This window comes from Cebus imitator, unplaced genomic scaffold, assembly GCF_001604975.1.
Source record: "Cebus imitator isolate Cc_AM_T3 unplaced genomic scaffold, Cebus_imitator-1.0 Scaffold155, whole genome shotgun sequence".
Taxonomy (NCBI): Eukaryota; Metazoa; Chordata; class Mammalia; order Primates; family Cebidae; genus Cebus; species Cebus imitator.
Window position 1 is genome coordinate 4562506 of NW_016107470.1, and position 72089 is coordinate 4634594.

A 72089-nucleotide genomic window follows, 5' to 3' on the forward strand; every position below is an offset into this window, starting at 1 on the left:
AGAACATCACTGAGTCCTCAAAGTTATTTTCTGAGGAAGGCTCCTGAATTAGGAGCTATTAGGTTTGGTAGTGCTAAAAAATTATTCTGATACTTGTTAAACTGATTAGGAAGACTTTATTAAAGACTATTGCAATAGTTGTCAAGGTGATCACAATAGAGGAGACAAACAGAAAAGGGAGCTAAGGATGTACAACAAACTAGCAGAGGAAGGGGGATCAATAGATAGAAAATTATTAAGAGACATTATGGGTGGAAAAATTCTTTCTAAACGGGCTTAAGAGTCTTGCTTAAGAGAGGTCTAGGATCTATACATCAAAGGTGGGAGGTGAAGAACTTGATCATTTACAGAGGATTGTCAGATATCAAAGGTGGGGAAGTCTCATTAAACTGACTTAGCAGGATTCCTGCCACAACCAGGTGACTCATGCCCAGAGAGAACAGGAGAGACAAGGAAGGCCAAGGATGAGACCTCAAGAAGAGGACTTGGAGGAACCTAACAAACCTTGGTCAATAAGAGAGTCTTTGTCAATAACATGTTTTAGAAACTCCAAAATGACAATACTTCAACAAAATATAGATACATTTTCCTTTAATCTCAGCATAGGGCTAAAATAAAGCTCCATCACTTAAGGAAAACAAACCTTTTTAGTTTGTGGCTCTCTCATCCTGAAGACATGGCTTACAATTCATGGTTCAAAATGGCTGCTAGACTTCCAGCAAAGAGGGTACACATTTCAGCCAGCAGAAAGAATAAAAAAATGAAGAAGTCTATTCTCATTCCATAGGCTTATTTTCTGGAATTCACACATACTGTATCTCCTTATAATCTTGTAGTCAGCCTATAGCCGAATGAACATTTTGATCTTCAAAAGAAGCTACGGAACGTAGAATTCATTTTGATTGGCTGTATAGCCAGCTAAAAAAGGTGAGGAATTCTAAAGAAATAGGTGGCAGATATATATTTGGAGAAGAATTAATGGATATTTGGAGAAAACTAGTTGCTTCTGTTACAAAATTAAAAATAGTGGTAGAGAAAGTACCCTCCGAACAAGCAAAAGACACCCTCACTGACAGTTATTTTTCATAAACTCAACAAGAGCTTTATGCATCAAATATTTCCCTTTATTTCCAAAGATCTGCAGCAAAGAATATCAATTAAGTCAACAGAAGATTCAGTGGTTTACCAAGAGAGACTCCATTGCTGTCATCAACAAAGATAAGTTTTCTGTTATTGGTTTAGATTTCACTTTAAAATCATGATAAGGGCTTGATACAATGTCTTTTGTTGCCCCAATCATATTATTTTGTAGAAAATACAATTTGCAGACACAAAAACAGACTTAAAATATGCTGAATTTGGGGAGGGGAGTATCATCTATTACAAAAGTCTATTTCATGACTTTTCTTATAATTTCAATGATGTATGCTACTTACCAAAACACTCCACAAACCTAATGACTTAAAAGAAAAGCCACTATGCTTATTTGATCATTACACATTGCACATACATATTGAAGCCCCAAATATGTACCATTATTATAAATGAATTAAAACTGAAGAATAGCTATATCATTTGCCCATGATTCTTTGGTTCATGTAATCAGGCAAAACTCAGCAGCCTTGAATCATCTCTGTTCCATTTGGTTCTGGCTAAGGTGGCTGTCCTGGGGCAGGAAGATTCAACTTGACCTCACTTACCTTTATCAGCCAGCAACTCTGGGGCTGGTGGCCAACTGGGACACCCAAGCTCTCCTCTATCTACATAGTTTCTCTCTCATTGTTTTCTCATCTTCCAGGTCCTTTCTTTTCTGGAATTTCAGAAGGATAACCCAAATTTCTTCATATAGCGGGCATCTGCCAAGAAAGTACACATGAAGATGAAAGAATTCTTGAGGCATTAAACCAGAATTCAAACAGTATTCTTGCATCATATCCAACTGATCAAAGCAAGCTACTAGGCCAGTCTGGATTTAGGAGACAGGACATAGATTCCACCTCTTGCTGAGAAGAATGGTGCGTATATACGTAAGGTTGGATGCAATTGGTAGTGGGCATTTTTGCAGATAGTAAGACTTGTAGCTACAATAGTTTATAACCTTTGCAGACAATCCACCAAAGTTAATCTTCAGGCCTTCATGTTCATTCAAAAAACTCTAAATTTTGTTTCACTTTTGTCTAAAAGACTTTTGGGACCTGCTCTTCATCTCCTCTTACACATTTTGACACAACCCAGACCTCTTTATATACTTTATGTTTGATCAGCACCATATCATTGAGTTGTTTTTGCTCCATCCCATATTGATTTGCCTATCAAAGAATATTTCAAAACATGTATGCACAATGATTAATATTTCACTATCAAATTTCTGTATAAGAATACTCATTAACATAAGGCACTAACACAAAACATGACAGAGTAAGTAGTGAGGTATATATAAAAAGAGAGAGCTTCTGAAAATTATTTGCATGCCATTATAGCAGTTTAGGATGATATCTTCCTTAGATAAATACAGTAGAATACCAAATTATTCAACTTGTAAGAATTTCAAACCCATATTTTAATAACTTACTGTAATAGAACATAATAATTACATTTAATTGTGTTATTGGAACTGAAGAAAAATGTAATTAACCTTAAGCTACCTTAGTCAAAGAGTCATATCCACATGCCAAGAAGATTTCCTATGAATTTTGTTCTGTTCGGAGCCTGTATGTAATATTTTGCCAAGTCCTAGGATTATATTCAAAAAAGAACATTGATAACGACAAGATGGCCACTGAGATAATCTTAAAAGAATGTGTTACAATTTTTGCATTTGAATTTATATTACAGAAGAATGAGAAATAAGACAGTTCTGTTTTTATAGGCTTATGTAAATAGTAATATTATATGTTGTTTTGGAAAGTTAGTGAAACCCAGTGGTAGAATTTCAGACCAGTATATTGCCTCTTAAATTAAGGAAGTTTTAGACCAACAGAGCCACAAAACAAATTGGAATTCTGGTAATAATGTACTACTCATAAAAGTTATATTTCTAGTTTAAAAACTGGCACAGGATAGGAAAATCTATAAATATATAAATATAAATATAAATATATATGCGTGAAATAGTGAATACCCACCTAAAGGGGCAAGGTAGGAAAAGAATTCCTCAATCAGCAGTAGGAATAAATAAAAACAATACATAAAAATAATAAAAATAATCTCTAAATTCTTTCCTAACTTTGTAATCCTATGATTCACAAAGGAAGCAGACTGTCCTTGTATTCTATCTTAAAACGTTAACCAGTAAAAGAAACAGAACACTCATGTTATAAAACTGTCTAATATTCTGCCAGACTGTGCCTTTGAGGAAATTATAGCATACCACCAGTACAATAGCCATGAAAGGCATGTTGGGATAGTAATGACATTTTTCCATACTATTGTTTTAATTCTTCTCATTTTTTTCTTTAGATGTGTTTTGATAAGGTGTATTTAAAAATCTTTATTCCATTTTCACGCTTATTAAAGCTCATGTGCTACAGGTCAATGACCATATCTACTTAATTTTCTCTATATTAAGCTATGTAAAAACTAAATAAACGTTTTATGTGTGTGTGTGTGTGTATATATATATATATATATATATTTGTAATTTTACAGAAGAAATGGATCCTATCTTTCTCCAGACTCTGACATTGAAGATATTAGTTTAATAGCAAAAGTGAAAGTATCCATACAGTATCTCAGAAAAAAAGGGACCCAAAAAAGCTCATGAAAGTTTTATTCTGAAATAATTTTTGGAACTACAGAAGTCTGGATTAAAGTAAATAAGCATTTGAGAAGTGCCAGCTCCATCTTTCACATATACAGTTTTATTTTTGTCAGTGGTACACTGTACTTAGGTAGAGATAACTGAGAAATTTTACTTTCATAGGTCCATATTAGAATTCTTGTTCATCATATATGTAGGCATACATAATGGTGTTCCTCAGACCCAGAAAATAATAATAGTTATCAATCTTTACTCACTCTTACAGTACTCTCAATATTTCAAACTGAAAGTTATTAGAGTTAATGTAGAGAAGTTTCTCTTTTCTCCCCTGTGAAAGAATAGCATTTGTAAATACACTTGACAGATCACTGGCAGGGCACCAACTATAAAACTGTCTTTATAGAAGTTATGTTTGCTTTACCCACCAATAATTTATTATTCTTGTCAATAAACTTCCATTAAATATTTTCTCAAAGTTTAAATTTTCAAAGCAGAATAAAGACAGTTTTATTGGCCCATTTGTTTATATTATAAAAATTGGCATCTTGACTTGCATGAATCAAATAATCATTTATAGAGTAGAAGCATAAATAGGACATTACATAATATATAGGAAAGACTTTAAAAATAAATTAGTTAATTTAAACCTCATCTAAACTGTAAATTTGGACACTCATCATTAAAAATCAGAAAAAGGGGTTATCAAGTATTTTTAGCATAAGGTTAAAAGCACATCCTCTGAATGTGAGACGAAATAGCTCTGCTTCTTGAAAATTATATAACTCTGGGCAAGCTCATTTCTTTGAGCCTTAGTTGCTTGAAATGTCAATATTAAAGCCAATACTAAACTCTTAAGTCACTATGTGCATTAAATGAGATAATATACACATGCTGCTAAACTTAAAACATGACAAAAAAATAAGTTCTCAATACATGGCAACTATCATTATTAGTAGCAATTCAAAATTGCAGTATACTCATAACAAGCAAGTAAATTTATCCAGCTAGTTATAAATATAAAATAATTGAAATATTTCTAATTTAGGCTAGTTCTCCTAAGACAGTCAATTTTTGCTTGGGTTATCTAAACACAGCATCCATATTTCACTTTATAGTCATAGCTAATGGCATAATTTTAACACGCTGTTTCAAATACACTTACTCAGCTCCACTCCTGAATTCACAGGACAGAGGTCAGTTACAAGGTCATGGTAAGAAACTACCCATGGATTTTAGTTGGACTACCACAATTTGCCTTCATCTCTACAAAAAAAGTAAAGTAAGGATTTTTCCCCCTTTCCTTCCTACAGAGAAAATATTATAGTACCTTAAGGAGCCAAAAGCAAAAAAAAAAAAAAAAATGATCTTTTGTCTTTTCTTATTAGCAACCTTAATTTCAGGGTTAAAGAAAGATTGGTTGGGCAAAAAAAAAGACACTCTAAGTAAGATGATTTTAGAAGATATTGAAAAAAAGTATAGTTTACACAAAATATTTAATGACATGATACATAAATCATCACACTAAAACCCAAATTGTAAATTGACTCAGGGGAAGTTACAAAGGTTAGAGCTTAGACAAGTAATAAATGAGGAGAGTATCCTCATTACCTTAAGGGGAGGTGTTGTATCAGGACAGAGGTTTTCTGCAGAACTGATTTATTAGTGCTTTCAAGCAAAAATGTACTAAGAATCTTGTTCATAAAATTCTCCAGCTGTTAATTCATGCTGTTCCTATTTGCATGGATGCTGTGTGTGTATATATGACTTCCAGCCACAGATTTTCCATCAAAAAGTAACATGCACTCTCTCTCCTAAGTAGCAGAGAATCACAGTGATATGGTTTAGCTGTGTCCTCACCTAAATCTCATCTTGAACTGTAGTTTCCATAATCCCCACATATGGTGGGAGGGACCCAGTGGGAGGTAATTGAATCATGGGAGCAGTTTCCACATACTATTCTCATGATAGTTCTCACGAGATCTGATAGTTTTATAAGGGGCTTCCCCCTTTGTCCAGCTCTTATTCTCCTTCCCGACACCTTGTGAAGAAGGATGTGTTTGCTTCCCTTTCCACCATGACTGTAAGTGTCCTGAGGCCTCCCCACCCCTGTGGAACTGTCAGTCAATTAAACATCTTTCCCTGATAATTTACCCAGTCTCAAACAGTTCTTCATAGCAGCATGAGAACAGACTAATACATATAGCAATTTTGCACATAAAAGTTCTCAGTTCTAACTCTGTTCAAGAGGGTTATTCAATATCTGTATTTCAAATTCTGTAAAGACTGTGGTATGCAGCTACATTTCACATCAAAATGAAGAAGCCACCATCCCTCCTTGTCACCCAAGCTCAAAATGTTAAAATTATTTTTTATTCTCTTGCAACTCCAATTCCATTTAGCTACTTGTCCAGTCTTGTCAATCTTACCTCAAATGCATCTCTCATATTGATCTTTTCTTTTCCAGTCTGCAAAGAGTGCAAATCACATGACCTTTTGCCTGTTATTGTCATGATCTCCTAACTGGTTTTTCTAACATCCAGCTCCCCCTTACCTAGCACATTCTTCACAAACAAGGGCTAGTCTGCCTAAAATACCTTACTGATCACACCACTTATCTATTCCAAAGTTTTTACAGGTTCCCTGTGAGGGAAAATAGCTTACTATAGATTCAATACATATTTTAATCTCAGAGAAATTAGAAATCTATAAGCCTCACATCATTTAATTTATACAATAATTCTATGTCAGGAAAATACAAATGTTAACATATGTACTATTTCTTAATGTTGTAAACTGGATGTATATGGAAGTGATAATTAATTTGCTGTGACATCACTGAACTAAGGCTAATTAGTTCACCCTCCATCAAAGGACTTTGGATATTCTTTTGAACACATGTAAGGCAGGGTCATAAAAAAAAGTGTTTAAAAGTAAAATGAATTTATCTGAATAGATTAATATCAAATCAAAATGCAGAACTTCGATTTGCCAACACAGCTCTTATGACCCCTCTCAAATCTATACCAACTCCTAAATGCTCTCCTCTCATTCTTTTCAAATAATAATACCTTTGGACTTTCCTTTCCCAGATATAAATTTTAAGGGAAACAGAATTTTAAACTAATCCTATATATAGAAGGGAAAGCAGGGTAAGTCCATATATGTTAATTTTGAGATTTTGGTTTCTGGGTTTGACTTCTGGTTTTGCTTGAATATATTTTTTCTGTCTTGCTTTTCAATGAAATTTCTACTGCTATTAGATAGGTTATTTAAAAGGTATTATGCAGAATTAGAAGAAATAGGAGAGAATGAAAGGCATAAGAAAACAAGAGACTACTCTATCTGCATGTGTGGACTAATGCCTAGGAAAGGAAATTACTCAAGAAATTTGGATAAACTAGAAATGTAACAAAAGTAGATGTGACAATCTAGTTTAGTGGAATATGTTTCCTGAGAACTTGGCAATATATTCCACTAAACTAAACTGTCACATCTACAAGATTGTTCTGTTCCTGAGAACAGAAACTTTGGACTGTTCTTCTGGAACTATCAACAAAGATACCTTCTCTTCTTTCTGGAATTACACATTTTAAAGCCAATGTAAGCTTGAGCTGAATGCACCTATTTTCCCCAGTGGCATAGACCTAGCCCTCTTATACTGGAGAAGGTGAGGGCATGCAGAGAAAATGAGGCCAGGGATGGAGGGAAAACTCCCAAAACATTTGCATTTTTAGTCAACTATGTGAACCAGTTGATCCCATTGACTTTTCAGTGCAATGAACTAAAACACTCTTTTACTTTTAAACTTAAGCTGTTTTATATTATTTTTCTGGATCCTATAGTTGAAATAATTCTAATTAACACTGAAATAAAGACACACGTGGGTGTTTATTACAATGGGTGTTTGTATGGATTGAATAAATCAAAGAGAAATGATTAATTATTTTGAATGTATTTTTCTATGCTGGACTATGTTCTATTAATAATGGCACTGCTCCGAGAATAGACCTTGTAGATTAATGTTTTGGTAAAATTACTAATTAGATGTAGTCTAATTGTTAAAGCATAAAACTTTTATTTAGCAAGAGTTAGGGTTGATTTCTGGCTCTCATTTATTTGTCCCATGGTGTCATGAAACTCATTGAACTCTCTAAGGGACAAATCCGTAAAAAGTCAGATAACTCCAGGAGGACGCACTAGACAATGGCCAATATTTTATTGAAAAGATAGTCAATTATTATTTTTGTGCTTATTTCAAAGTATTTTTTCTAACAAATGTCAAAGAAATTTTACCTTATCAGTCCATGAGGAGTTACTAATATGGGAGCACTAACCATCTTTGAACTTTGTACCTCCTATTTTATTAACCTGAATTTCTCCCTACTTCTGAAACTAAGAAAAGCAATGTTGGTTCTGTTCCCCACAGTGGCCTCTGAAAATTCAGTTTCCCCATGTCCGTAAGTATTTGCTTTTCTGTGATCTCTAGTTTGGTTGATACGTGTAGCACTGATAATTCTTTATTCCTGGAAATTTTCACTTTACCATTTCTACAACCATAACCAAAAAGTACTTGTTGTTCAGTGTAACAATCTTCTGTGACTGATCCCGACCTACCTTTCCAATCTTATGTTATTACTGCTCTCCCTACTTTACATAAACTTGTGTGATCTCTGTTCACAGCACAAATCCTGGACCGTCCCAGTTGTCAGTTTTCACGACATTCCTTCAGAATATCCATTTATTCACATCTGTACACATAAGAGATTGGTCACTGAAATTTGAGTCCCTAGTTTAAAATCCTGAATCTATTATTCTTTTTTAGTAATTTAAACTCTCTGTATCTCAGTTTACTCATTTGTATCTGAGAACAATAATAATCCTTCTTCATAGGGTGCTTAGAAATGAGATAAATAATAATTAAATTCCTAGCACTTAATTAACACTTGTTAGTTATTAGCCATCATCATTGCTGTTATTATTCTCCAAGGCCTAGTACAATGTCCCACTTAACAAAAAATTTTCCTTTTTTAACGGGAAGAATAAAAACTTCTGTCTAAGAATCCTCATAGTTCTTAAGAACGTCTCATTTGAAAAGATGGGTAAGAGGTATAAATTCAAAGATCTTTCGACAAATTAGCTCTCCACTCCTGTCACCCCTTTCTAAAGTAGAATATACAACTGTATATTCTGTATACAACTACAATAAATATATTTGTCTTTCCCTTGCCTTTCTACTAGTTGAAACCATGGTGACCATAATCTCAGCTGCCCTTTGGGCTCACATTTCTGCTGCTCAAATTTGTCAGCCCCAAATGTCTTATTGGTTGTTTTCATGTATCGCTTTTGTGGTCTGATGATTATTAATTTCATCTTTATGGCACAAAGAAAATTAAAAGAGATGACTACAATCCAGTATATTTAGCTCTCAACCAGATGCCTACCATTGCTACAAGTTGTTGAGGGAGACATGCAAAGGAGTTATTCTGTAAAAGTACTCCGAACATCAGGTGAACCAGAGTGAATCACAGAAAGCTTTGGTTGAGATAGTGACAGAAATTTTCTATTGCCAGGAAATGCCAGTCTTTTGTATCTCTTGTATACAAGTTAAGAGGTTTTTTTTGTTTGTTTGTTTTTGTTTTTTGTTTGTTTGTTTGTTTGTTTTTATAAACTCCTCATTTAAAAACCCCATCCTGGGCCCTTAGCTGATCATGGTCCTCTACATACCATACTTTAAATGGCAAAGAAAAAGAGAAGATGAGTCCCGAGAACTAGGACTAGCCAAGCTTAAGGGAGTCACAGCTAGGCATTTCCAGGTGGGGTTAACCATCCCAAGCAGAACCTGGGTAGTTGTTTCCATAGCAACCACCTGCGAGCAGCAAGAGCAATCTGAAACCTGTGAATTCCCAAAACACTACATCTAAAGGTTCATGCTGTGAAGACTTCATGACTCCTATTCTCTTAAAATGAATCACCCTTTCACTAGATAAAAATTTATTAAAATCAGAGTTACCATACTAATAGGAGATAAAATAGTGAACAAAATAGACATGATGATAAATGTCCTCACAGGGCATGTATTTTCAGGCAGGAGTTAGACAAGGAAACTAGAATTTACTTTCAGAAGCGTGAATAGGGCTTTGACAAAGGTACATACAATGTGGTACAAATTGAGGAGAGGAGAAGGGGGTCAAATAGCAGAGGAAACCAACCACCCAAAGAAGTTTTAAGAAAAGCATTCTGGAGGAAATGCCATCTAAGTTGAAATCTATATAGTACATAAAAATTAACCCAGTTAGCCTTGAAGGAAGAGTAAATTATAACATAGAATAGGGACAATATGATCAAAGATGCTCATATCACTAAACATTCTACTTGTCACAAAATGGCCCTTTAGATTTTCCCCACATTTCATAGTTTTAGTAATCTCTGAAGCATTTATAATGAGAAATAGAATAGGGATTGACACTTTTATCTGAAGTATAATAGAACTTTGGCGTTAAATTAGCTGATAAATTTTACAAGTCATATAGTTTTTTAGGCCAAAGACTAAACCCACTCACCACCATTTCAATAAAAAATAAAGAACAAATGTTTACCCATAGGGTAATGGATTCATATGTGTTTGAACAGGACTATTTTAAGAAGCTATTGGTATTCTCTCACTTGATGAGAGCTGTGGCTCTACTATATATTAACTTGTTCAGCCCAATGAGTCAGAAAGGCTGAGAAATATTAGACAGTCAGGGATAGTGATGACCTTCATTTTTCTGACCTGATACGTCCACTAAAGTAAGCTTCTCAGCTTGTTTTTAACATATAACCCGCCCCCTGCCAAAACACACATGCATACACACACTTCTCATAGAATAAATGACAAATCACTTGTGTCATGGTGAGTTGAGAAAAATAGCTGACTATGTTCAGCCCAGTCAATTTTTCACTCCTCAAGGAGAGTGTATTATAGTCTTCTTGCAAACATGTGGCAATTTCCCTGCCCCTATGAACCATGACTGAGGTAGCCTAGCTGTCTCCATGATGCAGCCCAGGAGGTAGGGGGAAAAGAAAAGGGATATGTGCTTTTCTTGGGAGCTCAGAGAAGTGATGAACCACTGACCTGGAAACCACTCCACATTTATTCTGTGGAAGTCTTGTAAACCTTACAAATGCCAGCAAAAGATGAGTTACAGAAGGAAATTTCTGAATAGCTTAAATTTTGAAAATTTAAACAGGAAAACCTTGAAAAATTTTCTGGAGCATCAGGTGCTTTCTATAATTATATCTGGTTTCTAGTCATCCTTAGCAGAATAAATTTCCATGCATTTATACAACAAATATCTATTATAAATATTTATTATTTTTCCTTTTGGGTTCCTACTATCATCAGCCAGAGAGTGTCTTAGGTATCGAAGATAAAGCAATAAACATAAAAATCTTCATACATGTTTGTGTAGGTATAGGTAAGTGTGTACACAGTGTTACTGATGAGTGCTAAGGAGACAAAAATAATATACAGAAGGGGGATATAAAGTGCTGGAGGTAGGATATGTTACCGGGAATGTGGATCTACAGTTTTTGTCTTCTTGGTGAAAATAATTTAAGCAAGAGACACAGCGCAATAAAAATATCAGTGTAAGGCAGTTCGTTGCAAAAGCAAAAGTACACTCTGAAAGCCAAGTCAGAATAGGCCATTTGAAGATAAGACAATAGTGACTGACACTGGGGAAATTCCCTTTATGGGGGTTTTACATGATTATTCACAAAGGGGAAGAAGAGGTGTTACTAATAAGCATGTTCTGGGTGGTCCTCTGGGTACACATGTGCTGTAGCTGTACATGCCAGTACATACATTGTATGTCCCATTATCTTAAATCTCCAGCCAGGGGTATGTTTTTTACTATTACCATGAGCAAAAGGTCACTCTTAGAACAAGCAAAAGTTCAGGTATTTCTTCATAGCAATGCAAGAACAGATAAATACAAAAAAATTGGTATCAGAAGTGAGGTGCCATACTTGAAAATGTGAAAGCAGCTTTGGAACTGAATAATGACAGATGTTGGCAGAGTATGGAGAGCTAAAAAGAAAACAGGAAGATGAGGAAAAGTTTGGAACTTCCTAGAGACTTGAATTGTTGTGACCAAAATGCTCTTAGTAATATGGACAATGAAGGCCAGGCTGAGGCGGTATCAGATGGAAATGAGGAACTTATTGGGACCCGGAACAAAGTTCACTTTCGTTATGCATTAGCAAAGAGGTTGGCTGCATTGTGCCTCTGTCCTAGGGATCTGTGAAACTTTCAACTTGAGAATGATGACTTAGGGTATCTGGTGGAAAATTTTTCTAAGCAGCAAAGTGTTCAAGATATGACAAGGCTGCTTCTAATTACCTATGTTCATCTGTGTGAAAAAAGAAATGACCTAAAACTTAAATTTATATTTAAAAGGGAAGGAGGGCAAAAATGTTTGGAAAATTTGCAGCCCAGCCCATTGGTAGAAAAGAATCGTGGTAGAAAAGAAAAGCCCATTTTCAAGGTGGTGGGGGGGAGATGCAAGTAGGCTGCAGAAATCTGCATAACTAAAAGGAAGGCAGGTGCTGACAGCTAAGACAATGGGAGAAGGCCACCAAGGCATTTCTGAAATGTTTGCAGCAGCCTCTCCCATCACAGGTCCACAGGGCTAGGAGGGAAGAATGATTGTGTGAACCAGGCCCAGGGCCCGACAACCCTGCACAGTCTCAAGACACTGCACCCTGCATCCTAACCACTCCAGCTCCATCTGTGTTTCAAAGAGGTCTATGTATAGTATAGACCACTCCTTTAGAGGGGGCAAGTCATAAGCTTTGGTGGCTTCCATGTGCTGTTAAGCCTGTAGGTGCACAGAAAGCAAGAGTTGAGGTCTGGGAGTCTCCACTTACATTTCAGAGGATGCAAGGAAATGCCTAGATATCCAGGCAGAAGCCTGCTGCAGGAGCAGAGCCTTCATGGAGAACCTCCACTAGGACAGTGCACAAGGGAAATGTAACACTCCAGTAGCGTCCCTACTGGAGCATTTCCTAGTGGAGCTATGAGATGAGGGCCACTATCCTTTAAACCACAGAATGGTAGGTCTACTGACAGCTTACACCATGCACCTCAGCTTCCCAAGGCTTTGGAAGCCCACCTCTTGTTCCAGCATCCCTTGATGTGGGACATGAAGTCAAATAAGATTATTTTGGAGCTTTAAGTTTCAATGACTGCCCTGCTGGGTTTTAGACTTGTGTGGAAGCTATAGCCTCTTTCCTTTGGCCAATTTCTCCCTTTCAGAATGGGAGTATTTATCCATTGCTTGTACTCCCAACATTTTTTTTTTTTTTTTTTACTTTACGACCTCATAGGTGGAAGATACCTGCCTTGCCTCGGATGAGACTTTGACTTTTGAGTTAATTATGAAATTCATTAAAACAGGGGAAATGTTGGGAAGATACGATTGAGTTTTACAATATGAGAAGGACATGAGATTTAGGAGAGGCCAGTAGCAGAATGACATAGTTTGGATCAGTGTCCCTGCCCAAATCTCATGTTCAGTTGTAATTGCCAATGTTGGGGATTAAGGCCTGGTGGGAGGTAATAGAATGATGGCAGGGTGGGGGTTAGGGGCAGGGATCCTTCATGAATGGTTTAGCAGCATCCCGTTGGTGCTAAGCCAGAGTTCTCATGAAATCTGATTGTTTAAAAGAATGTGGTACCTTCCCCATCTCTTCTTCCAGCTTCAGCCATGTAAGACGTGCCTGCTTCCCCTTCATCTTCTGCCACAAGGCCTCCCCAGAAGTCACTATGCTTCCAGAACAGCCTGCAGAACTGTGAGCCAATTAAACCTCTTTTCTTGAACTCTTGACCTCAGGTGATCCACCCACCTCGGCCTCCCAAAGCGCTAGGATTACAGGCATGAGCCACTGCGCCCAGCCAGTTTTCTTTATAAATTACACGGTCTTGGATATTTCTTTATAGCAATGCAAGAATGGACTAATACAATGCCTGACTCGCTGGCTGACTTCTTTACCTGGATCTGGGTAGAAGTAGTGAGTCATGTCTAGTTTCTACTTCAAATGAGCAGGTACAAGGAGAATCTTCAATCTGGGAGTAGAAGGAGGAGAAAGCAAGGCTTGTCTCACAAGAAAGGAAGATAAATATATGTCGAAAATTCACCAGTTTCTAATCTGGTTAAGTGCTATTCCTGTACATATAATTACCAACAAATTTTTTCATTGGATATCTCTAAATTATGCTAAATTGCCCTTTCTGTGTCCTAGTATTTCTTTTTACATGAAATTCTAGAAAGTGCTCATCTATATCCTGTTTTCCACAGACATATGCTTCTGTTTATTTACTGCTAATGTATTTGTTAGCTGCTAAGTAGAAAAAATCATAATGATGGCTTCCAGCTTTGCTTTATGTACAGCTTCAATTATCAATTACAGCTGGTTGAAAGCACCTCTTACACTCCCCCATCCATTTTCTTCCAATCAAAACTTGGTAGATTTTAGCTCTCTTACTATCACATTTACTAAAATGATTACTTCATTTTTATGTCTGCCTTTGCATGCACAGCAATTTCTGAATCTCTTTTGTAAATTTGCCAAAATGTTAATTGCATTTGAAAGGACAAGCAAACTAAAATGTATAAAGGAGTATAACAAAAATAGACATTTGAGGAAACAGAAAAGTAAAATGAAACAAAAAGAGGAGAATGTAAGTCTCATTTTATTAAAAAAAAATCCAGTTATTATATGATATGGGCAAAGAACTTCAGTTATTTGTGGAAGAATTTTAAAAATTGTACCACATTCTTAAAATTAACACTTTTAAAGTAATCATCTATCTTGTTGGTTTAAATCCTGATAATTTTGTGTTAATACCAAAACAATTAACAAGATAAGTTACTCAGTTTTGGAGAGTCTAAAAAATCAAATTTCCTAAAAAATTTTAGTTAATTCCTAAATTTTAAAAAATTTTATTATATAAATATTCCCTGGGATTTTGTTTTATATTTCATATATTCTTCATAATAAATTTTATAATATTCCCTTTGATGTGAACAGAAACTATTTATTGAGGAATAAATGCAAGTACATGGAAAAATGAACGCTAGAAAAACCATCAACAACCATCTTTCTCTTTTTAAAACAACAGAAAGTTGTTCAGAGTAGATACAGGTCCTCCATGATTCATAATAGAATAATTTATAACAAAACATCTAATATAAAACAGCAGAGAAATTTAAAAATATCAAATCTTCAAGCTGAAAAGATATATTTACATAAGAGTAAGCATTATTTAGGCCTGGTTTGAAACTTAAAATCTGAATGAGAGCTAATATAACTTGGCTATAAAGATGCATTCCAACTTTTCTATCATGTGAGCTAAGAAAATCTAATTCTAGATAACCTTCCAAGAGCTCAAAGTAAAAGCTAAGTAACATTTGTAATTATTTTAAGTCATCCTATACTAGTTCTTATGATTTTAGCAAAATCTGACTACACTTAAAATCATTCAATGGCTCATAATCATTTCTTATTTTATAGTTGAAGAGATGAATCCCTAAGGATCTTAATATTTGTAATAATTTGAATTTTAAGTTATTGCTGTGATTGGAAGCTCAAACTAGTCAACGAACGAATCTTTTAGGATCCCAATGTATCAATTAAGATTTTGCATTTGAAAATGACATAAGAATCAACCCAAAGTGGATGAACAAAACAGTTCAGAGAAAGCTTCATACAGTTTTATCTGAGACTCAAACTAGCTATGGTACATAGCCACAAAGACGGCCCCAAATACTTCTAGCCTCCCACTATTTATGCTCACCCACAATTAATCAGAGAATATTTGCGTAATCAAAAGAATACTACAGAAATTCTCATGTGGGAGTTTCCAGGTAGCTCATAAAAGGCAGAATACCTCCCATAGTGGCCTGTGGATTACACTTTGAGAGAAGCCTGCCACCATATTGTGAGGATACTAAGGCAGTCTTCTGTATATTTTCTGGAGAGAACCATCTAGAGAAACACTTATACCTCTTGACAACAGCCAGCTTCAACTTGCCATCCATGTTCATGATTCTGCCTGGAGGCTCAGCCAATTTTCCAAATGATCGTAACTTTAGCCAACTTATGACATGACTACAACAGGAATCTCATGAGGCCCATAGCCAAAACATCCCAGCAAGCTTCTCATTAATTCTTACCCACAGAAACCATGACAAATAATCAATTACATTGTCATTCAGTTTTCAGATAATATATTAGGTAACCATAGATAAATAGCAAACTCTGCTACCAAGTACAAGGCTTTGTACATTTCTTGAGGCTGTGTCTTCATGTTAGCTGAAATCTAAGGCCACAAGAAATATCAGGATATCTTCTAGCAAACTTGAGAGTAATGGGACATAAAATTAGAGAGGTTGTGAGGGGCCACATCATAAAGAGCATTGTAAGGATGAGACTGATAGAGATGGTGAGAAGTGGTCAAAGTCACACATATACTACTTGTGATATCTTTAGAAAGTTACTAAACTCTCTAAATATCAGTTTTCCTAAGTGTAAACTTGAAACAGTAATATCTTCCTCACAGTGTATTATAGTAGCCCCCTCTTATCCATGGGGGATAGGTTTCTTGATCTCCGGTGACTGCCTGAAAGTTCAGATAGTACTTAACACTATTTACACTATGTTTTTTCCTTATTAAATCAAAAATGTTCACCTTTTCACTTAAAGGAAGCACTTTATATCTACTCTTTGGCATATCCATGCTGCCAGCTTCACTACTCGTGCTTTATGGCCATTAAGTTAAATAAGGGTTCCTTGAACACAAACTCTATAGTAAGTACCGCCACAGTCAATCTGATAACTGAGATGGCTATTGAGGGACTCACAGGCAGGTAACATCGACAACATAGATACACTGGACAATGGGATGATTTACATCCTGGGTAGGATGGAGTGGGACAGTACTAGATGTCATTATGCTAATCTCAGAACAGCACACAATTTAAAACACGTTATTTCTGTAATTTTTCATTTAATATCTTTGGACTGTGGATGACCGTGGACAGCTGAAACTGCAGAAAGTGAAACTGAAAATAAAGAGGATCTACTGCATAGTGTTATATAGAAGAAGAATAGAAACACCCCTACTCTTACTCACACATCAGTCTCTAATACAATGTATGAGTGGAAAAATACATTCGGAGGACAAGGAAAACAGAACGATAAAACTGTAGATGACAGGATGAGGAGGAATGGATAAATATTTAGCTAATCTTGTTTGTATGTGTGAATACTTTCATTAAAGTTAGAAAAATAATAATAGATTGTAGATAGGAGAAAATGAAATATCTCCATTTTATAGAACTTTTACATGAAAATAACATAAATTAAAATTAGCTTACTTAACGTATAGACCCATACAAATAAAATTTTATCAATACATTTTCATGACAGCTGCTCTATCACTGGTAATTGAAGTCTCCAGTCTTTGCTAGTATAATTCACAATATTACAAAATGCAAAAGTTAGTGTTGGTCTAGGAAATCAAATAAAATTCTTGAAACAAGAGGATCAGACGTAAAGCCATGAGGATCTCCTGGTTTAAACAAGTATTGGTGCTCTCAACAGGAACAAATCTTGGTCTTAAGTAGATGCCAAAGACCTCCAGCCTTAGGTAAAAAACTGATAATAGAAATAAGATGGAGCTAGAGCCTGGCACTGAGCTCTCAATGTTTTCCGATGTATTTATTTGGCAATAGTCTTGGGTTATGAAAAATTAGCACAATTAGAAAAGTTTAAAAAATAGAAGCATTAGGTTACTTTTCAAAATATTCTTGATGAAAACTAATCCACTTACTACATCCTGACCCATCTGCTATGGTTTAACTGAGTTGGTGTGTAGTGAGCGAGGTTAGCAAGATGCTGCTGTCTGGCCTTCAGGAATTTGTAGCCCTCCCTATTTCTCCAAATATAAAAACCGAAATTCAGATAGAAATATATGCCAAATAACACAAAACATCATCTAAAATATTTATTCAACAAAACAAGGACAACACATGGAAAAATATGCAAAGTCTCTTTAAAGTAATGTTCAAAACCTGGGTAAAGACGATGAAATTAAAATAATATAATCCTAGATTTACAGATGAAATCAGCATGGCCAAATGTGGATAGTTATTTACTTTTATGCCATTACTGTTTAGTTTCATGTGTTACTTTTTATCTAATATATGTATATTGGACCCATCTTCATCTTCTATAGAAGATGTAATAAAAGCACTGTGTTATATCCACACTATAAGTTCGTTTAAAGGTGCATTTTCACAGCCAGCATAGTATAACACCTGCAGACTTCTGAAATAAGAAATGATTGTCATGAGGAACCTAACATCATGTTGATTCTGTTATAAACAAACTGTCCAATACAGTGACCACTTGTTACGTGTGGTTCTCAAGCACTTGAAATGTGCTAGTCCAAACTCAGATGTGTTATAAGGGGAAAATGCACACAAGATTTCAAAGACTTAGTATAAATTATGAGGGTCATATTTCTCAGAAATTATTTTATATTGATTATATGCCTTGAAATATTTTGTACATGGCATAAACTATAACATTAGAATAATTTTCACTCATTTTGTTTTATTCTTTTAATATGACTATCAGAATATTTTAAGTTAAGTATGTGAATCACTTTTGCTACTATTCTACTTCCATCAGATAATATCATCCTAGAGGTTTTTCCCAGAACTTTCGCAAGTATGACAGATTTTCAGTAGTTTGAAAGTTCAAAAGACAAAAATAGATTTTAATCTAACTACTAAAGAATGACTTTTTCTCTCTGGCTTTCTGAGCTGGGATTAACTTGAGGATGTAATAAAAGGAAATCTATTTAGATTTGTTTCTTTAATTTCTTCAGCCTGTGACAGTTGGCATCAAAAAGAGGGATGGCATCAATAGAAGTGAGCTAGCCAGTTAATTTACTCTTCCAGGCAGGTTAGAGGTTGATCACTACTTGTTTATGCCACCAGTTTATCTGTGGAAGATGCCTATTTCTGACCAGATATCTCTCCACCAGTGTGTATCCCACTTATCCCTGCTTAATATATGCATAAAGGAAATTCCCAACCCATACAAGCCTCTGAGTGCCTCTGCAGCCACTTCCTGTCTCCCATTAGCCATGTATGCTACAACCCATTTGGGCAGCACACTTCTCCATGCCCAGCCCTCATTAAGTGTTAGAATTCTGTTTGTCAGCACTGAGGACCCTCCTGAACCCAAATGACTCAGAGCTTTGCCACCATTTCTGCACCTTTCAGGCATGTATATTCATCTTACAGGAGTCAGGTACCCTAGAGTAGCGAAATACCTTCAGCACCAGATTCTAAGCAGATGTCTACAAATGGTAATGTGTTTTCTAATTCCAAAGTCCTAGAATTCCAATTATATTTCCAAAGTCTTCATTGTTTATCTCAAAAAAGCAAACTCCAGAAATGAGTGTTTTCTGTTTTATATTTACTTTTATGATAATTCATTTGCATGAATTTGAGATCTTTTTTTTCCTTTTTTTTTAAGCATGCTTTGTGACCTAAATGTTGAGCATATGGCATATAATTTCATAAAGGAAATTGCTTGGCTTTTCAAATTCTCATTTCACCATTTCCCTTGAGTTGTCATATCAGCAGTTCCTGACAGTAAAAGAAATATATCACTGTGTTTTAACTAAGCAAAGGCGATGCTGCCACTCTTGGTTCATGAAACCTTTAAAAAGCAAGGCACAAAGATTTATAGAAAGCACTGACTTCTTCAATGGTGAAGAAGTCAGCTCTATGTCTTTCATGTTTGACTATAAAGTGCTGAGGCACTTTATCAAAATATCTTATGAGACTAAACTGAGAAATATCCTAAATTTTTCCTTTATAAAAAAGAGATATAAAAGGCAAACCAAATAAAAAGGTTTCACAAGTTCAATTTTTCCAGCTTCTTTTAATAAAGAATAAGTCACTGATAGAAAAATGAGCAAGATTGCAACAAATACCCTGTCAGTTCACAATATATTGCATCAATGAAAATATCCCACACCTGTATAAAAAGCAAAAAGAACTTGGTGAAACCTCAGTGGATTTACTTTAAGAACACCAGATGGCAACTGGGGATTTTTAAGCTATTTTAAGAAATGGAAAAATAAAGGTATTTGCTACTAAAAAAATAATTTTTAATATATTTTACAAACACATGAAAATAAAATTTTTAAATGACATTTAATGACATCAGACTATTTTAAGATGATAAAAGAGGCAACTAATACAATATTATAAAATACTGAGTTAATATATTTTGTATTATATTTTTCAAAAGGGTTAAAATGATAGATAACTAAAGCATTGTTTTCATGTGTTCTAGAATACTTTTAAATAAGCTTATATAAGGAAATAGTTACTATCATACTACTTAAAGCCAATATTTATAAAATCTATCCATGCTACACTTTTTACATGCAATATCTGGGTTATTCCTCAGAACCTAAAATGTTGTTTCCACGGTGTTCAGAAGGAGCCCTACACAAAAAGGTTAAGTGATTGTCCAAGTCCACTCAACTAACAAGTGACAGAACTAGGATTTAAACTTAGGAAGTAATGCTCCATAGCTCAGGGTCTTTGGCACCAAGATGTACTGATGAATATTCCATGCCTGGATAACTTAAAACTAACTTTAAAAATAAAGTGTCAGGAAAATAATCTCTAGAGTAGGAATTTTAAAGAAAGCCACATTCTTAGAAACTATCTGCTATAAACCAAAACTTTCACATTAATTAATACACTTGCCCATGGAATGTAATGATTTAAGCCAAAGGTGATTTTTTTATTAAAGTTTTGTTCAAAATTTAGTGGAGACACTCTCATCCTTAAAAGAGCTTAATTAAACTCAATAAAGTACTAGCTGAAATATCCAGACATCTCTTAGAAGATAAATTTTAGTTTTTTTTTTTTTTACATGGAATTTTGATGCACATAATTGGGCTAATACTAATCATGTGTTTCTTTTTAGTCCCGATTGATGTGGCAGGCAGAATTCTGAAATGTCTCCTAAGATTTCCTGCCCCTCTGGTATAAGTGCCCTGCATAATTACTGGATCTGTGAATTTGATGGCTTTTACTACCGTCATTAGGTTATGTGGATGTGGCACAGATGACCTTGAGATAGGAAGATTATCCAGGTAAGCCTAAACTAATTTTATGACCTCTTTAAAAATTGAGCTTTTTTGCAGCTGACTGCAGAAGAGAAAGTAAAAGAGTCAAAGACTGAAAAGGCTTAGTGAGGTCTACTATGCTAACAGTGGGAGCCTAAGAGTCTGTTTTATCTTGGCGAAGCCTTTCCTCATTTCTGAGGTTCACTCCATTGACTCATTTTTTGGCCCTCTTGTTGCTTCATAAAGGGATTTTGCTATCCCAAACCACATATAGCTTGCACTCATTCTAGGGATGTCTGCCAGGCTCTTAGGGGTTAAGATATTCCTCAAATATTGGACCCACTGGAGGGCAATTTGAGCCTTGTCTTTGAGCACTTTGTATCCCTGGTTGGCCAGAAAATTCATGGTCTTTGTAGTATTTTGATCAGGTATCTCCTGGGTTGGGCTACACACAAGAAGGTCATCTACATGCTGGAGTATACTCTTGTTTTATAACTGAAGATCCTTCGGATCCCTTTTGAAGGCCTAGGGGGGAAAAAAAAAAAAGGAAGGGAAGCTGTCCCAAAAGCCTTGAGGGAGTACTGTCCAGGTGTACTGTTGTTTTTCTCTGCCATTAGAATCTTCCCATTCAAAAGCAAAAAGATATTGAGACTTCAGGGCCAGAGAAATGCAGAAAAAGACATCCTGAAAGACTGAAAACCATTCTGTGTTCCCAGCACCTGAGTCAAAAGAGTATATGGATCTGCCACCAATGGGTGGACAGGGATCACTGCCTCATTAATTGCCCTGAGATCCTATACTATACAGTATTCTCCTGAAGGTTTCAAAAACGGGCAGAATGGGAGCATTGCAGGAAGAATCACAGGATTTTAGAAGTCACGGGCAAGCAAATCCTTAACTACCAATTCGAGGCCCTTTCTTGCCTCCAGCTTAATTGGGTATTGTTTTCAGTTGGGGAAGATGACTGGGGTCTTTAAATTATATTTTGACTGGCACTGCTGTTCTAGGCCCTTCCAGGCCTCCCAGTATACCATGCTAGCAGGTGGGCCTATTTGTTGACATATCCTGGAAAACTGTCTGCATCACTGACAATTAGCAATCTTGTCAGGTGGTGTTTAAATTGTAGCAGTGCCCCTATTTTAACCATAATATCCCTTCCCAACAGGGGGACTGGGCAGATTGGTACTATTAGAAATTCCTGCCGTAAAATTTGTTTCTCAAACTGGCAAGTTAAAGGATGGGTAAAATGCCTGACTTTATTTTTCTCTCCCATTCCTAAAACGGTTGTGTTCCTGGTGGAGGATTTTCCTACATATGCAGTAAGGACAGAGTAACTTGCCTCTGTATTAAAAAGAAACTGAATTTGTGTACCCATCACATCCAGAGTTACCTGGGACTCCTCAGTAGTAATGATGATGTTCCTGGGCAGGGGTGATGAGGAAAGCCCTGGGCCCCTTCAGTCTTCATCTAGTTCCTCCTTTTGCACTGCAAAAGTCTTGACTGAGCAGCTCGGTGGGAGTGGGGGCAGTCAATCATCCAGTACCAGGGGTCAGGACTGGTACTAGTAAAAGGACTTACAGGGACCTGGCAGGGGTTTAGTACAATCCTTTGCCTAATGTCTTTTTTTTTTTTTTTTTTTTGGCATTTAAAGCAAGAGCCTTTGCTAACATTTTTTCTAATGGCCCTTTGGGTTTCCTTTGGATGTTCTTTGAGCATTCAGGGCATCGCCAATGACGGCTGCCATAATTTTGGCTTGTTGTTTTTCTTTACTGTTCCCCTTTTTCCTGCTCCAGGTTATGATTGTTATCTACCCTAAAGGTGGTATCAAGAAACTGATTTGGGTTAGATTGTGGTCCCATTTACAATTTTTGGAGCTTGTGCCTGATGTCCAGGGCAGACTGTCTAATAAAATGCTACATCATTAGCATCATACCCTCAGGAGAGGAAGGGTCTAAATTTGCATATTTTCTGAAGGCATCTTCTAACCTGCCATAAAACATAGCTGGATTTTCTTTCTTCCCTTACGTGTCTTCCCTGACTTTATTGTTTACAGCCTTGGTTATCTCCTTTTTCATTCCCTCAAGGAGTGCCTCAAGAAATTTGCTTTCCTATTCATTTGCACAGGAATATTATAATCCCAATTCGGATCAGTGGTAGGCACTGTGTCTGGGCCTGAGTGATTGCCCTGGGAATTTTGGACAAACATATCGTATCATCTGCCTCACGGTAGGTGGCCTCAAAAATCCTTTCCTTTTTCACAGGAGGGAAGCAGGTTGCTAAAATGAATTGGACATCTCTCCATGATAAGTCAAAAGCCCAAGCTAAGGTTTGGAACCCATCTGCAAACCTGCCAGGGTCCTCTGAGCACCTTCCCAACTTTTCCTTACATTATTGGATATCACTTACGGAAAATGCGACTTGTGCTCAAACTGGCCTTTCTACTTCTGCTACTGTCCTGAGATGTAATAGTGCCGGAGGAGCTGCTGAGCAGGATGTTCTACTCCGGCTGTGTTGGGGCTTAATGTAGTCCTTCTCTTTTCTGGATGGCATTGCATGGGCCTTTGGCAAGCAGTTATATGGGGGACAGCTGTAGATCCCTCTAAGAGACAAGTGGTCCTTATAAGAGGGGTTCATCCACAATGTCTGGCTCAGTCTTCTTAAGGGTCAATCTTAGAAGCTTTACAGATTGAAGGATTCTGAAAGGTGATTCCCATAGTGATCTGGCCTAAGGAGAGCCCATTTGTTGCAGCCATCTTTGTCCTTAGGGTGTCAAGCGGCATCCCCGACTACAGGGTGGGCACGAGTGCTGTTTTGGATGTTCTCTCTCCCTATGCAATGGAATGGTCTACTATAAGCTTTACAGATTAAAGGATTCTGAAAGGTGTTTACCACAGTGGTCTGGCCTAAGGAGGGCCTATTTGTTGCAGCCATTCCTGACCCCAGGGTGTCAGGAGTCCCTGTGGATGTTTTCCCTCCACAGGCTATGGAATGGTTTACTATGATTCCCTTAGTACTGGGATGCACCAAGTGAAATAAACTTCAGCTTGTAACCCTCATGAAACAGGGATCTTGCAATGTACCTTAAAACTATTAACAATAAAGTTGGGGATTTGTTCCTACAAACAATGAAAGATTCCAGGTTCTTATGCTAAAATAATTCATACATAAAACTGAAATATCTTGCCCTACTCTGAGAAAAGGAATATAAAGTAATTCTGCATGACCCCTTCACACAGATCAAAAAAACAAACATAGAAATCAGAATATGAGGGGTCTAACCTCCTCAAAAACATTTTGCCATACACACACACGCATAAACCTGTCATATGGATTTGTCTTGCCCTCAGCAAGTGTCCTGTTCTATGAACTAGTTATCCTGTCATGGGAGACTTTAAGCAGCAGGTGCCCTAGTGGCTTTTAACTACCTGACCCCTGCATGCAGATGACAGCTTTGACAAGGAGAAGGAAAAATAAATCCCAAAGTTTGGGCTTACCTCCTGGCTGGCTCTCCAAAATATGTTACCAGACAGAGTTGTGTTGGTTCTTAGGTGTTGAATTGAATAAAATGCACAAACAAGGTAACAAAAGAACAAAGCAAAGAAAAAGCCACAGAAGAAAGGGGTAACAAACACAGATTTATCGAAGACAATGCACAGAGCAAGAGTGAGCTCAAGCAAGAGGTTCAACAGCTTCTTTAATTAGGGTTTTTATTAAGCTAAAGGAACCCAGCAACACCCCTCAGTGCCCTTTAAAGGTCTCCAATTGGCTTCACCCTATGAATGATTGGCCTGCGACCAAACAGAGTCTGAAGTGGAGACCCAGCCCTGCAGTCAATCAGAGGCGAAAGTGGCTTCTTATCATGGGAGAGAAGATGTGGCCTATGTGCTTCACCTGCTGCTCTCCTGCCTATACAAACTGGCTGTACCTGCTGTTCTTTTGCTTATGCAAACTGTCTGCACCTGCTGAATCTTCGTTACACTAATTTCCTATTCTCCTGCTATACTGCCCCCTCTTCATATCCCAGATGTTATTATTTCTTACTTTTAATATTCATATTATATGAATTGTATATATATCTCTATATACATGTTTATATATTTTATATAAGTCTCTATATGTCAAAATTTTATTTAGACATATATAGATATACATCTATATGTAGACATCTATAGACATATATAGACATCTATGTATATGTCTATATATTTCTTTTTATATATACTTTAAGTCCTGGGGTACATGGGCAGAACCTGCAGGTTTGTTACATACGTATGCACATGTGTTGGTGGTTTGCTGCATCCACACCCCCATCATCTATGTTAGATATTTCTCTTCTGTTATCCCTCCCCAATCCCCCACCCCCAACTATCCCTCCCCTAACCTCCACCCCCCCAAGAGGCTAAATAAAATTTTGTTCAGACTAAATTCTTCAGTCTTGACTTACTTTAAACTTTATAAAATGGGTATCATTATGGTTAAACTTTTCCAAGAATTCCTGTTTCACCGAAAATAGCATTGCTAAAATTCATTTATGTATTTACATTTATACTTTCAATTTGTATTTTAGATCCAGGCGATACCTGTGCAGGTTTGTTACATGGGTATATTGTGTGATGCTGAGGTTTGGAGTATATTGATCTCAGCAGCAAGATAGTGAGCACAGTACCCAATAGTTATTCAACATTTACCCCCTCCATCACTTGCTCTCTTCTCTAGTAGCGTCCAGTGTCTATTGTTGCCCTCTTTGTGTCCATGAGTACCCAGTGTTTAGCTTCTACTTATAAGTGAGAACATGCAATATTTGGTTTCCTGTTCCAGTGTTAATTTTCTTAGAATAATGGCCTCCAGCTGCAACCATGTTGCTGCAGAGGACATTATTTCTTTTTTGTGGGTATGTAGTATTCCATGGTGTATACTTACCACATTTTCTTTATCCAATCCACCATTGATAGGCATCTAGGTTGATTTTGTGTATTTGCTACTCTGAATAAAGCTGTGATGAACACAATGGTGCAAGTGTCTTTTTAGTAGAACAACAACAACAAAAAAAACAGGTTCTAAAAGCATTCATACAATGTGACCACATTTATCTGAAAAATAATTATATATTCTATATATAAGTACAACTATACATTTTAATGTAATTATAGATTATATGGCTATATATATTACATATAATATATATGCTGTAATAAACACCAAAATATTAATGGAAAATTCCTGTGGAAGTGGTGTAGGGCTTGTATTGTGTGTGTGTGTGTGTGTGTGTGTGTGTGTGTGTGTGTGTTAAAATTTTCCACATTTTTTTCAATGGTAGTGCTATCTTTATCATCAGAAAATAAGATTTTTCTTACTCTGAATTCTGTCCCTGACCCTGGCAATACTTGTCTCAAGAATTGAGGCCTCTCAGCAGTCAGGGAGGAGTTAAGCCCTAGGATGAAGACTGCCAACTCAGAAAATCCTCCAAGGCAGCCAGCACTGTTTCTTTGGCTGCTGCCATCACCCCGGGAGTGGGAAGAGGTTTTCCTTCCACCTACTGTGTCCCTGAGAAGAAACCTCCCTGCTGTCTTGGTGGCTTACCTCCCCCATCAGTCCTGAAGTATCTCTGCCCCTGGAGTGGGTCACTTGACCACAGTAAGAGGGAATCCGAGAGCAGCCAACACACTTAGTGCTGTGGGTACCAGGAGCACAGCCCTACACTGTCCGGGCTGGCACAGTCTTGGGCCATGACTCAGGCCCTCCCTGCTCGCCTGTCTCCCTCCTGTCTCTGCCTCCTCCCAGGCCCGCACCCTCGGGTCACCATCCTTCCTTGCTAGTTTCATCCTGTTGAAAGACTCCAAGCTACTTTTGTCTGGATTTTTTGTTTGATCCACTGCAGGGGCTTCCCACCCAAAGGGCTCTCGGGTCAAGCATTTAACCCAGGTCTTGGGCTCAGCCATGGAAAGTCCTAGAGTCGCCTGTTTGTAGCTCTGGGATTCCAAGTTTCTGTCCCCTGCTTGGGCGCCAGCCCTCACCCACAAATGCCAGTGTCTGCGTGCATGACACTTGAGATAGTACACAAATGAACCTTTTTATACTTGAAAGTTTGTAATAATTAATTATAGCATTTCAGGAATTGATTGTGATTTCAGGTTTGATTAATTATATTTTTAAGGTATAGATACTTATATTTGAGGCTGTTAAAGGTATGAATGCTTATGTTTAAGGGTTATGTTTTGTTTTACAATTTTTCCCAGGCTGGAGTGCAATGGCATGGTCTCTGCAACCTCCACCTCCCAGGTTCAAACGAAATTCTTGTGCCTCAGCCTCCACAGTCCTCATAATAATTTACCATCAACTAATGTCGCAAACATGTTCTCACAATGTGTGACTTTTCATTTTCTTTACAGTACCTTCTTATGGCAAAAGTTCTTAATTTAAAATGTCAAAGTGTCTATCTTATAGTGATTTTTCCATTTGCATCTCAGAAATTCTTTCTGAACCAAGATCAGAAAGCTACTCATCTATGCCTTCTTCCAAAATTTCAACATTTTGCTTTTGCTACTTTAAGGTTTGAATCCATCTGAAGTTGAGAAACAGGTGATACGGGTTTCTGGGTTACCTGCTTATACATTTTATTTGTGCCATCTGGCCCTGTTAATGCTTTATCCTGGATGTCCCACTTCCATCTAACAATGATTTCTCCTGGACCTGCCTGATCATATGATTTGGTGACATCTAACAGAACCCAGATTGTAATTAGCAGTTCTGGTTTTGTGGTTACTTTGTGCACCATGTTCAGACCCCCCACCTCTGCCAAAGCTTGGTAACATACGAGGGACTCATATTTATAAAGGTATTTGATTTTTATCCTATACTCTACAGGTCTCCTTTGTGATTCTCTCTTGGGACATTCCACACAAGGTCTTTTCCTACCTTTATATCTCAAAATGTCACGGGGTTTACTATGTTATAAGGCCTGCTGCAGAGCACTTTCTGTTCTGGGCTCTCCTCAGAGCTGTAAACATTTCGTATCACCCAAGGTTGGAGCATTATTTCCAGATGTGGAATATGTTGCCCCCAGAATCTGAACAGGGCTACCTCTGCTAGCCATTGTGTTTCATTTTCAGGGGGAAGTGTAAGAGATGGGACTAGACAACCATTCCCCAGACCACCAGGCATCCAAAAGTTTTACTCATGTAGCAGGCTCATTAAAGGGTTTACTTTCCACCATTTAGAGAACATTTTTCAAGGTCAGTGGCACACTAGCCACTAGCTCACTTGATCCAGTGAACATGATACTTGTGATAGATGTTAGTGAATCCAAGTCTTTCTGATTGTGCTGTGGCAGACAGCAAGTTAGTTAATATTGTCCTGGGGCAATTAATATATAAAATGGTTTATTTCAAGTGAATGCAAACTGTTTCTGATTCTCCTTTAGTACAGCAATAAGTAGGTACACGTTCACCAGATCAATTGCCACATATCATTAACCTGACTTTGCATTAGTCTGTTCTAGCGAAGACACTATATACCTGGCTCAGCAGTGGCCAGTGGAGCTATTACCTAGCTGGTTTTGTAGTGGAAGGTAGCCCATTATCTGGCTCCTGGCTCTTTTAGTGGCCAGAGTGGTGAAATAAGTGCAGATGCTAATGGACCACCACCACTGCATCTTTTACGTCTTCAAAGTCCTCCTGGCTGTCACTTGGACCTGGCTTCTTGAGGTTAAGTGCTCAGTATCCTATTACACTTTGGGGTTTTAGTATCCTATTACACTGAGTAATTGAGGGTGAATGCAGTCTGTAATGGCACCTCCTATCACACGTCTAATCTGCAGAGGAAAGCCACCATAGAACTTCGCTGTAAAGCAGGCCCTTTCACTAGCATATCTCACTGCTTTGGTGAGTATTTTATTTTACAAGCTCTCATATAGAATATAAACACCTGATAGGTCTCTGGTCTTTCTTTCCTTTCTTTCTTTCTCTCTCTCTCTTTTTCTTTCTTTCTTTCTTTTTTTGAGACAGAGTCTCACTCTGTCACCCAGGCTGGAGTGCAATGGAACAATCACAGATCACTGCAGCCTCAATCTCCTGGGTTCAAGTCATCCTCCCACCTCAGCCTCCCAAGTTACTAGAACTGCAGGTGTGCACCACCACACTAGGCTAATTATTATTATTATTTGTAGAGACAGAATCTCTCTATGTTGCTCAAGCTTGTCTCAAACTCCTGGGCTCAAGTGATCCTCCCACTTAAGGCCTCCCAAAGCACTGGGATTACAAGTGTGAGCCACCACACTCAGGAGGCCCAGGGTCTCAAAAAGTGTTTCAGTTTAGCTTTCTCTCTACTATGAGCTTTGTAATCTCTTCTACCTTTTGCCACAGCTATACTGTCATTTACACCTCACTTAATGAGGACTGCTGCTTTTACCATACTTCTAGGAGCCATGCAATAATGTGTTTGCACCATGGTCTTTAGTAGGGTGTTAATCCAGTGTACTCAGATAGTGCTTTGAAATCAACAGTTCCCTTATCCATCTTCATGTCACATCCTTTTTAATCCAGTACCATCTCAGAATCCAGTCCCATAAACTCTCTACATTCTCACCTAGTGGAAGGGATGAACAAGCTCCTTCAGGCCTCCATTATAAAGATACTAATCTCATTCATGAGACTGGAGCCCTCAATTGGTTTCAACATATGGATTTTGGGGTGATGCAAACATTCAGACCATAGCAACAAGCTTTCTCTAATGTCTAACAGCAATAATTCCAAGTAGCAAGCATGCAAAAGAATGTCCTGAGATAAAGTCATATCTATAGACTAAAAATGTTATTTTTTCATTGAATCTCTTTGTTTTAAATGGTACAGATCTTCAAAAATAAAAAGGTCAAACTTTGCTGTACCAAGTGACCCTAATGAGAGTTAATTAATTCTACCTTGATGCCAAGTGACCCTAATGAGAGTTAATTAATTCTACCTTCAAGATGCCACATGAATGAAGCTTTGCCCCATGGCAAAAGACAAAAGAATCTGCTTAATGAGATAATATTGGCCAGTGGTCCTGGCCTAATAATTTTAGCAGCAGAGATAAAACAGAATATATCTCCTATTTTTCCATTATAAGATATTTACAACTAATTTTAATTTGTGTTCATACTTAGCATGAACATACAGAAGGCAGCCTTTAAGTGCAGAAATCTCTGGCACATATTTGTTTCTTTGATGTGCATAGCGTAACATCTTCACTTTTTTTTGTTTAATTCAATGGCCAAGCATTTTTGTTTTACAATGAATTCTTTTTTTTTTTTTTTATGTTCTTACCACTCACTTCCTGGGTAAATGGCCTAATGACACCATGTTGTAGGACTAAGGAGGGTTTGATTTTGAATATCCCATTTATTAAGACTTATTATTTAGAAAGAAAATTTAGTTAATAGACTTTCTAAATTGGCTTTATGATGCATAGTAAATTATTAAAGAGTTTTTTATTGCTAAATATATTTTTTCAAGAGATTTATTTAGCAAATTAATTTACTAGACATAATAAGTATTTTCAGTAAAGAATCAGATAGTAACTATTTTAACCTTTGTGGGCCATATGGTCTGTGACACAACTATACAACCCTACCTGTATAATTAGTACAACTACACAACCACCTGTATAATTAGTACAACTATACAACCCTAGCTACTATAATTAGTACAATAAGAGTCATAGACAATACACAAATGAATGAGCATGGCAGTCTTCCAATGAAACCTTACAAAGACAGACACTGGGGCAAATTTGGCTCATGGCTCAAATTTTGCTCAATCTCTGTTCCAGACAAATGTTCTTAATTTGTTGTTTTATTTTGGCTTCCTTCTTCTATTCTGACACACCGTAAATTTAAAAGCCAGTGAGGGATATAGAGAAGAAATGAAGGACATTATGTGTTTGTCTCGCATGCGGCACAAGCACAGGTGTTCCCATCTTGAAACTAACAGAGGTGCTATTAATGAAGACAACCATTACAAAAACAAAGCAAAACCTGCGTATTAATACTCCTTTAGCACCATGGCAGAATCTATGATTTCCTAGCTTCAGAAAATGGCCATTATTAACTAGCAATTAGATAAACATCTGAAGAAATGCACTGAGGGAAACGTGTCCAGTCTGGTAAATGGATACGGTTTAGATATCACAGCAAGACTCATGCTGGTCCAGTAAGCACACCGAACCCAGCAGGGATCAGAAGACACTGGAGCTGGGCAATTTCCCTGCACCAACTACTAGAAGAGCAATTCATAACATATGACTTACAACTGTGTCTCATTAACATTCTCTTGCAATTCAATATGCATTGGATTTCATAAATTTGTCTAGAATTTGTCATAAGAATCCAGAGGTAAATAAGGCATATAATGTAGTCACCCAATACTAAAAATTCTAATCCAGAGATAGAAGAAAATACACTTCATCTTGGGATGGGCATCGTGGCTCATGCCTGTGATTCCAGCACTTTGGGAAGCTAAGGCGGGCATATCACTTGAGTTTTCATTGCATTTGGTTACCCAGCAGCTGTATTACTGGATTATATGATAAGTATATAATTAACTTTTTGTAAGAAATTGTCAAACTGTTTTCCCAAGTGGCTATCTTATTTTTCATTCTCATCTGCAGTTGATCTGCATCCATACTAGAATTGGTATTTGTAAGTATATGCTAGAATGTGCCAGAAAAAAAAAATTCTGCAATTTTTGATTTAAGCTTTCCTCAATAAAACCATGAAACTAAACCTATATTACAAAAATGCAATTTGTATTAGATTATAAAAATAACTGTAATTCCTTATCTCTTCCTATATCTACTCTTCTTTGTAAAACAACTTTGCCACTCTTTCTTTGCCCCTTAAATCTTGTCTGACCTTATAACTTGATTAGTAAAATGTGGTAGAAGTAACATCTAATTTTGAGCCTAGCCCTTGAGATTTTGCATATTTCCCCTTTTAATTTTGAATCCCTGTGACTATCATGTGAATAAACATCAGAAGCTACTTAAATATAAAAAGCAGAGGTCATCCTAGCTGAGGTCATTTTAGATGAGCCAGCCTCCAGCCCATCTGGCAGCTGACCACAGATGCATGAATGAGGTAAGTCAAAAACAAAAGACCTACTTAGTTCAACCCAGACAATAATGCTAAACCATAGAATCCTAATTAAATAAGTGGTTGCGATTTTAAGCCACTAAGTTGTGAGATGGCTTATTATGCAGTAATAGCTAATTGATATGCTGTTTTATCTCGAATCTAATTTATATAACCCAAAATAAAATATATGCTTCTATGATTAAGTAAAATTAATGTATTTTTACTGGCTCTTATTTTCTATAACCATTCAAATTTGCAACATAAAAGGGTTTGCTTTAAAAATAAAATGATACTTCATAAAAGCACGCAGATTGATTTCTGTAAATAATTTATAGTCTTAGTACTACCAGAACCAAAGCTATGTGACTTCAGAAAAATTATTTAACTTTTGTTTACCCCCAAAATCTTCATTTGTAAAATGAGGATACTTGGATAAGTCACACTTTAGGGGAAAATAAATGTGTGTTTGTACATTATATGCATACATGATGTATATATCAATATTATACACACGTACATATTTATGTGCGTGTATATATTATTTTAGATAGATAGATAGATAGATAGATTTTAAAGGCCTTAAAAGAACAAACTCTAAATGAAGCTGAATCAAAAGTAGTATTAGTAGTCCTGAAATACATAAAATAAGTGGCTCATATTTGAATCACCTTGGTAAACCCTAAACATATATTAGTCTGTAAGTAGCAAGATAAAGATTTTTTTAAAGACAGTAGAAATGTATAGCAAATGTTTGATAAAAATTATCTCTGTGAGTGATAATGAAAGCCAACTGGACAGTCAATGGCTACACAGTGAAAGATGTAAGCAGAACTGTTGTATATGGTACAGGGAAAGCAAGCCGCAAGTATTGGTTAAATTAATTATCATAGAACTTTAGAGATGGGAAGAACTTTAAAAATCTCCAAGTCCAACATTCAGAGTTTATTGATTTGAATCAATTCAACAAGAAATTAGTGAAAATCTCCATTCTGAAACACAATATGCATATATTATGAAAATTCTATTGTAGAAAGATCAAATAACTTACATAAAGTCAACCAGTTAATAATTGAGAATAGAAAACATTTCCTTATTTCCATTTCAGTGCTCTTTCTACTTCACCAGTAAACTATTCTAAATATTGACAAAATATCTGACTATCTCTGACAGATTATTTATTAATTATACTTTAAATACAATAAAATAAAAAGAAAATTTGGTATACTGTCAGAGAACAAGCTCTTTAATATAATTTTATTTTGAAAAGGTATTTTAGAGGAAATGAGGTGAAGAACATTCTCTACTTCAATGAAAGGACCAGTATAATCAATGTCCTACATCTTCTTTGGATTTCTGGGATCCTATCTACTTAGAATGTAAATTGTCCTGCCAATCACAGTTCCGACCTGGGTTATAAGCTGCTGAAATCAATTCATGCCTCACCCACTTTGTTTCCTATTTTACAAAGGATCCCTTAATCACCGTAATAGTAGGAAACTTTTTTTCTGATACCTCTTTCTTTGTACTATGAAACTCTCAATCTTGCTGTGCCACAATGTCACTTAGAATTAACTATTTTCTCTGAGCTGTAATGGTCTCCTTTCTTCTCTTCTCCTTCTCAAGTCATCTATTCCATTTTGTTCAGTTGCTTCTTTATTCTGAGATTATATTCCTACTTGGGAAAAGGAGTGGGGAAAGATTGTCAAATTGTCTTGATTTTGCAAAACAATGGTGACATAAAGATAGTGGTTGCTTTTTAATGTTTCTATTTGGGGGAAAAAATAAAAGTTTGTAAGACTAAGGGTACACGCCCTTAAATTATTTGTCTCATTGATTCAGGAAAGTCACAAGTCTAGGACTCAGACTGTAGGGCTTCAGATTGTCAAAGGTTCCAGGTTTGTAACGCAGATATATTTACAAATTGTCATCACAATTAGCATACTTTATCATTTGCTGATTTTAGTCCCACCAATTACTTAAGCTGCATATATAACACTAGAGGATGTCTGATTTAGTCAATTCAAATAAAGGCTAAATTTAAAAAAAAAAAAAAAAACCCTTAGTCAAATCAATTATTGACACTATTAACTAATAATAATATTTCTAAAATATTTCATGACTTCTTAAAAGTTCTAATAAATGTTACCTCCTACATAAAACCAGGCAGTATTTCTAGTCTTATGTAACATGTGAAGAAAATGGGATTAATTAAGTTTAAGTGATTTAACGAGAAAGGATATAGTCTTAGAGGATACAATGTAGATCTAATGATTTAATAAGGGTATAAAATAATTATCAAAATTGGCATATAGACATAAATATCTTAACTTTGATTCTAGTGTTGTTCCTACTGCTTCCGGCTGCCTCGTGTGAAGAGGTTCTGATGGCATATTTCTTTGGCCCAAAATCAGATTAGGCAAGGAACACTCACAGACATGTATGATTATACAATAAAACTAGATCAACTGAATGTCAGAAAAAATGTGGGCATGTTAGTACTTATAGTATACATATATTACTTAAAGTATGTATCTCTTTGTGAGAGATGATCAAACTCAGCTCAATGATTAAATGCATTTTATATGCTAAATTGCAGTATATAGCAAGTTGAAAATCACTTTCCAATTTGTCTACCACTCTAAATCTAGGGACCTTAGGGTAAACTGTGCTTTAATCCAGAACATTTTTTTCAATTAGCTTCTTTTTCATGCTAGGAAAATATTCTTTGATATCGGAGCTGTATCTCTACCAATTCTCTTTACCAATTACTACACCCGTACCCTAAGAGACTCCTTTGAGCTGCAAGCATTCTTGGGAGGCAAATATGCCCACGAGCTTTACATTCTGCATATTATTAAATTAAATATCACATTACTTTGCCTGTAAAAGCACTCTTTCCAAAATTGTCAAGTCATTCTTTTTATCTGAAAGGATACAGGAAATACACCATTTTTAGATTTAGCTTTAAAAGGATATAGCTTTTAAAGAGATGTAAACTTCTACCACTTAATCTTTGAAGTCCCATTTTGCTTTATACCTTTACTGACATTTCTTGATTTCTTAAAATATTTTAATGAGATGTACTTGTACTTAAAAACTAAGAAGCAATGCTTTTAGAGAAAAACCTATTCCACACACCATTGTATAGATACATCGATTTTATTCCTGCCTCTAAAAAAAAAACTGATCTCACCAGAAGAATTGTAACAATAAGTCAATAATTCCTTAACATTTATGCAGGAAGTTAGTTACAAAGTGATGCTGCATGGTGTGTCTGTGGGTGGTGTTTGAAGAGACATTACTGGGCACTATTTTACTCTATTGAGAATATTTTCTTTCCAAATATGATTTCCACATGTCTGGAAAGAAATTCACAATGTATAAATCGATAGTATCCTACTTTACTAAATGAAAGAGAAAAACTGAGACTTGTAACAATTCAAATGAAAATACATTTTTTAAGCTTCCTATATGTTTATACTCATCCAATCATTATTTATTTATTTAACATATATTTATTGGAAACCAATTATGTGTCAGGCAATAAAATAGGCCTTGAGGGTACATCAATGAAAAAAGAAAGTCAGTTTTTTTTTTTTTCAGAACTGACAAGTTAACAGGAAATACAGACAAGTAAGTTTACAGTTATAATGAGAAAGACATTATAACAAGAGTAGATTCAGAAAGCTGTATAACCAAATAAGGAGGGTATAGAAACCAAATTAAAGGAACTGAAGAAGGTTATAAATAAGAAAAATGATGCTGGAGTACATAGGATTTAAGCATGCACGAGAGAAAGCACCAACAGTTGTAAGAATGTGGAGGCTAAGTACGACATTATTTAGAAAGTCACAGGTTTGGTATAAAAGCACTGGAAAGATTTTTGGTCACAGGTAGTTACTACATGGTTTAAAATAAAAAGGAGAAGGAGTTTGAGAGTCTTGTTAAGAGTAGCTGGTGATGGAAATTAGTACTAAGTGGAAGTGATAGAGAAAAAGGTAAGAAATCAAAGAAATTAACCTTGTAAGGGGGCAGAGCAAAAGATAGAAGAAAGTTGAGTTTAAAAAGTGGGACATTTTAAGTTAAATTTTAAATACAGTTTCAGAGTTAGAGCAGAAAGAAAAACTTTTTTTTTTATGTAAGACCATTTTAAAAGAAAAGTAATCAGAACTTTGAAAAAAGACAGTGAGTTATATTTTAAAAACTGAAGAAAATGCCTCATTTACAAAAAACATTTTAGGAAACAGAGTAACATGCTAGAAGACTTCCAGTTAGTGTTTTCAATTGTTGTATCTAAAAGTATAGAGAAGATTATCATCAAGGGAAAACCACCTGAAAGAATTTAAAAACTTAACTGACAAAATTATAAGCCACAATGAAAATAGCAGAGTAAATATTGTAAAAATCATACAAGGAATGTTAAAAGAGAAAAATCAAAAGTACTCTTATACCGGAAGCCAGGCTCCTTTCTGTAATTTCAGCACTTGCAAGGCTGAGGCGGGAAGATTGCCTGAGCCCAGGGGTTTGAGATTAGCTTGGGAAACATATGAAACATTTAAAAATCAGCCAGGCATAGTGATGTACAGTTTTAGTCCCAGCTACTTGGGAGGCTGTGGTGAGCCATGATTGTACACTGCACTACAGCCTGGCTGACAGAGCAAAACCCTGTCTTAAAAAAATAAATAAAGTACTCTTAGAATTCAGAGTGAATTAACTTAAAAAAAAGCTTGAGTACCTCCATATTAAAGTTAAATCGGAGAAGATAGTTACAATATAGGAAATAATCACTATACAGCATACGCCTTCTTCAAATGATAAGTAAAAAGAGAACAAAAGGTATGAAATGGCAATTTACAGATGGTTAACAAAAAGCTAACAAGTATATGTACAGATAATCAACTTCTGTACAGAAATGCAAAATGAAACATAAATTATATGCTGTTTACATTCATCAGAGGGGTGAATGGAAAGTAGGTAATGTCAAGAGTTAGTAAGGATGCTTGGGGACTGGAACCTTCAAGACTTACTGGCAGAATTATCAACTAGTATGACCATATTGACAAGAATTTTGCCTATAATTTAGTGACATATTAACCAAGTATTCCATACAAACCCAGTGAATTCTGGCAACAATTTGTGAAATATTAATTAAGTATCCCATATAAACCAGCTATCCCACTCCTAAGTATACACAGCAGGGCATTTCTTCCAGTAGTCCATAGGAAACACATAGGAATATGTCTTGGTGAAGTATTTATGATAATGGGTAATTTGTGTTTATCATTAGAGGAATATATATACGATAGATGTACACCATGTATTACTATGTCCCAGAAGAAATAAATTAATAGTATAAACTTTAGAAACAGCAAACTCTTAGAGCATGTTGAGAGAAAAATTAACAAATAGTAAATAGGACACAATACATTTATGTAAACGAAAAACACATATGAACAAAAATATTAAATATTTTATGAGGATATGTATAGATACATATCCAATAAAAGAGATCAAAAACTTTAGAGTGAATATCAGTGTTGAAGAAGGGAGATAGCTTACTAAAAGAGAGTAATCTTGTGTACATCTATAATGACAGTTCACCATAAAGAATATGACTTACTCGGGTGTCTCATACTCAGTTCCAAAAGAAAAAGCATGAGAAAATATAAAATAAATTATGAAAGGTAAGAAACGCCTATCCAAAGGAGGCAATGCAAATCAAAACATATATTTCATTCTTTCTCCAAGAAAGCAAATGAAGCAAAATTTTTTCTGAGCTGCAAAAACACTGAAATCTGCCAGTCAAAAGAGCTATATGAAAATACAGTTTATTGGATCAGATTGATTGAGTTACATTGCAAACAACCTCCACATTCACTATGTTAACTCAACTGAAGGTTTTCTCTTGCTGGTAAAAAGTCTGCTAAGGGTTTAGTAACACTTGCGGGCAGCTGTTCTCCACACAGCGGCTCAGTATTCCAGGCTGTTTCTGTATTGTGGCACTCAATTTCAACAAGAGCATCCACAATTTATGTGGTAGAGAAATAAAACTCAGATAATCAAATACCACCTCAAAAAGGCACACATCTCTTCTGCTCTCAGCCCATTAAGTAGAACTCATGACATGGCCAGTTATCAAAAATGCTAAAAAATAAAAGGTTGCATATGCCCAGGAATAGAGAATAAACAGATATATTGTGAGAGGCCAATGGTGAAACAGGAGGATTTTATTAAGGTGGCCAATGGCTCAGTGGATTATCATTCTAAGACTGAGCAAAGGACAAAGAAAATGGGGTATTTTTTATACAACCAGGATGACTTAGCAGCTAACAGGTTTACAGAAGCCAGAACAAAAAACAGTTAATTAATCTGTAACATCTTGTGATGCACATTACACTTGAAAAATAGCATTTTGAGAAACACATTGTACATTTTTGGGGTGTTATTTTGCCCTATGACCTTGTAGCTTGTCAGCAAGAAAAATAGGAGTCTTGAGATGCCTGGGAACTTTGCTGAGAATGTGGGGAGAATAGATAAGGTAGGTTTTACAGGGAGTTGGTTAATTTTAAGCAGAGCTGGGGCTAGCTTTCATACTGAACACAAAACAGTAAACTTTATTTTATTATGCAGCAATTACAGACTACCATTGTTATTATTTAATTTCCTTCTTCATATGGGGGAGAACAGTAATATTTCTTCATACAGTATGTAAATCTCTTTTATATCTACTTTCAGTAGTATAATTTAGGCAAATTAATAATTTTAAAAATCAGTAAATAAATATTTAGACTAATTCATCCAAAATGCAGTTTACTGTGTGTAAGAAAGGGAATCCTTCAACTAGAGGTTTGACTCTTCTGAATATACTCCAAGTGCATGCATTTATTAACGATGTAATCATTAATAAAGAAATTTATTTGAGTAATAATCTAATTATCCTCAATATGGTAGTTGATAATAGAATAAATGTTCTCAGTGCTTACTCTGTGTTAGTCATTCCTTTAGATGTTTTGCATGTGTAGCTCATGTAATCTTCACAAACACCTCTGAGGTTGGATTAAGTATCCTCATTTTATAATTGGGCATATTCAGACAGGTTAAATAATTTTTTGAATTCACAGAGATACAAGAATAGAGTAGCAGAAATTAGAACCTAGGCAGGTTGACAAAATCCTAGCCTGAAGTTATTGTCATCTTATGTCACTCGTATCTTATGTCACATGATCGTATTAGTCCATTTTCATGCTGCTGATAAAGATATACCCAAGCTGGGAAGAAAAAGAGATTTAATTGGATTTACAGTTCAACATGGCTGGGGATGCCTCGAATCATGGTCAGAGGCAAAAGGCACTTCTTACGTGGCAGCAGCAAGAGAAAATGAGAGGAAGAAAGAGAAAACCCCTGATAAACCCATCCGTTCTTGTGAGACTTATTCACACTGGGAGAATAGCATGGGAAAGATGGGCCTCCATGATTCAATTACCTCCCTCTAGGTCCCTCCCACAACACATGGGAATTCTGGGAAATGAAATTCAAGTTGAGATTTTAATGCGGATGCAGCCAAACTATATCAGTGATCAATTTGAATAGCAAATAAGATTATAAAAGTACTTTACAAATTACAATGCTCTGCACAAAAATAGATGATTCACAAAAATCTGCAGATACTTTTCTCACATTCTTTGGCTACCACGCCTTTGAGTCATCTTATATCATTCCTATCCACTCAATATCATATGATCAATTGGAATAGCAAATAAGATTATAAAACTACTTTACAAGTTACAAAACTCTATACAAAAATAGATGGTTCACAAAAATCTACAGATACCTTTTTTTATATTCCTTGGCTACCATACCTTTCAGATATAAAATACTCAGTTAAAAAAAAAAAACAGTAATGTATGTTATTTCTTGCCACAACCTTTACATCTTAGGATTTTTTCCATCATAGGTATAGATTACACTTGCCATTATCTTTTAAAGAAATAGAGAACAATAAAAGTATACTCATTATTTGAGCTCTATGTACATTGATACATAAACAAGGTTATCCAGAAAAAGATACACTCTTTCAAACATCACTTAATCTGTTCAACTACATATAGAAATACTTGTTTTATTAAAATCTACCATATTAAGCTTGCAAATTAATTCTATGAAAATCAGACCATTTTACCTATAATTGTACATTTTCATTATGTCAAACCAGTATATTTAGTTTCATAATTTGATTTATTTATGCCAAATGATTGATTTGATTAAATATTTTCACTTCCAAGCAAATGTTTTGTTTCCTCTTCTTATCTCTTTCTATGTCAACCTAGTGAAAGCCACCTCCTTAGATGGGAAGATATTGCTAGTAATTTGACCATTACAACTGGTTTGTATCTAACCTGTTAACTGAGAAGTTTTACTGGGCCTCTGCTACTCATAGTCCTTAAAGTCCAGAAGCAGGAATCAACTCTAATCCTGTAAGCCTTCTTGATCTCTGAACTTTATCCACTCCTTACAATCTTTGTTTGGAAACCAAACAATTCATACCAGAACTCATATATTCTTATAATATCTTGCTAAAGGCAGCCAATATTAACCAACAAAGGCTCTCATATTCTGGTTCTTCACGAATTTCCTCCATCTTTAAGTTTGTTGAGCACATGATTGCCACCAAAGTTGCCACAGAGGCAACGGTTGCCTTACAGCAGCACAGAGTTTTTGTGCCTTCTACCTTGTTTTATTTCTTCTTTGTTGACTATCATTCAACTGCTAAGTCATAACCACAGAATTTAGATATGTTATGGCAGAACTGTATTAATTTTTTTATTAATTGGAATAATGTTAATAAACATCTGAAATATCAGTGGCTTGATTTAATGTAACTATATTTCTTGTGTGTGTAACAATGCATTTGTAGGCATCATAAGTGAGAAGGAGGGACTTTTGATATGTACTCAGGATAACAGATAATGTCATATTTAATACATGAGCCAGGGTTATCCTGCACATTGACATCTGGGCAAAACACGAAAAGAATGTTTGAAGGAGATACATCTTTCTTCTTAACTACATTGGCCTAAAAGTGTCACACATCATTTTTCTTAGCTTTCCTCTGCAAAAACAAGACACAGGTCCTGCATAGATGCAAAGATTATTGAGAAACGTAATCTCTGCACAGGTAGACAACATGAAGCAATAACACTACATGACAGACAGATAATGAAATTGTCATTTGACAGCCAACCATTTCTGCCACACAGAGGCCATCAATTATTGCTCAAAGTTTATTATCTATTTTTTTTTTTTTTACTGGTTGTTATGTTGCTTTAATTTAGTCTAGCATACACCTATACTTGCATCCCTGCTTCTAGGGTTAGCTTCTAACTCAATAATGATTTATCTATTTGTCATCATATTTGAAACACTTAGGAGCCTTAACGAACACTGGCACCTGGATCTAATCAGAATCTCCAGGTTAAAGACCTAAGTATAATACTTAGTAAAATTTTTCCTGGTGGTTAAAATTGACTGCCAGAGCTGAGGGTCTCTGCTTACCATGGGTGGAAAGTCAGAACTTTTGTAATCATATACCTCCTGAGTGGACTATAGTCCACTTTGCTGCTAAATTTTCTGAAAGCCCTTTTGCGTCTCTATTGGTACCAGCAAAAAAAAGTGAATGTGGAGTCCAATAAAGAGAATTAAAATTTGGTGTTGGGTATGGGTGTGCAGATATAATGTGACACATCTTGGAGTTGGCTTGAAAGCTTGCAAGTTGTTTTCTAATATTTAAAGGTTCTTTTGACAAGATACAACTCAATGACAGAGAGATAAAAGGCAGAACTCTTTGTTAGTTATGATCCAAATGGGAGAAGGTTGACAGGCAAGAACAAACAGAATGTTGCTTCCAGGGAAAGGCAACAGCAAGCAGTAATTGCATGGAGAGTAGTTCATGCATGGGAGTTGGAATAGGGCAAGCTAGGTTTCTCAAGCTCCCTATTGGTTGGTGTATTAATCCATTCTCATGCTGCTATAAAGAACTGCCTGAGATTGGGTAGTTTATAAAGGAAAGAGGTTTAATTGAGTCATAGCTCCACAAGGCTGGGAGGCCACAGGAAACACAATCATGGCAAAAGGGAAGCAAACACATTCTTTACAAGGTGGAAGGAAGGTGAAGTGTTGAGCAAAGGGGGGAAAGCTCCTTATAAAACATTAGAGCTCATGAAAATTCATTCACTATCAGAAGAACAAAAATGGAGCAACCACCCCATGATTCAATTACCACCCACTGGGTCCCCTCCCATGACATGCCATGTGGGGATTATGGGGACTACAATTCATGTTGAGATTTGGGTGGGGAGACAGCCAAACCATATCAACTGGCTAGTTTGAATAATTTTGAATTATTCAGAATTTGAATTTTGATAATTTTGAATAATCTGAATACTTCCAGGGTTAAAGGCTTTCCTTAGTTATGACCCCAGGAACAATTAAGTCAGGTACTTAGTGGACCTAGAGTGTAAGAGTCTGGTAAGAGAAGTGATTAGGGTGTGAACTTAATCAGTTGCTTAAGAAGTAGAACCTATCAACCTCTAGCCAGAACCTCAAAACTAGGTGAAGATAGGGAGTAGGAAATGATGGTTCAGTAAGGTATATGTAAAGGTTAGTGGTATGTGATTGCAGCCAAATAATTGTGGTGGTCATGGTAAAAAATCTGGGGTGAGAGGTCATGGTGGAAGGCTGGAGGGGTGAAATAAAAGAATGCATGGGAGAGTGAGAGATACTCCCAAGGGAATCAAGAAATGAGTTAATATGAAGCAGTTGCCTCCTGAGGAAAGCAATAGTCCGTATTACTTTTAGGATGGCACAGATAGCATGAATAATGCCTTCTACAAGATTTTCCTTTAGGATTGAAAATGTAAGAGTGAACTTACAGTGTGTTGCTTCCATAATTCAAGACATAATCGGTAGGTGGGTACAGAGGGTCACAGACTTGGGTTCTGTGACAGGCTTTATTTTCAAAAAAAGAACAGCATATGGTCAGCAGTTGCTGCTCTAATGGTGTATAGCACAGAACCAAAAACAGTTTCTTGTGCCAGAAGCCCGCAGGCAATGGAAGGCTATCATAGGTTGTCCAGAGACTCTGGGAGATTCCTAAAGCTTCTAAATTGAAGGAGTTTCAGAGAACACTAACAGAGCACCTCCTGGTTTTAATTTGGACAGATTCTAGAACATTTTGTTGAGCCAGAAACAGCAATCCATTTAAGGTAGACTGATTTGTTAGTAGCAGCATTAGTGAGATTAAACAAAATTTGTGAATGAGGAAACTGTTGCCTCCCAAATCCAAAAAGGACTAAGATATTGGACTCGCACGTCCTTAATAAGTGTGTCAAATGAATCTCTTCAGAGGAGGATGCCATCAATGCAGCACCCTACCTATGCTTCTGGAAAAGATGATGCATGAAAGTTCTTGTCTGCAAAGACTGTGTGTGATGAAAAGCTGTTGAGACACCCCCTGGGTAGCCCTGTGAAAATATGTTCCTTCTAAGGTGAAGGCAAACTGCTGCTGAGAGGCTGATGAAATAGGCACTGTATAAAACATATTAGCCAAACCTATAATGACAAGAAATGTACCAATTGCTGATTGGAAGAAGTTAGAAATTTTATTGAATGGATGAAGTTAGCAATTGGTTATTGGGTCTGGAGGCCTTAATGGATAGAACCACAGCATTTAGGTTACAGTAATCACTGTGAGGTGCCATTCATTCCTTCCAGGTTTAAGCAGAGGCCTAATTGGACTGTCAAATAAAAAAGCAGTGGGAAATGCATTCATTACTTAGTTCTTACATTGATGAAGTTATCATCTTCAAAGGTCAAGATTCAACTTCTTTGGGGCCATATTAACTATTTTAACTGAGGATCTATGAGGTCCCACTTTGTCAAACCAGTTTGTTTGTGTGAAAGATTTAATTTTAATTTATTACACACTGTTTCACAGTGTCTGTGCCTCCTATGGGATATATTAGAGCCGTAAGTACTATGGCTATGATAAACTTAGGAAAAGCTATATAGTTAAAATAAAGCATACCTGTTTTCCTCTATTTTATATTTAGTTACTTTCCCATGATTACAGGGGTACCATGCTTACACTTAGCAGGATCCAATATGTAACTGTAATTTGATCCTTAGTATTGATTAAATCCATGAAGCTTTGCCAATTGGAACATTTTAGCAAATGTTCAAGTTAATCCAGAATCTATGCTGTAGAGGCAAAGAAAACAATCAGCACCCTTTTTGTTATTAATATATAAATTATTTTAATACATTTTGGATTCCCATTTGGGTCATATTATAGACCTTTGTTTCAATTTAACTGCATAATAATTAAACACATATAATTATTTAAATGTTTGTTAATGTTATATAGTTAAATATATAATTAAAATGAAACAAAGGTTCATGACATATACCTGTGTGTGTGTATGTGCTTTTAATTCCCTCTCCCTCTATCCAAGATATGTTTTATCCTTTTTCAAATTAAGCCATTTAACATACTTCACAGGTGTTCTCTTTGTCCTGTGTCTCTTCATCTGTATTTATAAATGTCTTCCTCCAGAGAACATCAAATCAGTATCATCCGGGCTAGAAACCTCCCTCATGGCAATGAGTGTAAGGTTTAAAGATCCCAGATGTAAGTTAGATTTGAATTAACTCCTTCATTGTGACACAGGAGTACTAAAGGTGTTTTCTACTATAACCTTGACAGTTAGGTTTTGTCGTTGTTGTTATAACAGAGCCATTGTAGTACAGTGGCACAGCGAGACTGTGAGGCACTCCAACTAATGGTTATCAGAACAAAACCACCTTCTTCTACGGCTTTGCTTTCTTAAGTAGTGGTTTTCAGCTTTTGTGTTTGTCCAGTGATTGTCACCTTATCTTTACCCAATAACTCACAGTAGAAACTTAAGCAGTACTGGGAAAAGCAGCAGGGAAATCCAGTGGCCTGTCTCATAGAAGGCTATCCATCTCTCATTCCAAGGCTCTCCAGTCCACCCTCAATAGATGATGGTTTGCACTAAGAGTAGGTTACAGCTGCTCCTTAAGAAAACAGTCAGCCCCCTTGTCAAAAGTATCAGTGCCTTTGAATATTGATATGGAAGGACACTTAATAAAGCACAAGCATCCTGGCTATGGGTGTTGCATTGTTATACAAGTGGGTAACTTTGACAAGTATTCCAAAGTGGTGGGAAATGCAGGGATGAAAAATTAATTCTGTTGTTCTTTTGGATAAACATTGACTCCTGGCCTCTGAAGTTGATACTCACTAATCCTTGACTGTTTGGGGAGCATGAAGATTGCTAGGGACAGCAATGACATACGCAGTAGCAAAAAAGTTAATTGGCTAACTCAAGCAGTATTACTCAAAGTAATAATAGTAGCAACATATTAGGTGATTATAGCTTATGGAAAGTAAAAATGAATATATATATATATGTAAGGTACATGTGATTCCTATGAAGTGGTCTAGTGTTATGAGGATGGAATTAGATTCATTATAAATGGATACTGCAAACTTTAGGGAAACTGCTGAATATTATTTTAAAAGATGTATAGTTTATATGGTAGGAGGATAGAAAATAGAATAATGTATGTAATTAAAGCCATGGAAGTCAGAAAAAGAAGCAAAAAAAAAAAAGAGAGAAACAGAGAACAATTGCAATGAACAGAAAACAGTTACAAACATAATAGATATTAATATTAATATAAATATGTAAACAATTATCTTAAATGTAGGTGGTATAAATGCACCAATTAAAAGACATAGAGTGGTCACGTGCAGCAGCTCACACCTGTAATCCCAGTGCTTTGTGAAGCCAAGGCAGTTGGATCACAAGGTCAGGAGGTCAAGACCATGTTTGCCAACATGGTGAAACACCATCTCTACTAAAAATACAAAAATTACCCAGGCGTGGTGGTGGGCGCCTATATTCCCAGCTTCCAAGGAGGCTAAGGCAGGAGAATCACTGGAACTTAGGAGGTAGAGGTTGCAGTGAGCTGAGATTGTGCCACTGCACTCCAGCCTGGCAACAAAACGAGATGTCGTCTAAAAAAAAAAAAAAATAAATAAAAAAACATAGAAAAGTTAAAAATAAAGCAAAAGAGAACTATATATCATGCTAACATTATTCAACAGAAAGTTGGAGTAGCTATGTCGGCATGCCACAGAGATATTATGGATTCAGTTCCAGACCATCAAAATAAAGTGGCCCACACATATTTTTTGATTTCCCAGTGTACATAAAAATGACATTTAAAATATACTGTAGTCTATTACGTGTGCAATAGCATTATATCTAAAAAACCATACACTTACCTAAATTTAAAAATATTTCAGTGCTAAGAAGTGCTAACAATCACCTGACTCTTCAGTGAGTCACAGTCTTTTTGCAGGTGAAGAGTCTCACCTCAGTGTTAATGGTTGCTGATTGATCAGGGTGGTGATTGCTGAAGTTTGGGGTGGCCATAGCAATTTCTTCAAATAAGACAACAATGAAGTTTGCTGCATTGATTCACTCTTCCTTTCACAAAAGATTTCGCTGTAGAGTGTGATGCTATTTGATAGCATTTTACCCACATTACAACTTCTTTCAAATTTAGAGTTAATCCTCTCAAACCCTGCCCTCCTTTATCAACTAAGTTTATGTATCAATATTCTAAATCCTTTGTTGTCTTTTTAGCAATGTTCATAGCATCTTTTCCAGGAGTAGATTCCATTTCAAGACACCATTTTCTTTCCTCATCCATAAGAAGCTACTCCTTATATTTTTAAATTTTATCATGCTATTGCAATAATTTAGTCACATCTTCAGGCTCCACTTTTAATTCTATTTCTCTATTTCCTCCACATCAGCACTTACTTTCTCCATAAAGTCATGAAACCCTAAAAGTTATCCATGAAAGCTGGAATCAACTTTAAAATCCTGTCAATGTTAATATTTTGGCCTTTTCCCATGAATCAAAAATATTCTTGAATGGTGAACCCTTTCCAGAAGATTTTCAATTTACTTTGTCCTGATTTACCAGAGGAATCACTCTATATAGCAGCTATAGCCTTATAAAATATATTTCTTAAATAATAAAACTTGAAAGTCAAAATTAATTCTTGATCCATGGACTGCAGAACGGAGTTGCTTTTAGAAGACATGAAAACAACATTAATCTCCTTGTATATCTCAACAGGGCTCTTGAGTAACTAGGTATACGGTCAATGAGCAGTAATATTCAGAAAAGAGTATTCGTTCCTGAGCAGTAAGCCCTAACAGTGGGCTTAAAAAATTCAATAAACCATGCTGTAAACAGGTGTGCAGTCATTCAGGCTTTGTTGTTCCATTTACAGAGCACAAGCAAGGTAGATTTAACACAATTCTTAAGGGCCCTAGGAATTTCTAAATGGTAGCTATAATGGAATTTCTAAATGGTAAATAACTACTGGCTTCAACTTAAAGTCTCCTGTTACATTAGCACCTAACAAGGAAGTCATCCTGTCCTCTGAAGATTTGAAGGCAGGCATTAAAATCTCCTCTTTAGCTATAACAATCCTAGATGACAATTTCTTCCAATATGAAACTTTTTTGTCTACAATGAAAATGTATTGTTAAGTATAGCTCCCTTCATCAATGATCTCAGCTAAGTCTTCTGGATAACTTGCTGCTTCATCTTGCACTTTCATGTTATGGATACTTGCTGCTTTCCCTAAACCTCATGAAGCAACTTTTGCTAGCCTTAAGCTTTTCTGTGACATCTTCCTCACTTCTCTTAGCCTTCAGAGAATTAAAGGAGTTAGAATATTATTCTATCTCAGGATTTCGCTTGAATGAATCTTGTGGCTAGTTTGATCTTCTAGCCAGACCACTGTAACTTTCTCCATAACAATGATAAGTCTATTTTGTTTTCTTATTATGTGTGTGTTCATAAATAATAAAAAGTAAATAAACAAAAAGTAGCACTTTTAAGGCTTGTTAAGCATATGTAACTCAATAAATATAATCCATCACATAAAAGAACCAGTGACAATGTGATTATCTCAATAGATGCAGGAAAGGCCTTCGATAAAATTCAACACCGCTTCATGCCAAAAACACTCGATAAACTAGGTATTGATGAAATGCATATCAAAATAATAAGAGCTATTTATGACAGACACACAGCCATTATCATACTGAATGGGCAAAAACTGGAAGCATTCCCTTTGAAAACCATGACAAGACAGGGATGTCCTCTCTCACCACTCCTGTTCAACATAGTATTAGAAGTTCTGGCCAGGGCAATCAGGCAAGAGAAAGAAATAAAGGGCATTCAAATAGGAAAAAGGAACTCAAATTGTCTCTGTTTGCAGATGACATGATTGTATATTTAGAAAACCACATCATCCCCTCTCAAAATCTCCTTAAGCTAATAAGTAAATTTAGCAAAGTCTCTGGATACAAAATCAATGTGCAAAAATCACAAGCATTTCTATACACCAATAATAGACAAACAGCCAAAACATGAGTGAACTCCCATTCACAATTGCTACAAAGAGAATAAAATACCTAGGGATACAACTTACACGGGATGTGAAGGACCTTTTCAAGGAGAACTACAAACCACTGCTCAAGAAATTAAGAGAGGACACAAACAAATGGAAAAACATTCCATGCCCATGGATAGGAAGAATCAACATCATTAAAATGGTCATGCTGCCCAAAGTAATTTACAAATTCAGTACTATTTCCATCAAGCTATCATTGACTTTCTTTGCAGAATTAGAAAAAAACTATTTTAAATTTCATATGAAACCAAAAAAGAGCCTGTATAGCCAAGACAATCCTAAGCAAAAAGAACAATGCTACCTGACTTCAAACTACTACAAGGCTACAGTGCCCCAAAACAGCATGGTACTGGTACCAAAACAGATACGTTGACCAGTGGAACAGAACAGAGGCCTCAGAAATAACACCACACATCTACAACCATCTGATCTTTGACAAACTTGACAAAAATAAGCAATGGGGAAATGATTCCCTATTTAATAAATGGTGTTGGGAAAATGGTCTAGCCATACGCAGAAAGCTGAAACTGGATCACTTCCTTACACCTTCTACAAAAAGTAACTCGAGATGGATTAGAGACTTAAACATAAGACCTAAAACCATAAAAACCATAGAGGAAAACCTAGGCAATACCATTCAGGACATAGGCATGGGCAAAGACTTCATGACTAAAACACCAAAAGCAATGGCAACAAAAGCCAAAATTGACAAATGGGATCTAATTAAACTAAAGAGCTTCTGCACAGCAACAGAAACTACCATCAGAGTTAACAGGCAGCCTACAGAATGAGAGAAAATTTGTGCAATCTACCCATCTGCCAAAGGGCAAATATCCAAACCCTACAAAGAACTTAAATAAATTTACAAGAAAAAAACAAACAACATCATCAAAAAATGGGTAAAGGGTATGAACAGACACTTCTCAAAAGAAGACATTTATGCAGCCAACAAACATATGAGAAAACGCTTATCACTGGTCATTAGAAAAATACAAATCAAAACCAGAACAAGATACCATCTCATGCAGGTTAGAATGGCATTCATTAAAAAGTCAGAAAACAACAGATGCTGGAGAGGATGTGGAGAAATAAGAATTCTTTTTCACTGTTGGTCGGAGTGCAAATTAGTTCAACCACTGTGGAAGACAGTGTGGTGATTCCTCAAGGATCTAGAAACAGAAATATCATTTGACCCAGCAATCCCATTGCTGGGTATATACCCAAAAGATTATAAATCATTTTGCTATAAAGATACATGCACACCTATGTTTATTGTAGCACTGTTCACAATAGTAAAGACTTGAAACCAACCCAAATGCCCATCAATAATAGACTGGGTAAAGAAAATGTGGCACATATACATCATGGAATACTATTCATCCATAGAAAGGAATGAGTTTATGTCTTTGCAGGGACACGGATGAAGCTTAAAACCATCATTCTCAGCAAACTAACACTGGAACAGAAAACCAAACACTGCTTGCTCTCACTCATAGTGGGAGTTGAACAATGAAAACATATGGGCATAGGGAGGGGAACATCACACACTGGGGCCTGTTGGGAAGTGGGGGCAAGGGGAAGGATAGCATTAGAAGAAATATCTAATGTAGAGTACAGGTTGATGGGCGCAAGAAAACCACCATGGCACATGTATACCTATGTAACGAACCTGTACATTCTGCACATGTAACCCAGATCTAAAAGTATAATAATAATAAAATAAAGTAGCATTTTACATTTCCTTTAAGACATTTTCCTTTGCATTCACAATTTGGCTAATTTTCATTGAAGAAGCCTAGCTTTTGCCAGTATTGGCTTTCAACATGTCTTCTTCACAAAGTTTAATAATTTCTAGATTTTGGTTTAAAGTTAGAGACTTATCAACCTTCCTTTTGCTTGCACAATTAAAGACCATTGAGGGTTGTTAATAGCTTAACTTTAACATTGTTTTGTTTTAGGAAATAGGGAGCCTCCAGGACATGAAAGAAGATTGGGGAAAAGCCAATCAGTGGTGCAGTCAGAACACATGTTTGTTGATTATGTTCACCATCTTATATGAGCATCTTATAAATTCAAGGTGCCCCAAAACAATTCAATGGTAATATCAAAGATCATCTGTCCCACTTCACCATTACAAATACAATAATGATAAAAGAGGTTGAAATATGGAACAAATTACCAAAATGTGACACAAAGAAACAAAGTGAGCACATGCTATTGAAGAGTAGCATCAACAGACTTGCTAGCTGTAGGGTTGCCACAGACCTTCAATTTGTAAAAACTACAATATCTGCAAAGTGATATACAGTGAAGTGCAATAAAACCAAGTATGGTTGTATTTATTTCAGACAGAACATTCTTAAGAAGAGTAAAAGTTATCACTGAGAAAGCATCATTACATAATGACAAATGCTTCAATTTTCCAAAAAGATATAATTATTTTTAACATGTGTCTTTGCTCTCTTTGCACTGGTATAATAAAATAACACAGACTGAGTAATTTATAATGAACAAAAATGTATTAACTCACATTTCTGGAGGCTAGAAAGACCAATGTCAAGGTGCTGGCATCTGGTAAGGGCCTTCTTGCTACATCATCACATGGTAGGAAGAACAAAGAGACAAAAGGTAGGTAGGAAAGACAAAGAGACAAAAGTGGGCCAAGTATGTTATTTTATTATGGCATTTATCCCACCTATGAGCAGAGTTCTCATAATCTAATCACCTCTTAAAGATTCTACCTCTTAATGCTGTTACAAAATGACAATTAAATTTCAACATATTTGGAGAAGACAAACATTCAAACCATACAATTATGTATGCACTTAAAAATGAGAATATCAAAATATATAAGGCAAAATCTGAGAGAACTTCAGTGGAAAACAGACAAATCTACTGTTATATTTGGAAACCTCAGCATGCCTCTTTCAGTAATTAATAGCTCAAGCAGGCAGAAAATTGGTAAGAATATAGTTGACCTAAACAAAATTATCTATTAAATTGATGTACTGGCTTTTGTAGAATATTTCATCCAACTACAGCAAAACAAACATTTCTCTCAACATTTCATGGTATATTCACCAAGGAAGAGCACATTCTAGGTCAGAAGAAAGACCTAAAAAGTTTTTTCTAAATAGAAATTATGCAAAATATGTTTTCAGACTCTACAATGAAATTAAACTAGAAATCAATAACAGAAAGATTGCTGTAAAAATTCTAAAATACTTTATGATTAGACATCACAGTACAAAATAACACATGGAGCAACAAAAGTCAAAAGATAATTCTTTTAAATTTATAAAATAAAAAAGAAATATAACATTAAATTTGTGAGATGCAGGAAAAGCAATTGTTAGACAGTTTATAACATTAAATGTATATATTATAAAGAAAGAAAAACCTAAAATCAATAACCTAAACTTCTAGTTCAAAAACTATATAGAGAAGAAGTTTAAGCTGGAGATAAGCAGATTTTTAAAAAAGAAATGAAAATTAAAGGAAATTCCTATATTTAAAACAGAAAAATAATAGAGAAAATTAACAAAATATAACACTAATTCTTTAAAATATTGAGTTGGTAATCCTCTCATGAAAATTAAAAATTAAAAACTGATAAAAATTACTAGTATCATAAATAAAAGAAGGTTCATCACTACTGATTCCATCCCATGAACATATAAAGGCTAATCCTGAAATACTATAAACAGCTCTAAGCAGTTAAATTGTATAGCTTAGAAGGAATGAATTAATTTTTTGAAAGACATGAGCTACCAAAATTTATCTGTATTAGTTTGTTCTCACACTGCTATAAAGATACTACCCAAGAATGGGTAATATATAAAGAAAATATGTTTAATTGACTAACAGTTCCACATGGCTGGGGAAACCTCAAGAAATTTACAATCCTGGTGGAAGGGGAAGAGGAACATTTTACATGGCAGCAGGCAAGAGAGGTAAGTGTGAAGAGCAAATGGGAAAGAGCCCCATATAAAACCATCAGATCTCTAGAGAATTCACTCACTAACATGAGAACAGCATCCAGGAAACTGCCCCCATGATCCAATCACCTCACACCAGTTCTCTCCCTAGATACCTGGGGATTACAGAGATTACAATTCAAAAGGAGATTTGACTGGGGACACAGACACACCATATCATTAACCAAGGAAAAATATGCAATCTGAATAAGCATAAATTAATTAAAATAATTGAATCAATAATTAGTAATCCTTCAAATAAGAAAGCACCAAGCCCAGGAGATTTTATTACTAAATTCTACCAAACATCGAAGAAAAAAGTGATATCGGTTCTCTACAATCTCTTCATGGAAACTGAAGTAAACACTTCTTAACTCATTCTATGAAGCCAATATTACCCTGATCCCAAAATAAGCTATACATATTTCAAGAAAGGAAAATTATTGATCAATATCTGTGATGAATACTGATGCCAAAAACTCAATAAAATATTAGCAAATCAAACCAAAAAAATATATAAGATTCAACAATATCTAAAAGAATCATACACTATAACTTTATCCCAAGTATGCAAGGCTGATTCAACATTAAGAAATTAGTTAATGCAATCCATCATGACAACAGAATTTTTTTAATCATATGATTACATCAATTCATATAGAAAAAGCACTTCGGAAAATCCAGTATTCATTTATATATTTTTTAAAAAGCTCTGAGTAAAACATAAATACAGGAGACCTCCCTCAACTTAAAAAAGAACATATAAAAATAACCTACAGCTAATATCATACTTACTGATGAAAAAGTGGACATAGACCCTGTAGTATCAGAAACAAAACAAAAATGTCATATCTCAGCACTCCTATTTAACATTGTACCAGAAAAACTTTATTTTATAGATTTGCATCAAATCAACCAAGTGCATGTGCATGTGTGTGTGTGTGTGTGTGTTTGTGTGTAGATTGAGAAGGAAAATATAAAACTGTCTTTGCAGACAAATACATGATTATCTGCATGAAAAATCTAAATAATCAATCATATACTTACTAAACTAATAAGTAATATAGCAAGGTCACAAGATACAATGTTAATATGCAAAAGTTAATTTCTTTTCTATATAGCAACAATAAACAATTGGAATTTAAAATTAAAAACACAATATAATTTACAATAGGATGCAATTTAAATATGTATACATCAATATAACAATATATATACAAGATCTCTATGTGGTAAGCAATGAAACTCTGATGAAAGAAATTAAAGAAGTTTCAAATAAGAGGATAAATAGTCCACATTCATGGATTATAAGACTCAATATTCTTAAGATATCAGTTCTTCCCAGCTCAATCTATGGATTCAATGTAATTCCAATCAAAATCCCAGAAAACCATTTTGTGGGTATCAAGAAAATGACTCTAAAGTTTACATGAAAAGGCAAAAGACTTGTAATAGCCAACACAACCCTGAAGAAAAACAAGTTGGATGACTGATACTATCCAATTTTAAGACAATGTAAAACTGGTGTAATCAATAAAGACATCATGGTATTGATGAAAGAGCAGACAAACACAGCAATGAAACAGAATAAAAAGCATATAAATAGACACACACAAATACATTCAAACTTGAACAAGAAGAAAATGTCATTCAGTGGAGAAAAGATGGTGTCTTAGTCTTTTTTTTTTTGGCTGCTATTGCAAAATACTATAAGCTAGGTAGTTTAGAAATAACAGGATTCAATTGCCCACATTTGTAGAGACCGAGAAACCCAAGATCAAGGCACTGGCAGATTCAATGTCTGATGAAAGACCTCATTTTTGTAGAAGGTACATTCTAGGTGTAGCCTCACATAGTGAGAGGAGCACTGGAGCTTTTTAGGGCCTCTCTTTTAGTAAAAGCACTAATCCTATTTATGAAAGTTCCACTTTTATGACCTAATGACTTCCCAAAACCCCCACTTCGTAATACCAACACCTTAAGGGTTAGGATTTCAGCACATAAATTTTGAACACAAAACTTATTAAGGACCTGTGTCCATAATATGCAAAACTGTTTAAAACTCAACAATAAAAAAGCAAATATCCAATTAAAAATGAGCAACTATCTAAACAGACACCTCAGCAAATAAATATACAAATGGCATATAAACATGTGAAGGCATGTTCATCATCTTTTCTAATTAAGAAATTGAAAATAAAAACAACGAGATACCACTACACACCTACTAGAGTGGTGAAATTAACATTAGTACCAAATATTAGAGAAGATATAGAGTTACAGGAATGTGAATTCATTGCTGGTGGGAATAAAAAATGTTACAGCCACTTTGGAAGACAATCGCTGGTCTAAACATGTATCTTATAAAATTCAGATCCGGCAATTGTTCTACCTATTTATCCAATTGGTTTGAAAACCTATGTTTACATCCCAATGTTTATAGAAGGTTTACTAATAATAAATCAAAACTGGAAGCAACCAAGATGTCCTTCAATAGGCGAATGAATAAACAAACTAGGGTATATTCATAGAATGGAAATTATTCAGCAATGAAAATAAATAAGCTACCCAGTCTTTTAAAATAACTGAGTAAACTTAGATGAATTTTGTGGAGTGAAAGAAGTCAAGAGAGAAAAATTACATATTGTACAATTTCAATTATATGAGATTCTAGAAAAAGTAAAATTATATAGGTTAGAAAAATGTCCAGTACTTGCCAGAGACAAAGGGGAGGCAGGAAGAAGAAATAAGTGGAGCACAAGTGATTTTTATAACAGAAAAGTTATTCTGTATGATACAATGATGCTGGATACAAGACATTATTCATGTTTCAAAACCCATAGATCTTTATATAGCACAAATAACTAATCATACTCTATGCAAATTGAAAAAGATCAGAATTTGGGAGAATCTGAAGAAATGCAGAACGTGACGATAGAATCTAACTGTACTACAAATGTATGGAACAAATTCAATGAGAGAGATGGGAGAGAAAGCTACTTAGGTAAGCAACTTTGGAAATGACAAATTCAGTAAAACAAAAGACAAAAGGATCTGCACATCTGCATTTTGTTCTTGATAAAGTTGTTTTCCAAAGGTATACAGGTTAACAAGTCTGATACTGCTATCCATGTACACTAGAATAGAACAATTATGTAAATAGATGGCAGAAGGATGGAGTCAGGTTTTTCAATGTTGGAGCAGAAATATATAGATAAGCAAAATGAGGAAGTTATAATTATCCATGTTATAAAAGTTATAGTTAAGATATCTGTATGGATTCATGTCTAGCTTAATTTAAATATAGATGGTTACATACAGAAATATTTATAAATATATGCATTGTATTAGGGTTCTCCAGAGAATCACAACCAATAAGATGTGTGCACATGCATGTATATGTGTTTACATATTTTATATGTATATGTGTTAGTATGTGTGTGTGTGTGTGTGTGTGTGTGTGTGTGTGTGTATGTAGAGAGACAGAAAAAGATTCTTACAGGAAACTGACTCACATGGTTACAGAGCCTGAAAGTCCTAAGTTCTGTAGTCAGCAACCTGGAGATCCAGAGTGGCTGTCTGTGTAGTTCAAGTATGAGTCTGAAGACCTGAGAAGCAGAAAACAATCATATAAGGTCCAGTACCAGTCCAAAGGCCTAAGAAACAGGAGAATCAATGGTGAAAATTTCAGTCTGGGTCTGAGTCCAAAGACAAGAGAGGACTCATGTGCCAAATCAAAAACAGGCAGAGAGTAAATTCTCACTTCTTCAGCGTTTTTGTTCCATGCAAAGAACAGCCGATTGAATGAGAGCCACTCACACTGGGAAAGCAATATGTTTTTCTCAGCCTACTGTATCAAATATTAATCTCTTTGAGAAGTACTCTCACAAGCACAGCCAGAATAATATTTAATCAAATATCCAGATAGCTGATGACTCAGTCAAGTTGACACACAAAAATTAACTATCACAAGTCCACTCTTTGTCAGCTTGGCACCAATACGAATTTCTTTAAGTTATACTTAATCTCCAAATATAGGCAATAACAAGGTCGTAATTCCACCTGGCTTTATACAAGTATCCCCCATGCAACTAAAGCACACTAACCTCTTACCCGCAAGAAGAGGAAAGGTCTTTGAGTGATGTTTACTCTTTTCCTTGATAACTTAAACCCTAAGATGTAAAATTAACAATACTTAAATACTGCAACATAAAGTTAATACATCTTATGTTACATGAGAAAGAAATAAGAGAAAAAACAGAGATATTTGCTACACACACGCACAATATTAAGAGAAGTTATTGTTTCTGTAACTGCTTTATATATAGTCAGCTGGTCACTTGTACTTTGCCATGAGGCTGTAGGTGAAGGTTGGGAGACCAAAAGGCTGTGTAGGTGAAGTATTCAACCATAGGTATTTGGGTCACAGTTCATGCAACTTACTTGTGCCTTCAGGGCCTGCTCCAGCCTGATCACATACATATTACTTCTATTTGCTACTGCTCATGCCCAACTTTACAGCTTGTTGGTCAGAATAATGTCAAATTCATGATGAGCAGTTCCAGTCAGATGAGAACTTGATGGCCCCTGGTTAAGTGTTCAGTTTCTGCTAAGGCTTAGATCCTCAAAAAGGGAGTACTTATCTGCAGAGAATGGCAGGGCTTACACCAAAATATTAAAGGCCTACACTGCAGTTCATTTTAGGGGCCTGCCAAAGGCCCTAACAACAACCCTATCTGCCACTGAGTCTTTGGGCACCATTGGATCCACTACATCCACTGCACAAGTGGTAGAGTGGCTTGCACAACAGCATGGACCTATTGGAGAGCCTTTGCTTATCCCAGGCTCTACTCAAAACTAGCAGCTTTCTGGGTCATTTGGTAAATGAGCCAAAATAATACATCCAAATGAGGAATATGTTGCTGCTAAAATTCAAATAGGCCCACTAGGAGTTGTATCTCTTTCTTGGTGGGTGGACAGATGCAAAAAATTGCCTTTATCTTAGAAGTGATATTTTGGCATGGCCTATACCACACACGCATATATACGCACACACACACACACACACACACACACACACACACACGTATACACACACACATGCTAGCTTCTGTGTATGCATAGCATAGCTTGGGCTGATACATATACACACATATATCAAATATATATGTATATATTTGTTATGTCAGATAAGCTTCCCTAAAAGAAATGACTCCTCAGTCACAATGAGTACACCTCAGATCTTGGTTCTAATGCCATTCTCCAGTAAAATAGCCAGGGATCTTTGGAGAAATGGCTTATCCTAGGATGAGGGGAGAATAATATGAGTCTGGAGCAACTTGCAGTGCCAAAAGTAAGAAAATGCTTAAAAAACAAACATACAAACAAAAACAAAAGGAGATATTTTAAAACAAAAACAAACAAATATGGCATCCTAAAAAAGCTAAGAAAAGCTAAAATAAACATCCTAAAAAGCTAAATAAACTATAGGTCTTAGTTAATAGAAATGTATCAACATTGCTTTATTAATTGTAACAATGTATCATACTGGTATAAATGTTAACAATAGAAGAAGTTTTGTGAGGTATATAATGATTCTATACTATATTCTCAATATTTCTGCAAATCTAAGACAGTTCTAAAATAGAAAATATATTAAAATTGCATACTCAGTCCAGGCACAGTGGTGCATACTTGTACTCCCAGCACTTTGGGAGGCTGAGATAGGAGGATCACTTGAGGACAGGAGATGGAGACCAACTGGGGCAATACAGTAAGACCTCATTTTTTAAAAAATTTAATTATGAAAAAAATTTGCCAGGCGCGGTGGAACACAACTGTAGTTCCAGCTACACAGCAGGCTGAAGCAGGAGGATCAATATAGCCCAAGAGTTTGAGGTTTTAGTGAGCTAATGATAATGTCACTGCACTCCAACCTGGGCAGTAGAGTGAGAGCGCATATTCAGTCTGGCGCTTTTTATTTGCATGTGCATTTTTTAAGTTATCATTTTTCATATTCTATTTTCTTTGAGATATACCCTGTAACAACAATTCTCTAAGTGTGGTCCTTGATCCAGAGCATCTATATTGATGAAGAACTTAGTAGAAGTAAAAATTCTTAGAGTCTGCCTTACAGAAACTTAATGGCAAATTCTGATCTTGCAACAATCTCTGTTTTAACAAGCCCTCTAGTTGATTCTAATACATGCTAAAATTTGAGAGCCACTGCCCTATAATTAGAGACATACATTTAAAAATGAAAATAACCTTAAAAATGTAATTGCTAAGAGATTCAAACTTTTTAGAACTACTCAAAATAAAACAAATATTTGTTAAGATACTAATAATCATATTTTAATATCTACAAAATTAATAAGCAATGATTCTATACTACAAAATACGCTGGGAGAGCTTTTTCACGATAAAATTGGAAGGTAAATGTTATGATTCATTTATAAATCAGAAAAAGTGCATCAGGAAAATTAAGTGACTCAAGCAAGGTCACAGGGCCTTGGTTAAGATCACAGATACTTGATTTAAAAAGAGAGAAACCTCTAAAACATGTGCTCTTTCCATTATATCATTTGCTTCTCATTTAAAATTTTTAAAAACATTTTTTAATACTAAACATTGTCAAAATTTGATGTGTTAAGAAAAGAGCACTATATATGGAGTCGGGAGACCACAGTTCAAATCTTGACTCAACATTTCTTTGCTCTGTGATTTCACCTTTAAAGTCATTGAGTCTCAATTTCCTCTTATTTTAAATAAGGTTAAAAATACTTGCTTACTCATAGGTTTCTTATGAGTATTAAGTTAATGCACAAGGGAGAGTTCTAAACAGTAAACAGAACACAAATGGAGCTGTTATATTTCTAACACCTTTACCAGTTATGATTACTATCAGGTTAACAGCCCTCTGTTGTCAGAGTTATGTATCAATTTCTTCACAAAAAGAAGGACTTGTGAAAATTAAAGGATAAAAATAAGGGAAAGAGAAATACCTGTTAGATGCATTCCAGTGCTATTTCTTAATTTCTTGTCACATAATGGGGCATTCTAATTAGATACGTTGCCTGATGTTGCGAAAATCCATGTGCATGGATAATCAAGAAATCACAAATGCTAAATTAAACTACTTCTGTGTAATCCAGAGTGAAAAAAGTACATATTGAGTTATCGCATGGATTTTAAATATTTTTAAAATCAACTTAGATGCGGATTTAATACATTTCTCATAGTACTAAAGACAGGGTAATTGTTCGTTATGTTGAAGCTGAGTAGGAACATAAGTAAATGGAGTAATTACAAGCCAATCACCTTAAATAATACAAAGCAAAAAACACTTAATGATAAAGATTAGAATTGATCCTATACAAATGAATTTGTATGACTTACACAAGATTTATAGTCAAGAGTCAAGGAATAATGCAAGCTGGTATTTTGACCTCATGAACGTACATTTCAGCATGTAAATCATACCATGGCTCTAATATATTTGATGCACTTGTTCAATTGAATGAGCTTTAGAGAGATTATTTTAGCTTTTGAAATCATTCACTTTTGTGAGCAAGGGAAACAATCATTGTCTTGAACTTATAACATAAGATAGGGTATAGTTTGCTTCAAAGATACACAGTCAGAATGTTCCAGAAATAATCTGTCAACGATGACCATTGCAAGACATTTCACAAGTGTGGCAGTCATAGCTCCATCAGGCAAGCAGAACCACTAGCTATGTGGTAGAATATATGATTTATTATAGAGATTCGATCTTGTCCAATCATGGTTACAGGGGAACTCTGTAGAAGGTTGTTTATTTCCAGTCAGAAAGTGACTGTAGAGGCACAGTAGAGCAGCAGAGCCAAGAGAAAGGGAGAAAAACGAATGTGAACCAAGGGAAAGCCAGAAAAGTAGGGCAATCTCAAGAAAAAATTACAACCCACAAGGCCAAACAGAAATTATATTTGCCTTTCATACTCTCCAATCTCATTAATGTGGGTTGTATGCAGGAGCTAGTGTCCTCACCACAGAACTGCCCAGAAAATAAACTTCTGGGAAACCTAGCTCCAGCTTAACACTTGACAGTGTAAAACCACTTTAACAAGATTTTAATAACTCTTTTCCAAATATTCTAGGGTCTAGGCTAGCATAGGCAGTGACACCATGCCATAGCTTCCACTCAGAATCAGATACTCCAACTTTGGAACTTCAGCAACAACATATTCTAGCTGTGTGACTTCTTTGAACAGGTTACTTAAACCTTTCCGAGCCTGTTTCATCTGTTATTAAATTATAACATTATGCATTTAGTAATCTTGTATAAGCATTAAATAAAATTATATATATATATATATATATATATATATATATATACACACACACACACACATATATACACACACATATATGATGCTTAATATTAAGTGTCAATTTAATTGGTTTGGAGGATGCAAAGTATTGTTTCTGGACATATCTGGGTGTTGCCAGATAGATTAACATTTGAGTCAGTAAACTGGGAGAGGAAGACCCACCCACAATGTGGGTGGGAACCATCCAATCTGCTGTCAGCACAGCTAGAAAAAGCAGAGAGAAGAAGGTGAAAGAATCTGACTTGCTGTAGTCTTCTGGCCTCCATCTTTTTCCTATGCTGGATGCTTCCTGCCCTCAAACATCAGATTCCAAGCTCTTCAGCTCTTAGACTCTTGGACTTACACCAATGGTTTGCCCGGGGCTCTTAGGCCTTGGGCCACAGACTGAAGTCTACACTGTCAGCTTCCCTACTTTTGAGGTTTTGGGACTCAGGTTGAACCACTACTGGATTCCTACCTCCTCAACTCACAGATAGCCAACTGTGGGACTTCACTTTGTGATCATATGAGGCAATTCTTCTTAACAAACTCCCTTTTATATTACATATATCCTATTGGTTCTGTCCCTCTAGAAAACCCTAACGAATACAACATATATTTCTCATCTAGTACAATATCTTACTCAGAGGAGGTGCTCCATAAATAGAGCTTTTAATTAGATGGTTGATACCCAATCTATGTCTTGAAACATAAACATAAAACACATGAAATTTATCTGGAACTTTAGCCACAACTTTAAGCTATGTATGACTGGCTGGGTATTCACCCAAAAAGTTAATTGAGCTATGAAAAACAAAGTGATATGGGACTCATTCTATATAATCAATCAAAAATTGATCACATGCCACCTTTCTATAAAAGAAAAAGCTATCACAGAAATAAACTGCTATTTATTTTATGGTTACACTTAAGGACATAAAGAGACCAAATGCTTACATAAGAAAAATGAATTTTTATAAAATCAGCTTATTTAATCTTATCTAAGAATTATAATGGAAAGAAATTATTATTTCCTGGGTTGGCTGTTGGTGGATGAGTCATTAATTATCCCAAATTTCCTTTGTGTACAGCATACTGGATTAAAATATTTGATGCTTTCTCTCTGTAACATGACTATTAACCTTTGTCTTCAGGGTATTCTCTTCCTAACTTTGAGGACAATAGTAGAAACATTAATGGAGCTTCATACTCTTGCCTTTTACAACTCTTAATACTTGGCTTTCCTTCATGGACTTACCCTTGACTTTGCTTCAAAATTGATCTTATTCCCCACTATTACACTTTTCAATCATTACAGAGAGGAATGTATAATCAATTTTTTTTTAATCACTAGAAGGTCCTAAAACTTCTAAATATTTTACTTAATTTCATTTAATCTTACAAGAAAATTGATATATGTATAGTAAGTTCTCACTTTGTCAATAGATTTTTGGAAACTGTGACTTTAAGGAAAATTACATATAACAAAACAATCTTTTTTTCCTCATCAACGTTATAATAGAAAACAACATTGAAGGAAAGGATGTTATTCGAAGAACTGTACATTCTTTCTCCTAAAGTTGCAGTTTCCAAGAACCTATTATTTACCAAGGACTTATTGTATAAATAATCATCTTTTTCCTAAATTGAAGCTCCAAGTTCAATAACTTATCGTGAGTTTCACATTCATGAATTCCTGATTCATTATACTGTCTGTGATCAAAAAGCCTGCCCATAATCTGTAATTTGCATAAACAATTCTACAAGCATGAAAGCCAAAGAAATAAAAAACAAAGTTACACAATCAGGAACCCTGTACCAGAACTGGGAAGATTTTGCAGGTGAGAGTTCTAGATCATTTCTGCTGGTCTTTCTTCACACAGTGTAGCATAGAACTTTGCATATTTTTCACTTATTATAAACAATCATGATGATAAGCTGGATAGACAAACAAGAAAACATTACTTGTAAAAAAAGTCAGATGACATAAGTGGGAAGAGACAGCTTTTCACAGATTCTAATACCTAAGAGATGAGGCAGCCTACTATATATTTAGCTAAATGCAACATTACCTCAAGTGACTTTGATTAAGAAAAGATATAGAATAGCCCAGAAATTATCCACTGGCTGACACACACTTAAGAACATAAAGAGACTAAATGTTTCCAAAAGAAAAATGAATTTTTATAAAATCAGTAACTTCAATATTATCTTAAGAATTACAACCAAAAGAAATTATCATCTCCTGGGATGGCTACTGGTAGGTTAGTCATTAATTATCCCAAATTTCCTTTGTGTATGGCACAGTGGGCCACCTAAATTTGTTAATAATATAATTGATTGACTTTGCTGATAGGAGAATTTCATGTCTTTGTAAATAGTAAGTTCCTTTGAATTTTTATGTCCTCTTTTAATTTGTCTCCCCTGAATCCTACTACAGACATTATTGAAATCAATACATTAGTATTGTATAATATAATTTGAAAATGTTAAAACGCTGTGTAAAAAGCCTTTTTGAATAGTAACACTCTGATTTTAAGTTGCCTTAATGCATATATTTAAACTACTACCAACTTTTCCAATATGCACTCCATAAAATCGAAGCATAGTTATAGAGAGTTATGGAGTTAAGCAGCAAACCTTGTTGAGTAAAAGTTTACTCAAATATAAGAATATTACCTTTCTATATGCTTTCTATATGCCATGTAGATGTTACAGGTAGAATACATATTGTTACCTGACCATTGGGCAAGATTTTTTTTTAATTTTGTAGTGACCTCCTGACTACCTTGCTGAAATCAGCTCAAACTAAACTGTTGATCCATATATCATTGTGAAAAATAGTCTTTGATTTCTTACTTCAAAGGGTCTCACAGTTTTCTGCTTATTCAAACATGACATTATTTTTGATTTATATGTTAGCAAGGAAAAAAATCAATTATAAATTATTGTTTATGTTATGCTTTTAAAAAGTCTGATTTCTGTTTAGAGATGGGCACATTTATGTTGATGGTTAAAAAACTGTAGTAGATTCCTGAAATATTCAAAAATACTCATAGTTCATGAGATGTTTAAGTAGCAGTTTATGAAGATTTGTCCAATGAATTTTAATAAATATTGAGCACTTCTAAATATATTGCCATATTTTGTGATGTAGTCAATAACTTTTTATGTACCAAAATTTTTCAAGAGCAGATACCAACATTTATGCAAAGATATATAATCAATAACTTTTTAAACTCCTACTGCAGCCCAATAAACATGAAAGAGCTAAATTTTAACATTGTTCCTAATTCTAAACTTGCAAGATTATGTGAAAAACTTGTTGATGATTTGTAATTACTACTTTGTTGAAAAAATATTCATGGAGGTTTTATGCAATACTAGAAGTTGGGACTGTATACATGCAGGTTAAATAATATTTATGACCCTATGATAGGCAAAAAAAAAAAAAAAATCTCCCAAAAAGCTTCATGTCCTAATTCCTAGAATTTTTAAATATATAATATTACCTGACAAAGGAAAATTAAGATAAGTAATGGAATTAAAGTTGCTAATCAGTTTATATTAAACAGGGAGATTGCCCTAGATTATCTAGGTGGGCCAGATGTAAAAACAAGAGTCTTAAATCTGGAAGAAGGAAGCAGAACAGTCAGTATCAGGATAATATGATGCAAGAAAGACTGATCAGTCATTACTGACTTTTAAGATGAAAAGCAGCAATAAGGCAAAGAGTCTGGGCATACTAGAAGCTGGAAAAAACAAGGAAGCAGATTCTCTCCTAGACCCTCTAGAAAGGAACAGAACCTCATCCATCAATACCTAGACTTTAGCCCAGTGAAACTCATTTGAAATTTCTGTTCTCCAGGACTATAAGAAAATAAATTTTTGCCATTTTAAGCCACACAATCTATAATAATTCGTTACAGTAGCAATTAAAAATGAGTACTGACTTCATGTCAGAAATATGCTGTAATAAAAGTAATCAGAATATCAATGGGACTACAAGCAGGATGTTTAATTTAGCTAAAGGTGGTAGTTAGGGGAGGTCAAGAAAAAGCTTTTCTAAGCAATCCTAGATATAGGATCTGAGTTTTAATGAATGAGTAGGATTTGGTGAAACACAAACATGGGAGAAAGTTATTCTAAGCAGAGAGACCAACAGGTGCAGAAGTTTACAAAAGCAAAAAACACAGACTCCTTGTGTATGTGGCTCTAGTAGTTGGGGAAATGAGTAGTGACAAGAGCATGGTGGGCTTTGTATGTTATACTGAGGTGAGCGGATTTTATACTGTTCACAGAGGAGAACCAGGATGGACAGAAAAAGGAGGAGTTCAGAAAATTGATAAGAGATGTCCTGAATAATTAGTTTTAATTTCAAAGCTCTAATTAAGTCTCTATCTTTTTCAATAGTGTTCTGTTAAACTAGAAAAAAAAAAAGCCACAATTCTAACTTGTAGCATTTGTCATTGTTTATTATGTAAAACCTCCCACCCTGGCCAATTTCAATATCATAGCATTGAATGTACAGCCACAAAGAAATGCACAAATGGCCCTCCTGGGATAGTACAAGCCATCTTTAGCACACTACTTTTATATTTTCCACAATTAATAATAAATCCAGAAAGAAGAAAAAAGACTTATCTTTCTACCCTTTGAATGGGATTAGGAGTATTTCTTAAAGGACTCCAGAATTCAGGAAGCTGCCCTATCTCAGGGACTCCCATACTTTTATGTATTCAAAAACATGGACTCATTATTAGGGAAAAGATGAAAGCTGAACTATGGGTCTTTGAATCAAAAGCCATTACGTTGCCCTCTACAATGGGAGTCTACTTATTTTCTCTGTAGTGTAGGCTCCCTGCTTTTACAATGCTCTTTTCCTATTGCAGATTGTTATGCTTTTTCTTCCCTGAATACTATATCTTCCACCAGCATAAATATCTCGGCTAAATAATTTTAGTTGACTCCCTGCACTGATACTATCTTAGTTTTCAGAGGAAATATAATAATGTCATTTCTTATAATTTTTTAGGCAATTATTCAATATTTTCCCACACAGTGGGACTTCCGACGATTGAAGATTTTCCTGTGACACTTCTCTCAATCACGACCAACATACAGATAAATTTTTTCTAAAGAGAAATAATATTTAAAAACTCATACAATCATAATCTTATAGTATATGTAGCTTGGGCACAATTTTCAATTCAAAAATATTTCATGTTGTTTATCCCTAATTTATTTTAGAGGAGACATTTAAAAAAAAAACAAGCAATAAAATGTTTCACATTTTTACAGGTAGAAAGGCTTGGAATGAAGACATCAATAAGGAAATATCACATTATTACTTCATTCAGTGCACATTCATTAAGCATTTACTGCATCTTAGGGATTGTATACATTTACTATTTATCAGGGATGGTATAGATATTAGCATTTCAGAGATGAAAGACACAATTCCTGTTCTCAAGGAATTAACAACCTAGAAAAGACGAAATATTTTAAACACGTACTTGGCCAAGGTTTTTATTTCAACCCATAAATTGTTTATACTTTGCAGAAGAAATTAAAATTGTGGAAAGTGCAAACTTTTGAGTTAAATATGGGGAAGTCAAAGTCTGTGACAAGTTTACACAAGTTGTTAAAATCCTATTGTGTCCTAGTTTCTCTTTTTCTTCTATCTCCTTTGAAATGTTGGTAGCTGTATGGCACTGACAATGTATTTTTTGTGTGAATAATTGAATGTTTATTCAATGTCAACAAGATTTTTCTGAGCACTGAGAAGTACATCAGTGTTTCCTCCAAATAAAGCCACTGGCCACTAAGGTGACAGCTAATTAGATGCATTTTAATTTCATTTTTAGTATTCCTAAGCATCACTAGCAAATTTGCCATGTCACTTTAGGGTCTCTTTGAAAGGAACACATATTTTGAAAGGAAAATATATTTTGCTTCAGTCTCATAGCTATAATGAACAGAATAGCTGTCTGTAGTTCCTGTAAGATTTTTATAACACATTAACAAATTTCTAAGCATTTGCTTAGAAATAAGTTACACATCTAACTGATATTTTCAAAGTGATTTTTTTTTAATTAAGGAAAATACACACACACAAAGAAACACCACTGATTTCCATTCTGATCATTAAGGGCATATTGAGAGAGGCTATTCCAGGGAGCTGGAGAAAATGAAGATAGTCTCTTTTTTTTTTAGCTCTCCACTAACATTTACTGGACACTGGCTATATGTACATTATATATTGTGTTAATTGCAAGAAGAAGAAGAGCAAGAACATAGTATACAATTAATATTTGCTGAGAAAATCAGGAAACAAATGAAATTATAGTTCCTGTTCTTGAGGTTATCATACCATAGGACATAGAGGACATGCACAAAAATAGCAGTAACATGGCATTTGATAAAAATTGAGTTAATAAAAAAGGTATAAAAAAGGGTATAATATGAGGCCAGGCACAGTGGCTCATACCTGTTATCCCAGCATTTTAAAAAGCCAGGGCTGGAAGATCACTTGAGGCCAGGAGTTCAAGACTACCCTGGGTATCATAGTGAGATCCCCCCATCTCTATAGAAAACATAAATAAATAAAAAATCAGCCAGATGTGATGGTGTGAGCTTCTAATCCCAGCACTTTTGTAGGCAAACACAAAAGTAAAATAAAATAATTAACTGGGCATAGTGGCACAAATCTGTAGTCTCAGATACTCATGAAGCTGAGAAGGGAAGATCACTGGAGCCCAAGAGTTTGAGGCTGCAGTGAGCTATGATCACGCCACTGCACTCAGCCTGGGTGACAGAGCAATACACTGTCTCTAAGAAAAAAATGAAATAAAAAAACATATGGACCATTAAAAGAAAAACAATGCATTTTCTGAGGACATAGAAGATTTCACAGAGGAAGTAGCATTTCACCATATTCTTAAATAGACAAACTCCTAGAAGATCCTCAAATTTGAAAATGAACTCAAACTAGATAACTAGAATTTTTAAAAATTTCTTGAAATTTCACTTTCTAGCTAGAGAAAAATGTAAAACTTTATTTGATTAATTAAAACTAATAGCTTATCAATAGGTTTAAGAAGGACTCTGACATTGAGGCATAAGTCTGTAACTAAGACTAAAGCAAGGTCATCAGTCCAGAAAAAGATGGTTTAGAGCTTAAATTTCCAGGCATCACTAGCTGCAATTCCAAAGGAATGGTATATTTTTATTAAACATTCAAATTATACTGACTTAAGCCCCATAATCTTGATTTCCAGAATTTTATCTCCCTCACTGCTACTACCTCTACCAGCAAATGTTTCGTGTACTTAAATGCCCTCAAAATCTCTGCTGTTTGGCCTGTCTCCTATAATATCTCTTCTGTAACATATCACTGCTCTTGGGCATGAGTATCCTGTAGTAATGCAGCAACTGCAGCACTTCTGATCATGTTAGCTTCTTTCTTTCACTAACCCTTCCCTAGTTCTGCAACACAGCCCTAGGAACAATTTTGTACAGGACTGACATCAGAAATAGTCACTTCTATTCTTGTTTCGGTTTGCTGAGAACGATCCAACTTCATCCATGTCCCAGCAAAGGACGTGAAAACCAAACACCTCATGTTCTCACTCATAAGCGGGTATTGAACAATGAGAACACATGGACACAGGGAGGGGAACATCACACGCTACAGCCTGTTGGGGGGTCAGGGGACTAGGGGAGGGATAGCAAGGGGTGGGGGGATTGGGGAGGGATAACATTAGGTTAAATACCAAATGTAAGTGACGGGGGTATGGATACAGCAAACCACCATGGCATGTGTATACCTGTGTAACGATCCTGCATGATTGGCACATGTACCCCAGATCTTAAACTAAAAAAAAAAAAAAAAAGAAAAGAAAAGAAAAGAAAGTAAAAATCATCACTTATTTAAGGGGAAAAGGATTATCTCTACAAAGAGATTGTCTTTCTTTATAGCTCCAGTAAGACAATTAAATTATGTGGAGCTTAATGGATCAATAACAAAGTATTTTTGTTAGTCTAAATCTAGGGAATCAGTAGTATAGTTTATGATAAGATGACAAAGTGCTGGCCAGTTCCTCTTAGTGTTTCTCTTTTTACTTAACAGTTAAAGAGAAGAGCAAGACCACACTTTCCTTAGTCTTTGTAGTTTCTCTTCCCAAGCTACTTTTTGCAATACAGTAAGAATACACACAGCTTATCTTCTTAAGAGCAAAAGGAAGTAACAAAGTTATAGGACACTTTAAATCTACACTTTTAAAATAAATATACTGTTAAAAGAAACAATTTTTAAAGGCGAAACTACTAAAACTGTACTCAGCTAATGTCTCTATAAACACAAAGCAGCTTAACATGTTGAACATGTGTATCTTCAAATATCTGTTTCGGTGAAGGGGATTTACTTTACCTTTATATAACTCAAAGGACCACATAAGTTGTAGGTTCTTTATTTATTTATTAATATTTTATTGCAGGGAGTATCATTTTGTTTCTTGAAACAAATAAAAAGGGTCCCCTAAAGATAGATTCATACCTCAACTTATTGAAATTATCATTCATTTTTAAAAGATAATTTTGTTCATGATTAAGACTCTCTTTAAGTATAGTAGGATCCAGGCTCATTTATAACACCCAACTGAGTACTGAAAGCAAACATATAAAATGATTCCTAGAGCCAGGCTTTCTAACCAAGCAAAGATGAAAAGCAGACCAGTGGAAGTTCAAGACCATAAAACAGGAGAAGGGAAAGACATTTGAAAACAGAATCCAATCACTTGGAGATGTGTTGTTTCAAGACAGCTCATTCCCTGAAGAACTGGAAAGTAGAAATGGAACTGGTATGCCAGAGTACAAAGTAGATTTTTAAACAGAACAAATTGACACATGGAACAGGACCCTCGTCATAGGCAAACAACTTGGCTATCATGGCCACATCCTAACTAGACACAAATTTACTGTGACGTTTTGTTCCCCAAAGGTTTGACTGGTTTACCATCCAAACATGTCTGTCTATGAGAAAAGATTGTTCAATGGGGCAAATACCTTGAAAGATAAAAAACGGATATTTCTTTAAATGTTAATATTCTGATTTAAAATCTAAGTCCTTTATCTATTTTCAAAGGTTTCAAAACATATTCCAAGTACAAATTTTCTTATATATTAGATTTAATAAGTGTTATTAAAATGCATTGCTAAATCACCTTCTTACATTAAAACAGTGTCTTATTAGATTTAGAATTCTTGTTTAAGGTCATGACATTACTTTCTAAACTTTCTTGCTCGAGGAATACTATAAATGCAATTTTCTTGGATGGATCAAGCTGCGTAACTTAGGCAGAATGTTTCACTATAGCCCAGGGTGGAAATGTGAGTTCTTTCGTAGCAGTCAACCTAATTATCTTTTATTTTTATTCTTCCTATCAAAAGGGCACATTCATACCTTTAAAAAGTTCTATTAAAATAGACTTCTTACATTTACATATTTCAGTAATACTGTACATACTGTGAAAAAGCCAACAGTGTTACTGTAGCTCTTGTTCAAATTATTAACTTCTTTCATAAGAAAAACTGTCAAAAATATTTCATTCAGGGTGAAAAGCTTTGACCCCCATTGTCTCCCACTAGGCATCTTTATTTTACGGCAGTGAATATTTGCGCTCCCGCCAGTCAATGAGTAATTACTGACCACCCTCAGGTCACATTCACCCATATAATGGGACGGCAAAGAGAGTAGGAATAAATAAAGTTTAAGACAATTTCCAAACCTCATTAAATCAAGAGCTTCAGAATACTTTTCTAATCAATTAATGGATAGGTTTGATTATTGGAGTTTTTCTACTTCCAGAAGAGTCTAAAGAGAGGGGGCCCAATATGAAAAATGGTATATGGGGTAAGGTAAAAATAAGATATTAATATCTGGGAAATTAGACTATTTTCAGTATTTAGAGTAAGACAACATATATGTATGGGAAATAAAGTAATAACATTATTGACTTACTGTTAAAACATAATAGCTCACATAATAAACAAGATCAGAGACAAATAAATGTTCTCCTTACAGAAATAGCTCTCAGGAGTTGTCCACCACCACACTGACTACCTAAATTAAACCAAGGAAAGATGTCAATCAAATGAATTGGATAGTAAACATCTGGCCAGCACTGAAAGTACAAAAATAAATAAATAAATAAAGTTACTGTGGAAACATTAGTTTTGCCCTTTTAAGCTCCATCTAAAGAACATTAGACAATAGACTTTATTTAAGTACTTATGATCTCATTAGCCAGCATTAGTCAGCTAATACATCTGTGGACCTAGCTAAGCTCTGTGGAACCAGCTGAACGGCTTCGAACAACAAAATACACATTCTTCTCAAGCTCACATGGATGATTCACCAAGATAGACCACATTTTGGAACATAAAATACAACTTAACAAATTTGAAAGCATAGAAACCATACATTTTTATTAAATTCTGTTTCTGATTCAACTAAACTGAGTTCTGTGGTTTGTAGCTAGACTACTATGAGAAACTCTGTCTACCTACAACTTCTAACTAGTATTTGGCTTTATAAATGACCTCTGTTTAAAGACAGAATATGTTTCTCAATAAGCATTGAAAGGTTCATGTAACAGTTATAAATTAACAGTATTTCCTATTAGGATAAAGGTTACCCTACAACAATTCCCTGCAACAATGTGGCATAGTTAGCTTTCTTTAATAAAACAAGTATAAGTTTGTATCCAGACAGACTTGGAGTTTAATCCTTGATTTGTCCATTCTAGTTGTATTACCTTCGGAAAGTTACAAAGACTCTTTAAATCGCTACTCACCTATAAATACAATAACAAAATTCACTACCTCTGGAAGACATTATCACTTGCCTACACATCAGCCAATTCCTCTTATTCTTGTTTAGCACAGTTCTAGTTTTATTCAGGTATTAGGTAGCAAGGTTCCACACCAGGTGATATCTCTTGATTGTTGTTAGTTTTCTTCCCACTTGTAAGTTAGTAATGGGCTTATTGTTTGATTTGTGATCCATTTAGTTCAAAGAAATCTCACAGGACAGATGAT

At 35.3% G+C, this 72089-nt stretch overlaps 1 long non-coding RNA gene across 1 annotated transcript; it reads right to left on the minus strand.

The window, feature by feature from the left end:
- Positions 1–16484: 16484 nt before the first annotated feature.
- On the minus strand, positions 16485–41661 carry LOC108314534. The gene is made up of 3 exons (XR_001829520.1): positions 41649–41661; positions 35161–35165; positions 16485–16557 (listed from the first exon to the last, which is right to left on the minus strand). It is a non-coding gene; the product is annotated as an uncharacterized LOC108314534 (long non-coding RNA).
- Positions 41662–72089: the final 30428 nt, after the last annotated feature.